This window comes from Bufo bufo, chromosome 6 (assembly GCF_905171765.1).
Source record: "Bufo bufo chromosome 6, aBufBuf1.1, whole genome shotgun sequence".
Taxonomy (NCBI): Eukaryota; Metazoa; Chordata; class Amphibia; order Anura; family Bufonidae; genus Bufo; species Bufo bufo.
Window position 1 is genome coordinate 177,926,854 of NC_053394.1, and position 72,089 is coordinate 177,998,942.

The window sequence follows — 72,089 nt, forward strand, 5'->3', positions numbered from 1 at the left end:
CACCACATCAGAGGAGCGAGACAGAGCATCTGCTCTAATGTTCTTACAAGCCGGACGGAAATGGATCTCAAAGTTAAAGCGGGCGAAGAACAGAGACCAACGAGCCTGACGGGGATTTAATCTCTGAGCAGACTGGAGATAAGCCAGGTTCTTGTGGTCCGTGAAGATGTACACAGGATGTGTGGTGCCCTCGAGTAAATGTCTCCATTCCTCCAGTGCCAATTTAATAGCCAGCAGTTCCCTGTCCCCAATGGAGTAATTTCTCTCTGCGGAAGAGAATGTTTTAGAAAAGAAGCCACAAGTTGAAGTCTTGCCCCGGGAAGACTTCTGGGTGAGGACAGCTCCGGCTCCCACCGAGGAGGCATCCACTTCAAGAGAGAAAGGCTTGGTGGAATCTGGTCTAGAGAGAACGGGTGCAGAGGCAAAGGTGGATTTCAGGGACTGGAAGGCTTCCTCGGCTTGGGAAGGCCAGGATTTGGGGTTAGCTCCTTTTTTTAGTGAGGGCCACGATAGGAGCTACCAGAGTGGAATAGTGAGGGATGAATTGCCTGTAGTAATTCGCAAAGCCCAGAAATCTTTGTATGGCTCGGAGACCAAAGGGACGTGGCCAATCCAGAACCACCGAGAGTTTGGCTGGGTCCATTTGAAGTCCTTGGCCTGAGATAATGTAACCCAGGAAAGGCAGGGAGGTCCGTTCAAAAAGACATTTTTCAAGTTTAGCGTACAGGCGATTTCTCCTAAGACGAGTAAGAACTTGTTGCACATGGACCTGGTGTTGATCCAAATTGGAGGAAAAGATGAGGATATCATCCAGGTATACGACCACGCAGGTGTAAAGTAAGTCCCTGAAAATATCATTGACGAATTCCTGGAAGACAGCAGGTGTGTTGCAGAGGCCGAAGGGCATCACCAAATACTCGAAATGGCCGTCCCTTGTGTTAAAGGCGGTCTTCCACTCGTCTCCCTCACTGATACGGATCAGATTATAGGCCCCTCGAAGGTCCAATTTAGTGAAGATTTAGCCCCTCGGAGACGATCAAATAGCTCAGAGATTAGAGGCAGAGGGTAATGGTTCTTGATGGTAATTTTATTAAGACCTCTGTAGTCAATGCAGGGGCGGAGGGAGCCAACTTTTTTAGTCACGAAGAAAAAACCGGCCCCAGCAGCAGAAGAAGATTTTCTTATGAATCCTCTCTGTAGGTTCTCACGTATATAGTCGGACATGGCAAGAGTCTCAGGAGGTGAGAGAGGATAAATTCTGCCCCGAGGTGGAGTAGAACCGAGTATCAGGGCGATCGGGCAATCATAGGATCGGTGAGGAGGAATAACCTCAGCTTGTTTCTTGCAGAAGACATCCGTGAAGGAATGGTATGGCTTGGGCAGCCCAGAAGGCAGAGAAACTTGCGGGTTCTGTTTGACCAGAGCAGGCTTGAGACAGCGGTCCGAACAGGAGGAGCCCCAACGCAGGATCTCACCGGTGGACCAATTCAGGACAGGGCTATGACGTTGAAGCCACGGCAGACCCAGGAGGAGTTCAGAGGAACAGAAGGGAAGGACAAAGAACTCTAAAGTCTCGGTATGAAATATTCCGATGTCCATCTGCAGAGGCTGGGTACGGAACTGCACGGTGGCTGAGAGTCTCTCACTGTTAACAGTAGAGATGAAAAACGGCTTGGGTAGATGGATTACTGGAATACGGTACTTGTCAACTAAGGAGGCGTGAATGAAGTTGCCAGCTGAACCGGAATCCAAGAAGACGGCTGCGGAGAAATAGGACTTGGAAGAGATGATCAACTGCACGGGTATGATGAGACGTGGAGAGGAAGAATCCACACCTAGCAACGCCTCTCCCGCGCTTACTAGGTGCGAGCGTTTCCCGAATGCGGTGGACGGAGAGGACAATCTCTAAGGAAGTGCTCGGTACTGGCACAGTACAGACACAGGTTCTCGTTTCTGCGGCGGCTTCGTTCTTGCGGAGTCAAGCGTCACCGATCCACCTGCATGGCTTCCGCGGCGGAAAACCCAGTAGCGGGTTGAGGTGGATGCGGAAAAACGGGAGCCAGACGAGGAAAGCGTCTAGGACGAGCTTTTTCCTTTTCATGGAGGAGTTCTTCTTGTCTTTCGGTGAAACGTTTGTCTATCCTAGTGGCCGGCAAGATGAGGTCACTAAGAGTGGAAGGAAGCTCACGTGCAGCCAGAACGTCCTTTACTTCACTGTTAAGTCCTTTCTTGAAGGTGGCGCAAAGGGCTTCATTGTTCCAGTTCAGCTCAGAGGCCAGGGTGCGGAACTGAATGGCATAGCCACCCACGGAAGAACCTCCTTGGGTCAAATTTAGTAAGGCAGTCTCTGCGGAGGTAACCCGGGCAGGCTCCTCAAAAACATTCCGGAACTCTAGGCAGAAGCTCTGGACGGAAGTGGTGGCAGGATCTGCGCGGTCCCATAGTGGTGTAGCCCAGGCCAGGGCCTTCCCGGACAGTAAACTGAGTATAAAGGCTACCTTGGCTCACTCAGAAGGAAACTGGTCGGACAGAAGCTCGAGGTGGAGAGAGCACTGCGACAAGAACCCACGGCACTGCTTAGGATCTCCGTCATATTTGTCTGGTAAGGACAAACGGATTCTGGAACCGGTGGTAACTGCAGGCGGAGGTGATGCAGCAGGAGCAGACGGAGGAGCTGGCTGTTGCAGAGAAGGCAGGAGCTGCTGCAACATAGCGGTCAACTGGGCCAGCTGTTGACCCTGCTGGGCCACAATGGTGGTGAGGTCCTCCAGGCTTGGCAGGGGAACATCAGCGGGATTCATGGCCGGATCTTACTGTCACGAACCGGCAGGACAGGTAGTGAATCCTCTGGACCAGAGAGGCGATGGCGCGGGTTGTACTAGAGGACCGGTTCTAAGCAGTTACTGGTCTTCACCAGAGCCTGCCGCAAGGCGGGGTGGATTTGCCGCGGCGGGAAACTACCAGGTCGTGTCCCCTAGTAACAACTCAACCTCTCTGGCAGCTGATAAGGCGTGGTACACAGGGAGAAGGTAAGAGCGTAGTCGGACGTAGCAGCGGTCAGGGCAGGCGGCAAAGGTTCAAAGGCGAGTGGACGGTAGCAACGGGTACGGCAACAGGTAAGGCAAACTAACATCGTAGGGAACGCTTTCTCTGAGGCACAAGGCACAAAGATCCGGCAGAAAGCTGTGGGAGGAGAAGGTATAAATGGGCAGTGCACAGGTGCAGCCTAATTAAGTCAGCACTGCCTCTCACAACCTTAACCCTTAATAACCCCTTTGGACCAGGCACCAATCACTGGTGCACTGGTCCTTTGAATCTAAGAGTCCCGGCGCGCCCTAGAGAGCGAGGACGCACACGCTGAGACGCTGGAGTGCTGCCTGGGGGCATACGCTGTGAGCGCTCCGAGGCCAGCAGGGGACCCGGAGCGCTCAGCGTAACAAACGTTGACTGAAATAACCACTCGTTACAACCGAGGTATGCAGTAAAGCATTTGTGAAGCCACAACATGCACAACCTTGAGGCGGATGGGCTACAACAGCAAAAGACCCCACCGGGTACCACTCATCTCCACTACAAATAGGAAAAAGAGGCTACAATTTGCATGAGCTCACCAAAATTGGACTGTTGAAGACTGGAAAAATGTTGCCTGGTCTGATGAGTCTCGATTTCTGTTGAAACATTCAAATGGTAGAGTCCGAATTTAGCGTAAACAGAATGAGAACATGTATCCATCATGCCTTGTTACCACTGTGCAGGCTGGTGGTGGTGGTGTAATGGTGTGGGGGATGTTTTCTGGGCACACTTTAGGCCCCTTAGTGCCAATTGGGCATCGTTTAAATGCCACGGGCTACCTGAGCATTGTTTCTGACCATGTCCATCCCTTCATAACCACCATGTACCCATCCTCTGATGGCTACTTCCAGCAGGATAATGCACCATGTCACAAAGCTCGAATCATTTCAAATTGGTTTCTTGAACATGACAATGAGTTCACTCTACTAAAATGGCCCCCACAGTTACCAGATCTCAACCCAATAGAGCAGTGGTGGCGAACCTATGGCACGGGTGCCAGAGGTGGCACTCAGAGCCCTCTCTGTGGGCACTCACGCCCTGGAAAAAGTCTATGGTGTACCAATATGGCTTAGACTTTTCCTGCCATTCATCAGCACAGGACGCACTATAAATGGCACAAGCAGCGCACTGAATATAGGCAGGCTATTATAGCTAAATGATACAGTACATAGAAGATATAATACATTGGACTGTAGTGTTCAGGGTAAATTATCGTGTTGGCACTTTGCGATAATTATGTGGGTTCTGGGTTACAGTTTGGGCACTCGGTCTGTAAAAGGTCCGCCATCACTGCAATAGAGCATCTTTGGGATGTGGTGGAACGGGAGCTTCGTGCCCTGGATGTGCATCCCTTTAAATCTCCATTAACTGCAAGATGCTATCCTATCAATATGGGCCAACATTTCTAAAGAATGCTATCAGCACCTTGTTGAATCAATGCCACGTAGAATTAAGGCAGTTCTGAAGGCAAAAGGGGGTCCAACACCGTATTAGTATGGTGTTCCTAATAATTCTTTAGGTGAGTGTAGATTATCCGCAGAGGCTTGGCCAGTTTCATGGATTACTAATGGATTGATTCATAATATTGTTCTTTTAAAAAAATTTCCTATTGTTGTTTCAATAGTTTTATGGGGAAGGTATTTTAAGAAAAGAAGGACTCTGATCAACACAGATAATAAAGGTGTCGTATACGCAATTAATACGCTATCGTCTAAGTGTGAAATAGTGGTTAAGTTATTGAGACATTTTGTTTTATGTTGTATGAAACTTAATATTTGGGTTAAGGCTAAATATGTACAAGGTAAATATAATTTCTTAGCGGATTCTTTATCTCGTTTCCAGTTTGGCAATTTTTGGGAACTAGCACCAGGAGCGGAGTTGGAGGGAGTTCCTTGTCCTTGTCACCTTTGGGATCTGGTATGGGATTGATAGCTAAGGCTATCTGTAGCGCCTAAAAGGTGGGCTGCTTATATAGCCGCATGGTGGGATTGGTTAATGTTCTGTAATTCATTGAGCAGTGAGCATGACAATCTTGGTTGCGGTTTGCTATTTGTTGCTCATCTAGTTGAAAAGTCTTTTTCTTCAGTTGCTAGAACTCATAAGGATGGCTCTCCTCTTACCAAGTTTCAATTTTGCTTGGTACTTAAGAAATGTTTTGCTGCTCTTAGGCTCAGCTCTTTTAAAATTTTCTTCGCATTCTTTCAGAATTGGCGCAGCAACGGAGGCAGCTAGGTGTTGGTTACATGAAGCAATTATTAGACGAATAGGGTCTTGGGACTCACATATAGCTAAATTATATGTCAGACCGGATCTGTTATTATCAGACTAAATTATGTTTTATTTTTTTAGGAGGTCATTTAATTGTTTGGCTTATTGGCCATTCATATGTATTCTGGGCTTAGAAGAGAGCAGAGAAGAGAACATAGACTGAGGATTTATCGTTTGATTGCTCATCTTTACATGTCTACTGACGGGGTGTTAGAGGAATGGACTGGAGCAGTGTATTGCGGGAAGTTATGTTCAGAATTGCCCCGTCCTAATGTTTTGGTTTTACATGTAGGGGGAAATGATGTTGGGAAAATTAAAACGTGTTTGTTATTATGGGAAAAGAAAAGAGATTTGTCGCTGTTAAGATGCATGTTGCCAGACACTGTTTTGCTGTTTTCTGAAATAGTGCCTCGCTTAGTTTGGTCTATTAAAAATATTTTTTTTTTAGAAGATTCATAAGAGGGTTAATAGAGCCAGGAAGAGGTTTCTTCCATTGTTGGGCAGAGTTTCTTACAGGCACATTGATCTCAAAGGCTGGGTTTTGGGTCTGTTCAGATCGGTTAATGTTAAACTTGTCAGAAATTGGTGTTGACATTTTTAATGTGGGTTTGCAATGTGCCATTGAGAAAGGGCTGCAATGCTTGTGGGGGGCCTCGCCTTCTTAAGGCGTGGCTTTTGGGATTTATCACTCAGCTATAGCTGAGTGGATTGTGTTTTTTAATGGTTAATTAATTGGTTTTTAATGGTTACGTATTTATTTATTAAAAATGTATTTATTAATAATTTATGTATTAATTTATTGGGCATTGCGGCCATTTCTTCTATCATAAAGGTGTCTTGGTCTTCATTTATTATTTAGGCTACTTTCACATTAGCGTTTTTACGGATCCGTCATGGATCTGCAAAAACGCTTCCTTTACAATAATACAACCGCATGCATCTGTCATGAATGGATCCGGTTGTATTATGTCTTCTATAGCCATGACGGATCCGTCATGAACACCATTGAAAGCCAATAGGGGACAGATCCATTTTCTATTGTGTCAAAGAAAACGGATCCGTCCCCATTGACTTATATTGTGTGTCCGTTTGGCCTTGCTTCGTCAGGCGGACAAAAAAACGCTGCAGGCAGCGTTTTGGTGTCCGCCTCCAGAGTGGAATGGTGACTGAACGGAGGCAAACTGATGCATTCTGAGCGGATCCTTTTCCATTCAGAATGCATTAGGACAAAACTGATCCGTTTTGGACCGCTTCTGAGAGCCCATGACGGGTCTCAGAAACGGAAAGCCAAAACGCTAATGTGAAAGTAGCCTTAGGTATTTTAAGTTAATCTTTGTGGGTATAATGTGCTTCCATGTATAGGCCCCCCAGAGCGCTTTGCTTGGGGGACACATGGGGGCACATACACCTTTAGTGTAGGGTAAAGGTTTTTGTAGGATTTGTGTGTTCTCCCCCCCCCCCCCTCTTTGTTTTGTATTTGACAGGTAAAGTTACCTCAGGAAATTTTTTCCTGAGAGAAGATGACCAGGTTAATCTGGTTAGAAGCGGTATTAGCTAGTGAGTTGAGGTCTCTACTGATTGGTTGCCATCCGTTGCTGGGGGAGAAATCCAAGCTGTTGATTTGTTGTGGCTGTGAATGGCGGGAATCTGACCCCTTTATATTGCACCACTTGGCTGAGCAGGGGTGCCAGTTTGATCTGCGCCCACCCTCCCCCCCATGCTTTATTAGTGGGATTTATCACTCAGCTATAGCTGAGTGGATTGTGGTTTTTAATGGTTAATGAATTGGTTTTTAATGGTTAAGTATTTATTTATTTATTTATTTATTATAAATTATGAATTAATAATGTATATATTAAGTTATTGGGTAGCTCATAATAAAGAATTGCAGCCATTTCTTCCATCATAAAGGTGACTTGGTTTATTATTTAGGTATTTTAAGTTAAGCTTTGTGGATGTAATATGCCTCCATGTGTCCACGATTCGCATCATATGGAAAAAGATAGGACATGTTCTATCTTGTGCGGTGCAGAGGGACAAACCTGGAAGTCCATGGAAGGGCTTCTGAGTGTTTCCATGGGCTTCCGATCTGTGCCCATGCACCACAAAAGATAGAACATGTCCTATCTTTTGCCATATGTTGCGGCTCGTGCTAAAAATTGGCGCCCAGGCCTTACTGGGTCCCCACTGGTCTCAGTTTCCTGGTCGCATTGCAACACACAGGAAATGTCAGAAGATACCTGCTCCGCCAATCACAGCATTGACCCACCTTTCCTAAAAATTATTCTGTGCAGAACAACCCCTTTAAGGCCTCATTCATATTTCTGTGTTTCACTAAGGCCTCATGCACACGACCGTTGTGTGCATCCGCGGCCGTTGTTCTGTTTGACGTGATTTTCTGCGGTCCCATTGACTTTCAATGGGTCAGTTGAAAACTCGGCTACTGCACCGTTTTGTCACCCGCGCCCGTGACCCGTGTTTCCTGCCTTGAAAAAAATATAACCTGTCCTATTTTTTTCACGGCTAACGGTTCGCGGCCCCATTCAAGTCAATGGGGCCGTGAAAAACGCGTTTACACACCCGTTTGACATCCGCACCCGCGTCCGCGCCCGTTTTATTTCTTTCTTTTGCCATGTGCAATCTGTCTGGCAAAACTTGTACCAATAAAATTTTAAAAAAATATGTACAGGAAGTTTAAGGTCACAGGTTATGCTAATTTCTAGCCACTTGTGCCTGGAAGCTTCTCTGTGTGGTGAGGCAGCCATTACTGTTATTTTCCTGGCACCATGCCTCGCTGGAATGTGGAGAAGCTGATCACCCTGGTACAGGAGAGGCCAGTGATCTGGGATTCCCGATCAAATGATTACTTGGACCGGGTAAAAAAGGATGCTGCGTGGGAGCAAGTGGCCCGGAGCATGCACAAAAATGAATGGGCCAAAGCTGATAGCCGAGACCGGGCCGAATTATGTAAGTGCTAGCAATGTAGTTGTGCTGTCCTGGCCCTCTGTGTGCCAAAAAAATATTGTTTTAAACTCCCTGAGGTCACAATATTGTTTTTTTGGTGGTCCAGCTTCATTTTGCATAAAGGCCTGTACATGGTTTCCAAAAGTGGCGTCTATTAAATAGCATACCACACCATTTTTATCTTTAAATGGCTTTCCCTCCCTTTGCTACAGTATACAGTACTCATGTATAATCACATGTCTGTGCCCTTTTTTTTGCCTGACACGTGACCTTGTAATTGAGCATCTTCCAGTTGTCACCTTCACATATTGATAATTATTTTTGTCCAAATGGTTTGCACGACTAGTCTCCTCCACCTTGTTCTTCTTCATTAGTATCCACACACCTGCTGCACTGTACCATGTGGTGTTTAATCTGTCCATTTTAGAGTATTTATTGCTTTGTCCTCTTTTTTTTTGGCAAATTATACTATTTTTTATTTATTTTTTTTATTATTTTTTGGACTCACAATTGTTTATTATGTCATTTTTTTTACAGTAAAACAAACTAAAACCCGCTGGGCCAGTTGCCGGGACCAATTCCAGCGGGAGGTCTCAAGTAAAGGCCGGAGTGGGGAGGGGACCTCAAGGAATCGGCCCTACATATACACTGCACAGTTGCCGTTTTTAAGACCTGTTATGGATTTGAGGCCGTAAGTTTATTTTATTTTTTATTTGCATCTCAAATTTTGCGAACACTTGCGTTTGGATCTTGGTGAGCTAAAGTGTACACAAAAGTAATGGGTTGAGTTGTACTATTGAAGACATACAGTGGGGGAAATAATTATTTGACCCCTCACTGATTTTGTAAGTTTGTCCAATGACAAAGAAATGAAAAGTCTCAGAACAGTATCATTTCAATGGTAGGTTTATTGTAACAGTGGCAGATAGCACATCAAAAGGAAAATCGAAAAAATAACTTTAAATAAAAGATAGCAACTGATTTGCATTTCATTGAGTGAAATAAGTATTTGAACCCCTACCAACCATTAAGAGTTCTGGCTCCCACAGAGTGGTTAGACACTTCTACTCAATTAGTCACCCTCATTAAGGACACCTGTCTTAACTAGTCACCTGTATAAAAGACACCTGTCCACAGAATCAATCAATCAAGCAGACTCCAAACTCTCCAACATGGGAAAGACCAAAGAGCTGTCCAAGGATGTCAGAGACAAAATTGTAGACCTGCACAAGGCTGGAATGGGCTACAAAACCATTAGCAAGAAGCTGGGAGAGAAGGTGACAACTGTTGGTGCGATTGTTCGAAAATGGAAGGAGCACAAAATGAACATCAATCGACCTCGCTCTGGGGCTCCACGCAAGATCTCACCTCGTGGGGTGTCAATGGTTCTGAGAAAGGTGAAAAAGCATCCTAGAACTACACGGGAGGAGTTAGTTAATGACCTCAAATTAGCAGGGACCACAGTCACCAAGAAAACCATTGGAAACACATTACACCACAATGGATTAAAATCCTGCAGGGCTCGCAAGGTCCCCCTGCTCAGGAAGGCACATGTGCAGGCCCGTCTGAAGTTTGCCAATGAACACCTGAATGATTCAGAGAGTGACTGGGAGAAGGTGCTGTGGTCTGATGAGACCAAAATAGAGCTCTTTGGCATTAACTCAACTCGCTGTGTTTGGAGGAAGAAAAATGCTGCCTATGACCCCCAAAACACCGTCCCCACCGTCAAGCATGGGGGTGGAAACATTTTGCTTTGGGGGTGTTTTTCTGCTAAGGGCACAGGACAACTTATTCGCATAAACGGGAAAATGGACGGAGCCATGTATCGTGAAATCCTGAGCGACAACCTCCTTCCCTCTGCCAGGAAACTGAAAATGGGTCGTGGATGGGTGTTCCAGCACGACAATGACCCAAAACATACAGCAAAGGCAACAAAGGAGTGGCTCAAGAAGAAGCACATTAAGGTCATGGAGTGGCCTAGTCAGTCTCCGGACCTTAATCCAATCGAAAACCTATGGAGGGAGCTCAAGCTCAGAGTTGCACAGAGACAGCCTCGAAACCTTAGGGATTTAGAGATGATCTGCAAAGAGGAGTGGACCAACATTCCTCCTAAAATGTGCGCAAACTTGGTCATCAATTACAAGAAACGTTTGACCTCTGTGCTTGCAAACAAGGGTTTTTCCACCAAGTATTAAGGCTTTTTTTGTTAGAGGGTTCAAATACTTATTTCACTCAATGAAATGCAAATCAGTTGCTATCTTTTATTTAAAGTTATTTTTTCGATTTTCCTTTTGATGTGCTATCTGCCACTGTTACATTAAACCTACCATTGAAATGATACTGTTCTGAGACTTTTCATTTCTTTGTCATTGGACAAACTTACAAAATCAGTGAGGGGTCAAATAATTATTTCCCCCACTGTATACTTTCAGTAGGCCTGCCATGTCATAACTGACTCCACCTAGCTCTTTTCAAAATGAAACTCCAAGCATGCCAGAATAGCTGTAAGCTAACCAGTCCTGCTTGGAGTTGTAGTTGGGCATCAGATGGTGGGCAATAGTTTGTACATATCAGGTAAAGGACGGCTCTAGTGACTAAAGCCACTGAGGAAGAAGGTAGTCTAACCTTTGAAACGCGTCTGGCGTGGAAAGATAAAGTATTGGACCCTGGCAACGAACCGGCAAAACTAGAGAAAGCGCTTTCAGTGAACAAACAAGTTCCAGATTTATTGGCCATAAGTCTGGTAACCTACGGATAACATAACACAGCCGGTGCCATCAAACTAGCTGTTTGGGCGATGAGAGAAACGCCCACTGCAAATGGAAGTGCAGACTGGGAACTAACTACGGCGAAAAGAGAAAGAGACCTGTGACCTGTTACCGGACCTCCACGACAGCTAAAGCGGACCACATAGATCCGGGATATAACAGTAAGGCAGTCTCGTAATCTGTGCCTACAAGGTAAGCGTGCCTGCACTCGCATTACAGACCGGACACTACTAATTGTGAGTACCAGTGCACTGCATGATACCTTAGAGAGTAACGAACATTTCTGGCATTGCAATCCTCTGCCAGTTGATTGCGTTCAGTCCATAGTGGCAAATTGAAACTATCGCTATTGCAACATTTGAATACAAAGTTATACCTACACGCAAGCGGCTACAGACTCATTAGTATTCTGCCGCTAACATCGGCGAACCTCTGCTGTTTGTGGGCAATACAAGAGATTCTGCAGCAAATGAATATCCACTTATTATTTTAAACACAGTAACACAACGTAATTTGATTTATCCTACAGGATTCTTATTTTTGTTGAACAATTATTTACACAGATGGATCTGGATTAACCACAAGTGATTGTCTTTTTTCAGGATTCCGCCTTTTTTCTGGATTCTGCTTTTTACTTACCTTTTTTCTTTCTTTATAATACCGGCACTTGGATATTAGGATTGTTCCTTAATATTAGCACATTGGGAATTTATGTTTCTTCACACTTCGTATAGGTAGTAGTTATATTTGCTCAGATAACACTCCCGCACAGCGAGAGCCTCCATGCGTATCTAGATTGGACGGATCTGACCATTAGCAGCTCCATTCAATCTGCAACAGCCTATTGTGTATTCTTAGTGACCATCACTAGTTTCATATTTATTGTTTAGGATAATATTTATTGTTTAGTATAATTTTACGGTGTATTTTATTGTGTAGTGACAGGCCTGTATTTTTATATTGATTGAAGATATTAATTGATTGTTCCTAAATATATTCTTGAGTGGGAACCATCCTACCTATCTATATATCTATTTTATATATGTATTATTAATATTGTGATTAATAAATTTATCTGTTGGTTCCGGATATTAGAGTGCCCATCTCTTTCATTTGATAAAATAGTTTGTACATGCCTGGTGTTGGTTGTCTACATGAGTGTTTCCCAACCAGTATGCCTTCAGCAGTTGCAAAACTACAACTCCCAGCATGCCCGCACAGCCAAAGGCTGTCTGGGCATGCTGGGAGTTGTAGTTTTGCTGTCTGATGAGACGACACGTGCAGTGCGCAGACAGCGCCTCCCCTCTCTGTTTTGTTCCTGATGAATCAATTCATTGACGGTCCTAGAACATAGATGTTTGCAATCTGAACAAGAATAGAGATGCGAGATGACACGTGTGCACTGCATGCATTTTCTCCACATACCGATGTTCAGCGTGTTTGACGGCTGTTGGTCACACACCAATTTATTCTTTCGTACATATTTTCTGGGTTTTTTTTATTTTTAAAAAAATGTGCTCAAACCTCCCGTTTTTATGGGAGTTCTGAAAAGTGTGTTTCATTTATGGTTTCATAGGGTGACAATTTTTTTTTATCTAAGATACCTATTATCTACCTTTTGTAAGCTTTGAAAATTGGTACCCATTAGGTATTGGCACTGTCATCTTTAATGGTTTAATGTAATAGCACCAACCACAACATGGATTCCTTACATTGCTCATATAAAATGACAATACCCTAATCATATGATAATGGGTTATCATGATGTCCCAACAACGCTTGCCCAGCCGGCTTAAAACTACTACTCTCACCATGCTCAAGTGTGGCCTAGTTCATTCTTTTTTTTGGCCGTAACTGAGGTGCTACAAGGTTTTAACCTTACAACATGTATGTTTGGATGGTTGAAGCAGGCCACATACTGTCGAGATGGCCTGAATATCCGCACTGGTTTTGTCCCTTGAATGATTGATCCTCTACTGCCGCTGGACAGCTTCAAACAATGGTTTACCATTACATTAACCCTTGACAAAACTTGTCCCATCGTTGCACCTTAAATGGAATTAATTTCGGAATTGCACTATTCACATAGAAGCTGTTGTTCATTGTGTTCACTCAAATATCTGATGTATGCTGCTACTCCGTATATATATATATATGATATACACACGGCTGGTTACACCTAATATAAATGATGTACTTTTGTAATGTGGAACTCAAATGATCTAATTTTTACTTTTGGTTCTTTCAAATACAGTACTGTGGACAGTCTGGATCCTTCAGAAGATTCGGACACAGCTGGGAGTGAAACCCCTGCGGTTTTTTCCCCAGCAATCAGTCCAGCACCTACGCCGGCAGAGGACCTGGACGACTCAACACTGGCCCAGGCCCCCCTACCACTGGCCAGTCCATCCCGGAATATTCAGCCCCAGCCCAGACGTCGACGCCAAATCCCTCCCTCTACCTCTGGGCAAGAGAGTCGTGAGGTTATTGACGCACGCGTCATATATTTTTTTTTTGCCCAGAGGCGGAGTGATGGTGTGGAGGAGAAGATGCTAAGAGGACTTGGGCCCCTAATGAAGTAGGTAACTCCAAACGAGCATCACGAGTGCCTGGCTTCATTAGCAGTGGTCCTCAAAATGTTCACCATAGCAAATCATGGCGACATTCTCGGTAAATTGAATGGGATGAAGAGGGATTTAGAGAATGCTGGCCAGCACCAAACACCTGGACCCTTTCAATTTCCACCCCAACCCACCCAGCCACCTTCTTTCCCCCCACACCACCAGTACGGCCTACCCCAGGGCCAAAGGCAACGTGTGGCTCAGCCCCTTTACCCGGGCAGTTTGCCACCTGGACCACCACAGCAGGCCCATGGAAGGCCACGGTCCTCTTTTCCTGTGGGTTCCTTCACTCAGGACCTTCTGGATCTGTGATTTTTTTATTTAAAAAATTGTTTTATGTTCTAAAATAGTTTTGGGCATAATTTTCAAAACATTGCCTTACATTACCAAACGTTAAGGCCATTCGTTTTCATAAATGTGTTTTGGCCAAAAACTTGTTGTCTGTTTTTTTTTATTGCACAATCCACAAAATATTTTCCTTTAAAAATTGTATTGTTTTAAAAAAAAAACACGCACAGGAGCTCCCAAAACAACACTTTATTTGGATTTACAACACCTTTATTTAGGGCGACTTTGATGTTGAGGTATTAGAAAAAATTTTGGACAATATACTACAAAAATATTGATGTTTTAGTCTATTAACAATTAGACCAAAGCATCATTTAAAATTAGTTATATGCAGATTTCAATATGAGATGTCCAAAAAATCTCAGCCCGCAAGCCCACGTCAAGGGTCCTCATTATCTTGCGAGTCCCTACACTCAACTATCACAATAATTATTAGTAATCTATCTAGCAAAAAAAACAAAACTAAAGAGCCCAGAAGATTTCAAATACTGCCACGAATAGCGTCCCTCTGCCATGGCACGGACCCCTCTGGGCTGAAATCTGAAGACGTAGGAAGATCTTCCAGGTCAACAGAAGAGGAAGCCTCGTGAATCCTGGTGAAGTTGTGTAGAACAGCACAAGCTTTAATCACCAGGGTAGCATTCTCCGGATCCATCTGTATGGATGACAAAAACACCCTCCACTTGCTAGAGAGTATCCCGAAAGCGCACTCAACATACCGACGGGCACGAGTCAACCGGTAGTTGAATATACGCCTCCTGACATCCAAACCACGCTTTGGAAAGGGCCGCATAACATGTGGAGTCAATGCAAACCCTTCATCCGCCACGAAGACAAATGGAGCCGGCGGACCTGTATATCCAGGCAGTCTTCTGGACTCGGGCAGGGCAAGCAGGTTGGCACGAAGCCGCTCACCCATTCTAGAAGCACTAAAGATGCGAGCATCCGCAGTGCTTCCATAGGCCCTGATATCAACCATTATAAACCGGTAATGACAGCAACAGACATCAGCACTACCGAAAAATATTGTTTATAATTGAAGTAACGGCTCCCTGAGTGAGGCGGCTTCTTCACACGGATGTGCTTGCCATCCATTGCCCCAATGCAGTTTGGAAACTGTGCTGAAATTTGGAAGCCCTCAGCAATCCAAACCCAATCGTCCGCCTTGGGCTGCGGCATCACCATCTCTCGGAGTTGCTGCCAGATCACATGGCAAGTGTGGCGTACAATTGGCGAGATCGTCAAGGTTCCTAAAAGAAACTCAAAATGCAGTGATGCAAAAGAGTTCCCAGTGGCAAGGAATCTGTTGAGAAAAAAAAAAAAAAAATCAAAACAAATCAGTCAACAGCAAATGGAAGGGAACAACAGATTCATGATTCTAGTCTAATGTTGTATACACTACATGATTGTAAACACCCTATGTCTAGTGGAGCGGGAACCTATGGGACAGGTGCCAGAGGCCCTCTGTGTGGGCACCCACACCCATTGAAAAGTCTAGGGTTTTTAAATATCCACCCTAGACTTTCCAAAGCATTCATCAGCACAGGGCACACTATGAAAACGACAGGCAGAATTTAAACAGGCATTTAGGGCACAATGCAAAAATGCTAAAACACTAAACTATATTGGACTACAGTATTCATGCAAATTGGACGTGTGGACATTTTGCATTAAACTGTACGGATCTGGGTTGATCATTCGCAACTCTGTCTGAAAACGGCTCGCCATCACTGCCCCATGTCCATGGTTGATTAAACTTCCTTTCCGAAAAAAAGTGTATATGAGCAAAACAAAAACAGCAATTGGGGTGTGGCCAGTACTACCACAACTAAGTTCCGAAAACTGTGTTTAGCCCCTTTGAAATGCAGATAGTCATGTGCAATTTCGAAAATATGAGAACATTAGGCATAATGAGTACGTTAGCAGAAAATCTCAGGTGTTGGCAGCAGCACAATCCTACAAAATAGGGAACAGACTGGTATATAGACTTCAAATAAGGTGGGGCACGCAGCTACAGATCCTGACAGAGGAACCCAATTCTTACAGACACTACAAAAATCAAAGGCACCCAACAGCATTTGACTAAGGCCTCTTTCACACTTGCGCTGTCCGAATCCGTCATGTACTCCATTTGCCGGAGGTGCCCGCCGGATCCGTAACACCACAAGTGAACTGTAAGCATTTGAAGACGGATCCGTCTTCAAAATGCGTTCAGTGTTACTATGGCAGCCAGGACGCTATTAAAGTCCTGGTTGCCATAGTAGTAGTGGGGAGCAGTATACTTACCGTCCGTGCGGCTACCGGGGCGCTCCAGAATGACGTCAGAGCGCCCCATGCGCATGGATGACGTGATCCATGCGATCACGTCATCCATGCGCGTGGGGCGCCCTGACGTCACTCTGAAGCGCCACGGGAGCCGCACGGACGGTAAGTATACTGCTCCCCCGCTCCCCACTACACTTTACCATGGCAAACAGGACTTTAGCGTCCTTGCAGCCGTGGTAACCATTCAGAAAAAGCTAAACGTCGGATCCGGTAATGCGCCGAAACAACGTTTAGCTTAAGGCCGGATCCGGATTAATGCCTTTCAATGGGCATTAATTCCGGATCCGGCCTTGTGGCATGTGATCAGGATTTTTGGCCGGAGCAAAAAGCTCAGCATGCTGCGGTATTTTCTCCGGCCAAAAAACGTTCCGGTCCGGAACCGAAGACATCCTGATGCATCCTGAACGGATTTCTCTCCATTCAGAATGCATGGGGATAATCCGGATCAGGATTCTTCCGGCATAGAGCCCCGACGCCGGAACAAAACAACGCAAGTGTGAAAGAGCCCTAAAAATATTAAATTAGTCACTCAGACAGGCAGGTTACAGCCTGCTGGAACATGGCTGACTGACTGACTAAAGCAACATTTTACAAAAACTACTGGCGAGTGCTGAGGATTCATGGAGTGTCTGGAGGCCATTAGCTGAACACGTTTAAAACTTGCACAAACGAAAATAAAAACATCAATAATGGATTCTTATGTGGCAGGGATTAAAGGGGTAAAACAAAAAACTGCCAAAAAAAAAAAAAGGCCAAAGAAACGTTAATAAAGCAAACAGTAGCACATGTTTCACAGCAGCCATTTTCAAGCACATGTTACTCCTGACACAAGCACTGCACATTACTGGGGAAAGTTTAAATGTTCAATATTGCTTACCTCAACGTGACAATGAGCCTTTTTTCCGGAGAAATGCTGCGCCTCATATTGGTGTCCATGAAGGTAAGGACAGTACGTAGAGACGACAGCAAGCGATCAAATGTACCCACTGACATCCGACAGAAGGAATAGAACTTCTCAGGATGCAGCCGCAGATCATTGTAGAGTGTATGGAAGTGTCCTTTCCGGTAGCGTTGTGAAACAATCGGATGGACCCAAAATCGTTGCCTTCTACTCGGTTGCTCATTCAACAAAGGAGTGCGCGGTCCCTATTGCCGAGAAACAACCCAATGCAGTAAGATCTCTTCCTCTGAATCAGACATGGTGATACAGCAAAGAGAAGCAGCCCAAATAACCTCTGTACTCTGGAAAGACTACAGAAAATGGCCACAAAACCAAACTCAGGTGACCTTCATTTATACCAGTATCCTGGGTGGAGCTATTAAAATAACATTTTTTTTAACCATACCATGTTTTCAGATGGGCCGCAAAAAAAATGGGAACACGGACACAACGGAAGAAAAAACGGCCACGGATCATGGAACAACGGAACCACGTTTTGCGGGACGTTAAAAAAACTGTAGTGTGCATGAGGCCTGACATGCACTCTTTGTATATTTCTGCAGACAGCACACGGACCCAGTGATTTTAATGTGCCTGTTCACATATCAGTATTATTTTACTGACCGTGGATCAATGACCAAACACGCCCATTATAGTCTATGGGTCCATGAAAAAAACGGACACAACACCGATGACATTTATGTTGCATCCACGTTAAGTCAGTTTTTCATTGACCAGTGATAGGAGTTGCTTCAGAAATGAACTTTCAGCTGAGAATTGTCCGTAGAATACGGATGACATACAGAGGGCAAATAATGGACACATGGACCAAACATGGTTTATTCACGGACATCAAATGGACATGAAATATGAACGAGATCTTAGATTCACTAGTGATGACTTGATAAACTGCCATTTGTTTCAAAGACTTAAAAGACTGAGAGATGTTGCAAATATGTAACATTGCCTTGCAGATGCCTACAGACAACCAACTGCAACATTTATTACCAACAAGCTACATTACCAGCTACGTTTTTATATACTAAGTACAATATATACCAAAAAAATAATACACAATCCTGGTGGTCAAGCAGGCTTGAAGGACATATATTATACTTTCTCACAGGACTCTGATGAAAGCACCACAGACAATAGCTTCCATAGGGTAACCAACTGCAAGCACATTACATACACATCTCTGCTGCACAGAAGACATGTGATACATAACACATAGCTACTATACTGTCCGTTACTCCTCCCCCACATCACTGATCACATGACTGTGTCTTCATCAAAGGTCCAATAGTGACTAAACTCGTTTAACAACATGTGACTGATCACATGACTGTGATGTCATCAAAGGTCCTGTAGCCACTAGGAAGTAACATCTACAAACAAGTTAGTAATCAAATCATGTGTGATTTGTATTTATATATACAATATTTGTGTGTGTCTGTGTATATATATATATATATATATATATACTGTCTGGGTATATAGTATGCACATGCCTATACTGTTCAATAGTGGATGTATATATAGCATGCATGTGGAAATACTGTATCGATTGTACTATATTTTTTTACTCTATGAATATTTCATTTTTGTGTACTACTATGGTTTGTGTACTGTGGTTCTGTGTTGTACTATGGATATTGTAGCTTATTGTTTTATGTCTACTGGTAGAAAATGTCTGTGTAAGAAATGTGTATAAGCAGTAAAAAGTCTAAAAATCTTAATAAAAATAGTTCCATGCCTGTTTAAAACTCTCCTGTTTATCATCTGCCAGGTACTGACAAAGTGCTGACAATGATGCACATGGTGACTTCAGATGCCGGATGATGAGAACCCTTGTGGACTCGCCCAAGGAGGACCTAAGGCTCTGTTCACATCACAGCTGTAAATATGTGTTGAGTGTGTACACTTGGAAGCCTATTCTGTTGTATACTCTAACGCGCCCATAAACCCCAAAACTTTTATCTAATTGTGATGGAAAGCATCAACTTCACTTTTCAACACAAGGTGATTATGAGCGAAACCAAAAACTGTATAGAGCACAGTATATGTTTTACAAATGATAGAGTCAGTGTCTAATATATGCTAGTTTATATGCTTATGGTTGCATACTTTTGGTATATGACCCAAAAGTGATCTGAACAGAGCCTAAGTGCATTTCCAGATATGACTCCCACAACTAATAGACTAGTGGTTTGAGGTTCCGGTTCTCTATAGAGGGTTCATTCTGAGTTATTTTATAAGAACTGAGAACTCATTCACCACTGAGGGCTAGAATATTGTGTTTGCATGTTCTACAACTATATTGGTCATCTTCCTCCTGTGGTCCTCAGATCCTTGCATGTGCATACAAATTATTTGTTTGGGCTCCATACAGAGGTTTGCACTGTTCCTCTGGCCTTCATACACCATATACATAGGCTCATATACTGGTGCCTACATTACACCTCTGGACCTAAATCATACAGGCTTGCACTTGAACTTCCTACTAGATGAGTAGTGTAGGGGTACCAAGTTTAATAGTATATACAAACATGATTGTCCTTAGTGGTTCATTAAAGGGGTTCTCTGGGAATTAAGAAAGTGAAAATACTTAAATATTACTTTATTATAAATATACTCCCAAATATCTTTCATTAGTTATAATGGCTCCTTTTGTCTATGGAGCAACCATTAGGAGAAGTAAAATGGCCGCCGTCCTATTAATACACAGAAAACCTGTCCTAATCACACAGCAGGACAAGTTACTTCACAACACTGAGTTAAAGAGCTGCATCATTCTCCTCTCTGCTCTGCTTGTCAGGGATTATGATCCTGAATATCGATAGGATGGCGGCCATTTTATTTCCCCTGATGATTGCTCCCCAGAAAAAAATGAGCCACTATAGCTAATAAAAGGTACTTAGGAACATATTTATAATAAAGTTATATTTAAGTATTTTCAGTAATTGTAATTTCTTAATTTCCAGAGAGCCCCTTTAAAGGGTTTGTCAGAGATCATGCAAAATCTAGCCAAGGGGGAAAAATGGCATAAAAAAAACACATTACTCCATTACTTAGTCGGTAAATACCCTGCCTCAGTGACATCACATCATTACTGGGGAGGACTGGAACAATGACAGATTTACCAGGTAAGAAATGGGTCATTTGTTTTTTTATGGCATTTTCTACCCTTGACTATATTTTGCCTGCTCTTGTACAACCCACTTTAAGTAACTTTATGTAACTCATACAGTACTTACATAGCCATAATAATTACTTTTAAACGTTTTTTTTTTGTACTTGTTGCAATAAGAATGTTTAGTACAGGTAGTGTAATAGTAAAGGGTATAACAATAGACTCAGGTTTCAACAAAACTCAATCCCAATAAAGCTGTAATAGTAAATGATCTGTTATTCCACAATAGAACTGTTAGCGGAGGAAGACTCGTTATCATCTGTAGTTCTGTTCAAGTGTGTGTTGAATCTATCAGAAAGATATCTCCAGCCTTATTAAAGGTGTATTCTAGTTGTGAGAGGTTATCCCCTATCCACAGGATAGAGGATAAGTATCAGTGGGTGTCCTAATGCTAGGACTCCCACTTACTGGGACACCTCATATCAGTGGGTGTCCTACCACTGGGACCCCCACCAATCACACCCCTCAGGCCCCTCCCATGACGCTCCATTCATGTGTATGGGAATTCAGGAGACAGTCTAATACAGCGCACAACTATTTCTTAAATTCCCATAGAGATGAATGGACCAGCTGTCCGGATGCCGGACCCCCCACTCCATTTATTTCGGGGAGCCAGATGGGTGCAGGGTTTCTATTCCCTTGATTGGTGAGGGTTCCAGCGGTAGGATAGGGGGATAGCTTCTCACGACGGAATACCCCTTTAATGCAGAGAAGGCTCTGACAGCTATCTCTGATGGTCTCTTTCATAGCATTTACAGAATCACTAAACTTTTATCCAGTCAGGTTTCAGCACTACATCATCCTACCAGTTAATGTCTTTTTGCCAAGATCATTTTCCTGTCTAATCCAGTAATGATGAATAAGAACAGAAATACGATGGCCAAGAGGATATTAAATATCACCCTGGAGATCATCTACCTGCTGACTGGAAAGGTGAGGCATTGGCATTGACATCACTTTGAGGGGTGTCAATCTCTGGTTACAGGTACTGACAGCACAGAGCGGGGATGCCAAGTCTAGGACAAAGGGTAGGCAAAGGTAGGTGACCACCTAGAGGTGCTACCTTGCCATTGGGGTGGGGCTTACAATTTTTATGGTTAAAAGGACAGGTGGAGAAAAAATGTGGTGGAAAAGGACCTGTATGAAGTAACCACCATGTGACCAGTGCATGAGGGACAGAGCTCAGCAGTGCAGGCCAGGGTATAAGTGGTGGTGAAGGACCTGTGAAGATTATGTGATATGAAGGAGTGGAACTTAAAGGCTGTGTGCTCTGCATGGAGGAGAAGAAAGAGGATAAATTATGGATTTAGTTTTCTTCTGTAGGTTGTCATCAGCTCTGTGAGATCTGGTTACCAGGGAAATACTTGGTGTGACAAACATGACTTTTTTAAAGGACTCTTTGGGGGGAATTTATCATGAGGGGAATATTTGATGTCAATTTTGCTTGACTCTTTGTTGGTGTACTTTATGTGATGTTTATCAAATGTCGCATGTTTGATACATTTGTCTAATGCTTAAACCTTGAAACATTTGTCTAATGCTTAAACCTTGAAAAGCTCCTCCAGTTTTCCTACTCCACCCTCATACTGGAGTGAGATTTCAACTTTTTTTTTTTTAAAGTACCAGTGATAAATCTGGAGTGAAGCTCATTAACATAGCTAACCATATCCACTTTCATTCTCATATTTCAAAATTAAGTGAATGGTATGGAAATGCAAAAAGTCGCAACATTTTTATGCAAGTGAGCTCAAAAGTCACAAAAAACGAATTTCACTTTTTGAAGCCAGAACTCTGGAGTAAAGGCATAATAAATAGGGGTCTTGTGTTTATTATATTCATGATCAGTGTTTCAAAGAGTTAAAAGCTGAATTGTAGTTTGTTGGCCAGTTGATGATCCCCTGCTGGTTTATGGTCTCAGGTTTTTTCTATGAGGCTGGGCAAGGTGAGTGGAGGATTATGGGATTGTAAGTCTTTATCTTGCCTTTGAAGATGAGCCTTAGAGCCCTTGCACACGACTGTATGCCCTCCAAGACATACGGTCTGTGAGCACGCCATATGTCCCGGAGCTGCATTGATTGTGCGCACGGGAGCACACAGCATCATAGATTACAATGATGCTGTGCACGTCAGGCTGCCTGTGGGACTATTGTCCCACACTCATATGATCTTGTGTGCAATGGCCCTTAGATCCATTTAGTTCCAGTCACCAAATGTATTGGCTGGACTGCAGGACACCTCCGATAACATTATCTGTTAATGATCCGATTGGGTAAAGGAAACATAGGGTGTGTTTGCCCAGGGAAAGTTTTGGAAACCCACCTGGATATGTGAGAGTGGGGCCATGCTACAACATCAGAAGTTGAATCGCTGCTCCCTGGAAAAAAGACAAGAACTGAATGCAAAACTCCACTGGCAGGAATTCCTGAACCACATCTTTTAGGCCCCTTTCACACGGGCGAGTTTTCCGCGCGGGGCAATGCGTGAGGTGAACGCATTGCACCCGCACTGAATCCGGACCCATTTATTTCTATGGGGCTGTGCACATGAGCGGTGATTTTCACGCATCACTTGTGCGTTGCGTGAAAATCGCAGCAAGCTCTATTTTGTGCGTTTTTCGCGCAACGCAGGCCCCATAGAAGTGAATGGGACTGCGTGAAAATCGCAAGCATCCGCAAGCAAGTGCGGATGCGGTGCGATTTTCACGCACGGTTGCTAGGAGACGATCGGGATGGAGACCCGATCATTATTATTTTCCCTTATAACATGGTTATAAGGGAAAATAATAGCATTCTTAATACAGAATGCATAGTATAATAGGGCTGGAGGGGTTAAAAAATAATAATAATAATTTAACTCACCTTAAACCACTTGTTCGCGCAGCCGGCATCTCTTCTGTCTTCTTTCTTCAGGACCTGGGTAAAGGACCTGTGATGACGTCACTGCACTCATCACATGGCCCCTCACATGATCCATCACCATGGTAAAAGATCATGTGATGGACCTTGTGATGAGCGCAGTGACGTCACCACAGGTCCTTTACCCAGGTCCTGCAGAAAGAAGACAGAAGAGCCGGGCTGCACGAACAAGTGGATTAAGGTGAGTTAAATAATTTTTTATTTTTTTAACCCCTCCAGCCCTATTGTACTATGCATTCTGTATTAAGAATGCTATTATTTTCCCTTATAACCATGTTATAAGGGAAAATATTACAATCTACAGAACACCTAACCCAAACCCGAACTTCTGTGAAGAAGTTCGGGTTTGGGTACCAAACATGCCGATTTTTCTCACGCGCGTGCAAAACGCATTACAACGCATTACAATCGCGCATTTTCCCGCAATGCACCCGCATCTCATCCGGGCAAAAAACATGACGACCGTGTGAAAGAGGCCTTAGGGACCTGAATTTAGTTTTTATGTAATCCCCTTTGTTTTACACCCCCCTTGTATTGTTTCTTTCTGTAACTGTGACTTGTATGCACTAGGAGTTGTAGTTCTCTCTTTATACCCAGTCTCTGTACTGTTATCTGATTGCCCATAATAGCATCCTACACATGCTGGGAGTTGTAGTTTCTTCATATCCACTACCTGTAATATCCTCTAACAGCCCATAATAACATCCTATAATTGGCGTTTGGTGCGCAGTGTCAGGAACACGAACAGTGGGCCCAATTTTCTTCAAAACAACAGTGAATATCGCAATTTACCTGGACATCTTTGAACAGTTTTACAACCAACAAGATGGGGCAACATGCCACACCTCACAGATCTCACTGGCACGGGTTCATGAACTGTTTACAGAGGAACAAACAGTGAATAGGGGGTTATGGCCACTACATTCCCCAGACTTGTCCACATGCGATTTTTATCTGTGGGGAAATTTAAAACAGAAAGTGTCCACTAACAATCCACATCCCACATCACAAACACTAGCCGCAGTATCACTGCTAAAGAGCTGCCAGCAGTATCAGCCAACATAATCCGACGTCCCCAGAGATGCATAGCCATGAACAGGGAACACTGTCAGCATCTTTTGTTACTTGTGGGTAATAAAAAAGAAACAATCCACTTGCTCGTTCATCTTGTCATACTATCGTTGGAGACTGGCTACTTATTCGTGGGCCACCTTGTACTTCCCTTTTTACTCTATTCACTGATATCCCATAATAGCAGCCTGGACATGCTGGGGCTTGTAGTTCTCTCCTCATATACTTTTATCCTGTTATTACTATTATGATGTTCTGCAGCATCTGAGGTCTGTATTAGGCTCTCTTCACATCTGTCCTGGTAATTTCCCCTGTTCTGCTCTGTGATAGGGGCTGGATCTGGCACATCATGGACAACAGCACCCAATAGATCCCACTAATTATAATGAGATGCTGCACTATTTCTACCTGATCGATGGCAGAGGTTCCTAACAGAGATGTGATCAAAGCCTTATGAGTTTTTATAGCATTGGAGTTGTGAATTATCATGTTCTGCACAGGGCTGTGGAGATGGAGTTGTTGAGTCAGTCAAAGCTAGTTTTGGGTGGAGTTGGATTCGGAGTCGGTAGAAAAGTGCTGACTCCAGCTTAAAAAAATATTGGGGGAGATTTATCAAACTGGTGTAATGGAAAGCTGCCCAAGCAACCAATCAGGTTCCACCTTTTTTTATACAAAGGCGCAATTCGATTAGTTGCTATGGGCAACTAAGCCAGTTTTCCTTTACACCAGTTTTGATAAATCTCCCCCATTGTCTTTTATTAATATTGTGTGATTATTTTAATATTGTGATGATATTGTGATTATTTTATTAACTTTCATAGGAATTTCGAAAAGTTTACAGATGTTACTCATAAATATATTAATGTTCTATGAATCTAATGGAGCACTTACATGCGCAGACCGAGCAGGCAATTATTGGGAAGGTACTGCTCCTTCCTGATAGTTGCCTGCTTGTCAGTGGATGTGAAAAGCTGTATTTTACATGTAACAATCTCCTCCACTGTATGGGGATGAGCAATGGCTACTCACACAGATTCATGTTTCTGGGGAGCAGATCGCTGTTCACACAATACAATCTGCTGCCCACAAATGATTAAATATGCTGCATGAACAAAGAACTCACCCAATGAACAAGCTTTTGCTCGTTCATCAGTTAATCGGCAGCACATTTACACAGGCCTATTATTGAGAACGAGTGTTCGTAGAAGTCTTTGTTCCCGATAATTGGCCACACAATTGTGCACTGTATATCTGCCATAAGGCTCCTATTTATGAAAAACAGTGATCAGCAGAGTGTTCTGGTGATCGATAATCAGTTCTCACCTCTACTCAGTTCCTTATACTAGGTATCTTCATGCTGCTCCAAGGTCTTTAGTTACAGTGCCTGAAACTGTGCTACACATGCTCAGCAGTAAAAATCAGAGGAGATAGTTCACCACTGACCATCTCAGAACTGCTAGAGAGAACAGGAAGACAGCGTTAAGAGGTTGTCTAGGAATAAGTAACTTTTCACAGGAGACAGTAGCCTGCTTCTGCTATGGAAAGATTCATACGGTACTTACCTGCTAACTGCAGCTCCAGTTTTGCGCACTGGCTTCTGTGTGTCCGTCTTCCGGTAAACGTGGTTAACTTCCTCCCCTAGCATGGGCATGGTCACTTGCTCTGTTGCAGCCAGTGACTGGCTTCAGCGGTGATGTGTTTCTTGTGGACATGTCACCACTGAATCCAGTCATTGGCTGCAGAGGAGCAGATGATTATGCTCATGCCTGACAAGAAGTAAACAAGCTTCAAACTGGATGATGGATGCATGAGAGCCAGTGCACATGACCAGAGCTGCAGTTAGCAGGTAAGTATGAATTTTTCCATAACTGAGGCAGGCTGCGGGCACCTGTGAAAAGTTATTTATTCCCAGACAACCCCTTTAAGGCAAGCACTAAAAAAAGCACCTGCACTTTTTAAATGTTTCTTTTATTCCCATTCAGACCCCCACCGATCAGCTGTCCCCAGCACTCCTGTGTTGTCATGTGTGCAGCAGCTGATGTGTGTATTATCATGTTCTGTGTAATGCCGATGGTTTATGGCCCCTGCTGTCTCTGTTTCTGTGACACCGGAGTGCTTACCCACTTCCCTGCTCCTGTGCTTTGGTTGTTTGTGCCCATCAGTGCCTCGCTGCTCTGTTCACTCCACTCTGGTCTGCAACCTGCTCTTCACTTGCAGTGCCTCTGTCTGCTTATAGGCATCCTGCTGTTTTTAAAGGGCCAGGATGTGCTTGGCCTACTCTGTCCAGCCCATGACTATCCTCCCTACTGTAGTCAAACCACCCTCCCCTGTGGGAAGGTGCCTGAGGTGTAGGTTCCATTTCTAGTTTCCTGCCAAGGTGTGCCATTCTTGTTTTCATTTGTGTCCTGTTCTCTGCCTGTTAACTAGAACTGACCATTTGTTGCCTAATCTGACTTCTGCCTTTTCCTTGTATTGACTCTTTTCTGCCCTGCCTGACCTGTTTACTGGATTACTCAAAAAACGGTCTGTCCTGACCTCAGCTTGTTTCATCACTACCGTTTTGTCTGATCCCTCGAGTTTTCTTGACCCATTTGAGTTAGCAGCCACTGAACAGAGGCTACTCCAAGAGGTATTGGCCTAGTGGTTCCCCTGCAGTGGGCTTAAAGGGTGAAGACCAGAGGGGCCTCTTAGATAATGCCCTAAGGCACAGCAGATCCACTTCTGTTTTCATAAGTTTGCTCAAGCCATTGCTCCGACTGCCCCAAAAAATTGGGATTACAGGGCTTGTTTAAGGAATTAACCAATCAACAAAATGGCCAGAGGCAGCTACTCTAGTATCTGACCATGATTTCTGCTTGTTTGGACTTCTTGGCGTTTTCTGTTCCTGCTCCGCCTTCTCAAACCATAGCATCTGTCCCTCTTCTACAGTCACCCTCCTCAGCTTGGTGTTTTGCCCTCCATCTCACACTGCCACCTCACTATGATGGAGATACTAAAACCTGTTGTGAACCACTACACCAGTCACTTTGAATTTGAGGCCCAGTAGTTCTCTGACTGGGCCAAGGTGGCTTTCTTTGTATCCCTCCTGTCCAGAGAATCTTTGGGAACGGGCTGACCGTCTGACCTATAATTGATACAATTTATTGTCAAACTTCCATAAGGTTTTTGAAGAGCCTGATGTCTGGCTAACCTGTCCAGAAGCCTCAAGTTCCCCAACGTTATAAGGTCTGTCTCCATTCTTTTCCAGCTGTGCAGAAGTATTTTACAAGAAGGCTGGCAAGACACTGCCACCTCATAGGCCATATGACTGCCACATCTGTTGCATCCTGAAACCACTTCCCCATGTTGCCTTGTGTACCCTCTGTCGCTGCCAGATATCTAAACCATGTCAGATTACATTGAAGGGAACCTGTCACCATTAAAAAGCAGTGTAATCTACTTAGAAGTCAAATGGGGGGGGGGGGGGGGGGGGTCTTATCAGTGATTCCCTCTATGACTAGATATACACAGCCTCCTTGACTTTGAAACCCAGAATAAGCAGGAATTTAAGTTAATGAAATGCACGTTATAATCCTTTTGCCATATAGCATGCTGCTGGCAGATTACACTGCATTTTCATGGTGACAGGTTCCCTTTATTAAGAATCTTGAGAGTTGACTCATCTGTTAGTCCTCCTCCGTGGCTGGAGCCAGCTTCTTCTTTGTCATAAAGTTGGATGATTCTCTTCGGCCATTTATTGCTTACCGTGGATTGAATATGATCACCATAAAGAAAAAATATCCCTTGCCGTTAATTTCCCGTCTATTTGACATGATTTGTTAAATTGGATCTCCAGGGTGCCTATAAATTAATCCATATCTGAGAGGTTTATGGGTGGAAGACTGCCTTTAACACCCTTGGTGGTCATTATGAGTACTCATCATGCTGTTAGGTCTCAGCAACACCTCCGATATATTTCAGTAGTTTTTCAACGACATCTTTCGTGACCTCTACATCAATATGGTGGTTTATCTCAACAACATCTTGATTTCCTCGCCTGACCTGACGTCACACCGGAAACATGCTTGTGCCATCCTCTAACATCTGTGGAAGAACAGGCTCTACGCCAAGTTTAAGAAGTGCCTGGGCCTCCTGGGCTAAGTGATCTCAGACCAGGATATACAGATGGACCCAGAGAAGTTGTCTGCAGCCTAGACTGGTCTCATCCACAGGATCTAAGAATCATACGATTCCTGGGCATTGGAAACTATTAGTGCCAATTCAGTCCCTAATTTTCTACTTTGACCGCTTCTATCTCGGCCCTCACCTCGAAGGGGTGAACCCCAGGAAATGGACACTAAAGGCTAATTCTATATTCTAGCCCTTTAAGCTTCTTTTTGGAGAGTGGACGCATCCTTTGTGGGAGCCAGATCATTGCTTACCTAGAAAAATGACTCTGGTAAAATTGTAACCTGTGGCTTTTTCTCCAAGGCCTTCACAACCACCAGCTGTAGTTATTCTATTGGAGACCTGAGTTACTTGTCATCAGTTTGGCTCTAGAGAAATTGAGACCTCTTCTGGATGGTGTTTGTCACAGATGAGAGTAGGGGAACCCTCAACCGTGTGATGTTAATAGGATAAGGGAAGCTGCTAGGCCAGGACCACAGGATCAGGGAGCAGGTCACCTCCTAGCGCGTCCCTAATTCTGACCCTGACTCCTAACCGTATGAGCCAACCCAGATGGTAGGAGGGCTCATACTCAGGAACCTCGGGTCCCTACTAGCCCTCAGGATTTCCCTGGACTAGGAGCAGGGTAAGACGACCTGTTCCTCCTAGACACGGACGAACAGGAGTCTAAACTGGCCAAGCTGCAAGGAAAGGGAAACATATACAACATATGGATATGGCAGGTGAGTGAAACCACTTCCACACCTACCTGCCACAGACACACTGACTGGAACCCGTGCTCAAATGCTGATGTCCACACCAAACATAAAGGAACACAGCACACACACATTAAACACGCAGGAAACCAGATCCATAGCTGCAATAAGGTAAGACACCACACCAACATAAGCTTAACATCAATACACTGGACAGATGGTATAAGACCAGGAGGATGACTCCAGCATAATGCATGGCTGGAGTACCCCTCAGCTACAGGCATCCAGCAGAGGCTAAATAGCCCAAGTAGCCACACCCACTCACACACACTAGGAAGGGAGTTAACCCTTCCAACACCAGACAGGGTAGTGAAGCCACTTAAAAGGGAAGTGCACACATATAAACACAAGTTGCCATAGGCAACCGCATGCATAGACAGTGAGCAGCCCAGCAACAAGCTCAGGCTGCTACACTGCCAACAACCTTATGTTACCAGCGGCAACCACACGTGAGGCATCATACAAACAGCCCTCACCTGTGGTTGACAACAATACCAGACCGCAGGCAACTGCATGCGGCTCAAGGAGTCACGACCAAGACCATGGTCGTGACAGTGTTAGACACCCAGCAGTTATCTACACCGACCACAATAATCTGACTTATTTTCAGACTGCTCACCAAATGACTCTGATCTGTCCACTCTGACCTCTGTACGAACAATGGCTTTCCTTTTTCATAGCGGTCTGTCGTAAATAGAGAAGAAAATAAAAGTGAGTCCAATCATAGAAACTTCAACTGTGAGTGATTAGATTAAATAGCTATGTATTATGACTGTTTCTGCGTCTTTTTAAAGTGTATTAAAATTTATTTTATTTGTAAGGTCGCCAGATGTTTTATCCCAGGCCCCGAATGTACTGGCCGTCGGAGATATACAACAGTATTGCCTTCTTCAGGACAGCGATACAATTGAATCACTGTGGTGTAACATTGGAGCCAATTGCTCCCTGTGCCACCCTTCTCTCTCATAGGCTACAGGCAACTAGGCTTGAGGCCTATGAGAATTAGTATGGTGCAGGCGGGACTTAGACAGCACAATGATGTCATTGCGCACCTGCGCATAGACGCAGGTGGCATGTTGACTTCAATGCGAGCGCCTGAGAAACTGGGAACTCGTCGCTGCTTCACTGGCAGTGGTCGGAAATCAGGTGAGTATCTTTTTTTTCCCCTTGTTGGGCAGCATAGGGGGATTATAAGGTCTATGGGCACTACAGGGCGCCACTCCAAAGTCTGAGGGCACTACAGGGGGGCAGATTAAAAGGGTTTATCCAATCCCTATAATGACCCCAAAATGCCCAGGCTCCTCCTCTAGAGCATACTTGCCTGCTACCCGGCACCTGCGTCCCTCTGGATCCATCCATGGCCGCAGCTGCATCTCACCTTCGCTCGTATACAAACATCCAGGGATGGCTGGAGCAGCCAATAACAGGCTGTGACAAGCCTCCCTAGTATCGTGGGTGACACTATGAAGGCTTGTCACCTTCATGGCCTGCTATTGGTTTCTCCCTCCATTGCCAGATGTTTTGATCCACGTGACGGGGCGGCCATGCAAGGATTTGGAGGCATGCGGGTGCCGGGGAGCAGGTAAGTATGCTCTAGAGGAGGGGCCCAGGCAATCTGGGGGTCATTAAAGGGATTGGATAACCCCTTTAAGGACTGAGAGCACTATAAGAACTGTGGACACTAACGGAGGCACTATAAGGACTGTGGGCACATACGGGGGGCACTTTAAGGACTGTTAGCACTAGGGGCACTACAGAGGAGCACTATAAAGACTGGGGATGCTACAGGGGGGCACTATAAGGACTGGGGGAATTATAGGCAGCATTATAAGGACTATGGGCACTACAGGGGTTAGTTTAAGGACTGTGGATCTTACAGGGAGGAAGATTAAGGACTATGGATACTACCAGGGGCAGTATAAGGTCTGGGCGCACTATGGGGTTCAGTTTAAGAACTAGGAGCACTACAGTGGGGCACCATAAGGATTGTGGCCACCAGAGAGGGGTACCATAAGGTTTAGGGGCACTATCAGGTCAGGGTTCACTATAGGGGCAGTTTAAGGACTAGATAATTTGAGTTTAAGAACTTAGATAATTGGGCCATGTGCATTGGGCTATGGGCCCCAGATCTTTTGAGACCCTTGCAACACCACTGTGTTGTTGGTGTCTGGGACTTTGTGGGGTTTTGGGGCTTTGCAGCACAAAAGTGGTCGATCAGACTAATCTGGGCTGTTTTTAATACTATAGGGGAGAGTGAGGAAATAAGTAAAAGTTCTATAGCAGATTGGGAACTAGGGAGAATTAGAACCAGGACTCGGACCAGTGAGGGAGTCGGATCAGTGATCTTTTTTTAAGTTTCTCTTCCACATTAAACAACATGCAGCACCAGAGTTTTCCATTTTAATCCATTTTTCCTGTAAGATGGCAAAGGTCAACAGCAAAACAAAACTCAATATTTATTACCCTGATTTTGGAGGGCAGATTACACTGGGATAATTCTAAGTTGCCATGTTGCATTTGAAGACCCTCTGATGCACCCCAACAGTAGAAACTCCCAAAATATGACCCCATTTTGGAAACTACAGGATAAGGTGACAGTTTTATTGGTACTTTTTTGGGGTACATATTATTTTTTTATTGCTCGATATTACGCTTTTTATGAGCCAAGGTAACTAAAAATGGCTGTTCTGGCTCCATTTTTATTTTATTTATCAGTGATGACTAACCTCCGGCACTCCCAGCATGCTCCATTCTGTGGAGTTCTGAGAACAGCCAAGCAAGTGTGCATCTCGGGAGTTGTAGTTTTACCACAGCTGGAGTGCTGGAGGTTAGCCATCACAGGAATAGATCATGTGTTATTTTTGTAGAGCAGGTTGTTACAGACATGACAATACCAAATTAGTCTCTTTTAATTTTTTTGTTTCACTTTTACATAGTAAAGCATTTTAAAAAAAATTATATTTTTGTGTTTCCATTTTCTGAAAACCATATTGTTTTTATTTTTCTGACAATCGTCTTGTATAGGGGCTAATTTTTTCCTGGAAGAGTTGACTTTCTTATTGGTACCATTTTTGGGTACGTATGATTTTTTTAAAATCAATATTATACTTTTTTGGGACAAGGTGACAAAAAATTTCTGTTTTGGCACAGTGTTTATAATTTTTTTTATGGGGTTCACCTGCAGGGGTAGATAATGTGATATTTTTATAGATTAGGTCCTTATGGATGCAGCAAGACCTGATATATCGATGTTTCTTTAAATTTATTTCAGTTTTAAAAATAAAAAGCAATCATGTTTTTGTGTCTCCATTTTCTGAAAGCCATTTTTCCATTTTTTATTTCTGCCAATAGTCTTGTGTATAGGCTAACTTTTTTGCGGGAAGAGTTGACGTTTTTATTGGTACCATTTTTGGGTACGTATTTTTTTTTATTGGTGCAAGGTGACAAGATCATCATGACGTACTAGTATGTCAAATGTCAGCAAGGGATTAAAGAGAAAAAGGTCCACTTTTCTGTGGCTAAGCATTTTTGTAGCCTAGAGTACAATGAAGAACACATAAAAGTAATCATACTAGGCTACTTTCACACCAGCGTTTTTGCTGGATCCGTCATGAATCGGCAAAAACGATTCTGTCATGATAATACAATCGTCTGCATCCGTTATGAACAGATCTGGTATTATCTTTAAAATAGCCATTGTAAGTCAATGGGGGACGGATCTGTTTTCTATTGTGTCCGAGAAAACGGATCTATCCCCATTGACTTACATTGTGAGTCATGATGGATTCGTCTTGCTCCGCATTCCAGGACGCACTCAAAAATGCTGCTTGCTGCGATTTTGTGTGCGTCATAGGAACGCAATCAAACGGAATGGAATGCATTCTGGTGCATTCCGTTTCGTTCAGTTCAGTTTTGTCCCCATTGATAATGAATGGGGACAAAACTGAAGCGTTTTCCTCCGCTATTGAGATCCTATGACGGATCTCAATAGCGGAAAGGTAAAGTGCTGGTGTGAAAGTAGCCTTAAAAGGACTTAAGAACTAAATAATCTACATCATAGATCGTGGGGGCACCAGGTCTCAGAGCTAACATCAGTTTAGAGACCATAAAAACTCCACACTGCTTATCTGTAAGCAAATTAAGGACTCAATCTCAAGCTTTTTGTGATAGCCTGTAGTTTTATTAAATGTCCATTTATTACACCATGTCTCTGTTCTTTTTGTAGATAAATATTGCTGTTTCTTCAGAATGTGATATTAAGAGTGAGGAAGGCTGGTAGGATCTGGGAGATGATTGTCGGGAAGGAAGCTGTCCTTCCCGACAATTGCCTGCTTGTCAGTGCAGGAGACCGCTGCTATTAAATGCAGCAATCTCCTCCACAGTACGGGGAGGAGCGATCACTAATGCCATCACTTGTCCCCATGCTGAATCACTGTTTGCCGGTGATTACACAGCACAATCTACTGCTGACAAATGATTTTTATGCTTAAAAATCTGGATTGCCCGATGAACAAGCTTGGCAGCAGTATTACACAGCCAGGTCATCGATATTGAGCGTTACTATGATCTTAATGAGAACAATAAGCCTGTTTTCTACTGGCTAATACGGTGCCAAACTTTATTTTTGCTTTAGATGTAATGTGTGAAGGAACTGTGGGACTCTCACATTGTGAATTATGTTTTTCCTTTTCCTTAAATACTTACCTAACTGCCATTCATTTTTCACTTATGTCTGACAACTGCTTTAATGTGTCTCTCCATAAATAGGATTACGCACTAGTGAAGAAGACATCTAGTGAACAAAGTCAAGCCATGGTGTCTGAAGGATCGGTTAGACTTCTGAGCCCCATCACAGAGCCTCCACCTCAGAACCTGATACAGGAAGAAATCAATGAGCAGAAGATCCTAGAACTCACCAACAAAATCAGTGAGCTGCTGACTGGAGAGGTGAGCGCTGCCAGGAATGCTAGAAGATTATATAGTAACACCAATGGTATCTGGATGATGATAATGATGTATCTTTCTGTATGACAGGTTTCTTTTAGGTGTCAGGATGTCACTGTCTGTTTCTCTATGGAGGAGTGGGAGTACTTAGAAGAGCACAAAGAAATGTACAAAGACATCATGATGGAGAATAACCAGCTTCTCACATCAGCAGGTAAGAGTAGACTTTCATTGACTGTAAAGGTGAAAGTTCAGCTGAGGGCTCCCTAGAAACGCAGGTCATCTTATAACTCATATCAATCTATGCAGTCTGTGTGTTTCCTACAGATGACTTTAGCAAGAAAAGTACACCAGAGAGTTGTCCAAGCACTATTTATTCCCAGGATTGTCCAGGAGAAAGACACAATGTTCAACAGGATTATAAGGTAAATGCTACATATGTTTTATTTGCCACCTGCCTACAGCTGTATGACTATATACAGTCAGGTCCATAAATATTGGGAGATAACACGACCCCAGTTATGGATCTTCAACACAGTGAAAGCCAGATATCCCTCAAAGGAAGGAAAACCGAGCAAAGGGGTATCCCCATTAGAGAGATTAAAGCTTGTAAAAGAGCGGGATTTTGACATAGGGGCCACTTAATATGGTGGATTGGGTGATCTCTGTAATGGGGACACCCCTTTGCTCGGTTTTCCTTCCTTTGAGGGATATCTGGCTTTCACTGTGTTGAAGACCCATAACTGGGGCTCCACAATTATTATGCATATTACTATTTCCCAGGGAGCTTTGCACTTTGGATTGCTGTGTCGAGACTCTTAAATGAGGTTCCACAGTGTTTTCTGTAGCTGGTTTCCCTAAGATCAGCCATTGTTTTGTTTGAGTAATCTCCAAGGCACTGCTCCCGGTTAGCCAGAATCCTACTCCACACTGATGAGGGGCAACACCCCGAAACAGCTGTCTGTGGATGGATAACTGCCTTAGGTCTTTCCCGTCACATCCTTAAAGCTTGTAAAAGAGCGGGATCTTGACATAAGGGCCGCTTAATATGGTGGATTTGGTAATCTCTGTAATGGGGACACCCCTTTGCTCGCTTTTCCTTCATTTGAGGGATATCTGGCTTTCACTGTGTTGAAGACCCATAACTGGGGCTCCACAATTATTTAGCATATTACTATTTCCCAGGGAGCTTTGGACTTTGGATTGCTGTGTCGAGACTCTTAAATAAGGCTCCACAGTGTTTTCTGTAGCTGGTCTCCCTAAGATCAGCCATTGTTTTGTTTGAGTCTGCAGTTAAAGCAGTTGTTTCATTTCAAATCCATTGTGGTGGTGTATAGAGCCAAAAATGTTAGAATTGTGTCGATGTCATAATATTTATGGACCTGACTGTACATCATAGTGGTAGGTTTAGAAATGTAACCTGACATATAAAAGCATCATGTTACATTACGATCTGCTGGTGCTGCAGATTGCTGTGATCGCACTGTTACTATATAGCTGCAGTCACAGTGAAGACCCTGGGGACCAATCAGCATGGTTACTGAGAATTTGATCACTGTGACAGACTGTCACAATAATCAATGGTGAAAAAAGTATGAATAAAAGAACATTATAAAAAGCCAACACATCCTCTCTCTCGGCTAAGGGCTCTTTCACACTTGCGTTGTCCGGATCCGTCGTGTACTCCATTTGCCGGAAGTGCCCGCCGGATCCGTAACACCGCAAGTGAACTGAAAGCATTTGAAGACTGATCCGTCTTCAAAATGCGTTCAGTGTTACTATGGCAGCCAGGATGCTATTAAAGTCCTGGTTGCCATAGTAGTAGTGGGGAGCGGGGGAGCAGTATACTTACCGTCCGTGCGGCTTCCGGGGCGCTCCAGAATGACGTCATAGCGCCCCATGCGCATGGATGACGTGATCCATGCGATCACGTCATCCATGCGCGTGGGGCGCCCTGACGTCACTCTGAAGCGCCCCGGGAGCCGCACGGACGGTAAGTATACTGCTCCCCCGCTCCCCACTACACTTTACCATGGCAAACAGGACTTTAGCGTCCTGGAAGCCATGGTAACCATTCAGAAAAAGCTAAACGTCGGATCCGGTAATGCAACGAAACGATGTTTAGCTTAAGGCCGGATCCGGATTAATGCCTTTCAATGGGCATTAATTCCGGATCCGGCCTTGCGGCAAGTGTTCAGGATTTTTGGCCGGAGCAAAAAGCTCAGCATGCTGCAGTATTTTCTCCGGCCAAAAAACGTTCCGGTCCTGAACTGAAGACATCCTGATGCATCCTGAACGGATTTCTCTCCATTCAGAATGCATTGGGATAATCCTGATCAGGATTTTTCCGGCATAGAGCCCCGACGACGGAACTCTATGCCGGAAAAGAACAACGCAAGTGTGAAAGAGCCCTAAGATCTTTATATTCTTGGTGTGAGAGACACCGTTGGCTACAAAGTTACTTCACGACCCAGCAGAATGTGTTCCTGCTGTTATGGTCATTTAATCTATGCCTGCCCAGACTGTGTGTATAAAATAAACACTCATACATTTCCATAGTTTACATTTACATAGTTATTAGTTTTAGCTACAGTTAGTATAGGTCTTTTGTGTGTAGGATATATACACATATACACCTTTTCTTTCATTGAAAAAAAATGAAATATTCTTTGGTATTATTAGTGTACAGTGGTCTTTTGCTTACATCATATAACCACATAAACATCTTTTTGTATGCGCACACACATCTTTACTTTTTTCATTACAAAAGTGTTACTTTTAGTAATAGTATAGCAGTTCCATTAAATACACTGTATTTAACGGTCACTGAATCAAAGAATTTTAGAGAAAAAAGCTTTTCTCATTTTCTCCATCTATTTCCATTCAGTTTTCAAAAATAGCCAACAGTTTAAAATGTCCAAAGGTGAATACCTTAGGGGGTTCAACATTTTAAAAAGACAGTTTATGGGTGTTTCTAATGTTTTGGTACTGTACAACATCTGTTCTGACTTTTTGGTGCCATAAAATCAACAGTAGAAAAATAGGCCTCCAAAATGTGCTCCAGTCCTTTGAAATCTTGAGCAAATATCATTCCAAACAGCAGAAGTTTATGAACGTGTGGCAATGTGTGTGTGTGTGTGTGTGTGTGTGTGTGTGTGTGTGTTTTAGGCTACATTGTGAATGTGAAAAATAAGCCACTGAATCAAAAGGTTTTAATTTTTTTTCGCCTAATGTCATTCATTTTTCCTAAAAAAAAAAAAAAAGCATAAAAAAATTGATACTTTGAAGGTGTGTCTAGTGTTTTTGCACTGTACTACATCTGTTCTAGCAGTATGGTGCAATAAAACCAACAATAGAAAAATAGGCTTCTAAAATCTATAATGACCTCCAGTTATTTCAGGTCTTTCAGTGAGCCCAGCAAGTAGGTAAATTGCACAAACAGTACAAATATACAATAATGGTTTTAGAAATGTTTTGTCTTAAAAATCTTTTGTAACAGAAAAAAAATTATAAATTATATTATATATAAATTATTTTCATAATTTTTACAGTTTTTCTTCTAATGTTTTAGTTAATAGCAGTTAAGAAGGGGGAGTGAAGTAGGACTTAATGAGATGTTGGACAGTATTTGAAATTCAATATCTGCTTGTAGTTAGCCTAAGTATGGCTTTCCATCTGTTTCCTGAATTGTACATTGTTCACATTTTGAATCAGGATGATGATCTTAATAACATCAAAATTGAAGTTATAGTAGGAGAAGAAGAGGCATGTATGTTGCGGTATCAACAGTGTAAGGAGGAGACAATATCTACAGCTATCAGTCCAGGTAAGAAATGACCACATAATACAGCCCCGATGCTTGAGAGATTGGTGTGATATCATCAGATGTTTCAACTATTGATCTGATCTAAGACACCGGAAAATGTTGATAGCTCATTCTGGGTAGAGGGATCAGCTAAATTGGCAAGTCTTAAGGTGCTCATAAACATTAACAAAAAGTTGTCTAAACCCACTAATCTTGATGGGTACGGTAAGTACACTGCTCAAAAAAATAAAGGGAACACTTAAACAACACAATGTAACTCCAAGTCAATCACACTTCTGTGAAATCAAACTGTCCACTTAGGAAGCAACACTGAGTGACAATCAATTTCACATGCAGTGTGCAAATGGGATAGACAACAGTGGAAATTATAGGCAATTAGCAAGACACCCCCAATAAAGGAGTGGTTCTGCAGGTGGTTACTACAGACCACTTCTCAGTTCCTATGCTTCGTGGCTGATGTTTTGGTCACTTTTGAATGCTGGCGGTGCTTTCACTCTAATGGTAGCATGAGACGGAGTCTACAACCCACACAAGTGGCTCAGGTAGTGCAGCTTATCCAGGATGGCACATCAATGCAAGCTGTGGCAAGAAGGTTTGCTGTGTCTGTCAGCGTAGTGTCCAGAGCATGGAGGCACTACCAGGAGACAGGACAGTACATCAGGAGACGTGGAGGAGGCCGTAGGAGGGCAACAACCCAGCAGCAGGACCGCTACCTCCGCCTTTGTGCAAGGAAGAACAGGAGGAGCACTGCCAGAGCCCTGCAAAATGACCTCCAGCAGGCCACAAATGTGCATGTGTCTACTCAAACGGTCAGAAAAAGACTCCATAAGGGTGATATGAGGGCCCGACGTCCAAAGGTGGGGGTTGTGCTTAGAGCCCAACACCGTGCAGGACGTTTGGCATTTGCCAGAGAACACCAAGATTGGCAAATTCGCCACTGGCGCCCTGTGCTCTTCACAGATGAAAGCAGGTTCACACTGAGCACATGTGACAGACGTGACAGAGTCTGGAGACGTCGTGGAGAACGTTCTGCTGCCTGAAACATCCTCCAGCATGACCGGTTTGGCATTGGGTCAGTAATGGTGTGGGGTGGCATTTCTTTGGAGGGCCGCACAGCCCTCCATGTGCTCGCCAGAGGTAGCCTGACTGACATTAGGTACTGAGATGAGATCCTCAGAACCCTTGTGAGACCATATGCTGGTGCGGTTGGCCCTGGGTTCCTCCTAATGCAAGACAATGCTAGACCTCATGTGGCTGGAGTGTGTCAGCAGTTCCTGCAAGACGAAGGCATTGATGCTATGGACTGGCCCGCCCGTTCCCCAGACCTGAATCCAATTGAGCACATCTGGTACATCATGTCTCGCTCTATCCACCAACGTCACGTTGCACCACAGACTGTCCAGGAGTTGGCAGATGCTTTAGTCCAGGTCTGGGAGGAGATCCCTCAGGAGACCGTCCGCCACCTCATCAGGAGCATGCACAGGCGTTGTAGGGAGGTCATACAGGCACATGGAGGCCACACACACACTACTGAGCCTCATTTTGACTTGTTTTAAGGACATTACATCAAAGTTGGATCAGCCTGTAGTGTGTTTTTCCACTTTAATTTTGAGTGTGACTCCAAATCCAGACCTCCATGGGTTGAAAAATTTGATTTCCATTTTTTAATTTTTGTGTGATTTTGTTGTCAGCACATTCAACTATGTAAAGAACAAAGTATTTCAGAAGAATATTTAATTAACTCAGATCTAGGATGTGTTATTTTTGTGTTCCCTTTATTTTTTTGAGCAGTGCATTAGGAAAGAGAAAGAGCAGGCATATTGTACTCCTCTGGCAGCAGTATATTACGCTTTCCTCATTGAAAACACATACATTCAAGCCAAGCATGTATGTGTATTGGGGTGTTGGGAGGAAAGACTGTCAGCTGAAAGTGAAATGAGTACCTATAGTATAGTATAATGGGTATAGTTGTGTCTAAAAATGTCTTAACTATTAAAGAATGAAAATATTTTTCCTGTGCCGTGAATGCAGTTAAGGAAAGACAATTCCTGATTCGCTATATTTTGTTCACCTTAAACAAAAATGTAATTTAAAATGATTTTAAAAAGTTATATGTACCCCAAAATGGTACCAATAAAAACTCAACTCGCAAAAAAACAAGCCCTCACAAATCTCTGTAGGTGGAAGCTCATGATGTCATTTTTATAGTGGACCCCATAAAAACAAAGGCTGAAAAAAACATGGAGGAAATACGTTTTTTATTTTTTTTATTTCACTCAACAAAACATTTTTTCAGTTTTTTTCAATACAAGGTATAGTAGTTTAAATGGCACCATTAAAAAAATACAACTTGTCCCAATACCAAGAGGTATTCCAGTTTTTTATATAATTATTTTAATTTGTTTATATAATAGGAACTCATACAATTTTCTTAATATACATGTATTTCTTATATACAGGTATCAGTCCTGTGTAATGTGTTCATGCACTAACTAAACATGGCCTCAGTCACGTAACACTCTTCAGATCAGTCATGTAACACTCTTCACTGACATTTAGTAAGCAGCAATGTTACAAGACATACACATGTAGCAGAGTTAACACTCAAACTATTAACTAAAATTTCTTAACTCATCGTGTTATCTTGAAACAAAAGCTATTGAAAAGAAATTGAAGGTGTTTGCTTAACGCATTTAGTTTAAATGACACATCTCCTAAAGCATGTGTGTTAACTCTACTACATCTGTACATGTGCTGGGTCAGCACACAGGACACGTTTATGTAATACGTAAATAGGACTATTGGATGAATAATTATTTTATTGTGGTTATTACAACAACTAAATTACTGTGTGTATTTACATGGCTGAGTGTCTGTAGGTGATATTGTAAAATGGCTGCTTGTCTCTAGGTGATGTTATATTGTTAACAAAGTTTTGGGTTAAAAAAGGAAACACGCATATGCTTCTACACAGACAGTGACGGACATGATGAGATTCTGCTTCAGGTAGTAATACTGTATATGCCCTGCTCCTCAATACACTACTATTTACCTGTTAGGTACTTGGGTAATTAATTGAAAGCCAGATGACATCATGTTTAGTCCTATGCAGCTCTCCTATGGATACATTTTGCATGACTAAAATGGGTCGCAACGAGGGGCGTGGCCAGCAGCCGTGATGGCTGGACATGTGTGATAGGAGCTCCGCAGCAAGACCCACAGTACAGGACAAATCCTGAATCACTACGACCACCTGAGGGCGGTGGACCACTGACTAAACCCCATTGACCACAAGAAGAGTGCCCTTGCCAAACTTTCGCCGCGGGGAGTGCGGAGAGAGTTGCACTGGGAGTTGAGGAGAAGGAGGAACACGTGTGCCACAAGAGAAGCGCAAGCGGCGGCCAGATAACAGAGTTCACAAGCACTGTGAGGTACAGGGGAGAGACGGGAATCGGAGGGAAAACCGGTGGGTAGAAAAGAGTCCGAACTTTCCCACGAGCCCCGGCAAATTCCCGGCAGTCGGCCATTTTAGCGGCTTCCCTGCAGTGAAAGGAGGAGGAAGAAGAGGAGGGGGAGGGAGCTCCGCTGGCTGCAAGAGCCTATAACGGCGATACCATCAAAGCCTCCCTGCACCGCAAAAATCGGTCATAATCCCTAGACCTCAGCAACTGGAGGTACTAATCTATACTATATATTTACAGCTTGCCTACATGTGCAGTCAACTGGGGCATATAAGAAAGATAAAGTAGCATCTTGGACTGTACACTAGAATATCAGCAGCAGTTGCACTACAAGAGGATCCTAATAGTGTGACTCAGAGTACTGAAATTAACCCCATATACTGTATTTTCATCAATACCCTGATACAACAATGGGGCCACAAAAAGCACAAAGCACTGCAGAAAAATTGCGAGAATATGCTAGACAACCCGAAGAAGCTACGCAGTCACCTTTGCCTCAGCATACTATTAATACCAGAGCAAGTACTGTATCCGATGTACTACTTCATATAACTTCTTCAGAGGAGAATACTGAAGAACTCACTCTCAAGCAAGTATCCACCCAAGTCCTAGAAGCCATCACCTAATGTAGGACATCACTCACAGGGAAATTAAATGAGGTCACGATTGATTTGGGACTAATGCGCCAAGACGTGCATAATCTGCGAGAGAGTTTCAACACGCGGAAGAACGTATCTCTCGCATAGAAGACACCACTGCCACTGTCCCGAGAGCTATATCTGATCTCAACGCCAAAGCGGAGACCTGGAAACAGAAAGCAGATGACCTAAAAAAAAGGCTCAGCAGAAATAACATCAGAATCATTGGCTTGCCTGAAAGAGCAGAGGGTCGCTCACCGGATGAATTCATAAAAAAATGGATTAAAGAACTTTTCCCGGATGCAAATTTCTCCCAGGCATATGCGTTGGAACGTGCCCACAGAGTCCCTGCAAAACCACCTCCGGCGGGGGCCCCCACCTCACCCCATGTTGGTAAGATTCCTCAACTGGAAAGACAGGGACAAGATCTTGGCTCTAGCTAGAAGGCGGCAAGAAATCAAATTCGACAATACTAGAGTCACCATCTTTCCGGATTTCTCCATGGAACTGCAGAAACAATGCGCCACTTTTATGGATGTCAAGAGACGACTGAGAGAGGCCAATATCCCTTACTCCATGGGTTATCCTGCAAGACTCAGAGTAGTGGACGGAGACAGAGCAGGCTTCTTCACCTCGCTAGGAGAGGCTTTTGAGTGGCTGAACCTACGACACAGATCTCCAAGACTCTGAAGAGACCAGCAAATTTCAGGGACTGATCATCTGAGGATTCTACTAGACTGGTTTGGCTTAGTTGAAATGTGATAGAATTATACAGTTGCAGCTTTTTGTTGACGCATAGATTCAATTTAGATATTGATATAAGGGGTTTTAATATTGACATGAATACACTAAAATTGCTACATCATAACTGTGATCAAGGCCTGCATGCTTCTGCCAACCTTCACCGCAGGCAGAGGCATCCCGGTACAACTGGCCTTTACTCTGGATTAAGACACTGGTCCAGAAATATTTTTACAGTTGCCAACATGCAAAGTTAATATACTGTAGTTTTATAGGTTTACTAGGTTGGATAATTATTATATTAGCTCTGTTAGCTACAGTTTTTATGTTGCACTACTGTTCTATTATATACCCACTACATCATATTTCACTCCTGAGGCTATATTTACACCCAGGATTCCATGGCTGAACTAAAAATCTTATCATGGAATGTTAGGGAATTGGGTACACCTCAAAAAAGATCCATGGTTCTAGCTTTTATTAGGAATTACAGCCCACAAATCCTGTGCCTCCAAGAGACCAGCAATTCCAGGGTCTTAAAGAAGCCTTGGGTTCAATGGGCCGCACATTCCCACCACACCTTTTCATCGAGAGGAGTGTCCCTCTTGGTACACAAACAACTTCACTGGGAGGTAAAAGACCTAGTCACAGATTCAGAAGGCAGATATGTCTTTGTTCAATCTCTTATTAACAACTTACAGTACACACTATTAGGCATTTATAATCCTCCCCCTGGCTCTATGCAAGTGCTACACCTAGCAGCAACCTTTGCTGCTACGCACCCACACGCTAGGGTAATCTGCATGGGATATAAATCACAGAAAAAAAAGCACCAAACGGATAAAACAAAATCACAGAAATATTGTGGCAAATATGGCACTGCTCCCCGGTGGGACTGCTCCCCCAATGAAAAACACGCTACAGTGTTTGGGGTTTGAGCAGTTCCCCCAGATTTGCCACTATATTTCTGTGTTTGTGTCTTGTTTTATATGTAGTGTATGTGCCTTTACCTGGTATTTAAACACTCCTTTGCACCTGGTAACCTCCATCACATGGTCTGATATGGGTGTGGCTTACAGTCTTGCTTTGTTCACATTGCACTAGTTGTCCTGCTAGGCGGTTGTGTGGAAGCTTGGCTGTGAGCTGGATTTCATCACCTTCAGACCTTGTTCACACCTAGTTAGCATAGTGGTAGGACCCCTTGCCATGCTGAGGTGGACCGTGTCGTGGTGCATGATGGGCTCGATATTTTCCTGACAGGAATATATTGGCAAAAGTCTCAGCTTTTAATATCTGCATTTAGACTAGCCAGTATAGTCAGTGGATTTCCGTTTGGTGCATTTTTTTCTGTGATTTATATGATTATATTTTCATCCGCACAATGCTTCGGTTTGTGTAGGATGCCTTTGTGGTGCATGTGGACCGTGCCGACATTCTCCATTGTATGCATTTTTTTGCTGGGGATAGTCGTTTGCTGCGGTCCACATGCGGTGGGACTGCTCCCTCAATGAAAAACACGCTACAGTGTTAGGGGTTTGAGCAGTTCCCCCATATTTGCCACGATATTTCTGTGATTTAATCTGCATGGGATACCTAAATATGATGCTAGACCCCTCATGGGACTAATTTTCAGGGGTAGCAGACCCCAGGAGTGTGGGGAGTCCCTCGCAACTTAGTAGATTCCTGACTGAATTTAGATGGGCGGAGCTCTGGAGAGTTCAGCACCCATGAGACAGGGAGTACTCCTGCCATAGCAGGAGCCACAACTCTCTAACTCGGATTGACTACTTATTGGGCAATGGGCTAGTAACACTAAACCTGCAATCCATAATATATCTTCCTAGAGGAATATCGGATCACTCGCTGATTCTGGGTACTCTGATTCGTAACGCCCCTTCTGTAATGTATAGAATGAACATACATACATTCTGGCTGAATCTTCTAGGCTCGACAGACGGGACTGTCTCTTAACTGTCTCAGTTTCTTGAAATACATGGAGATGAACCTAACTTAATTCTAGTGTGGGATACCTTGAAAGCGTTCCTCCTAGGTTCCTTATACTCAAGCATCTCATATATTAAAAAAGATACTAAACGCTCGGAGTCTGAGCTCGAATCGCAGTGCACCACTCTGGAGCAGCAATATATTAGAATTTTTTTTTTCAATATTGGATTTTGGTGATTAATATCACCTTGTTTGCCATGTTTTAACTTTTGGCTCTTTAGTAAATAACTCCTAAAAAACACATTTATATCCCCAGTATATGCTATTCTTACCTAAGATTAAAATCAGGTTGCTATGGCTCATCCGTCTTCCAATTGTGCTCAGATGGAAGACAAAGGACGCACAAGGAGGCCGTCCTCCTGCGTGCGTGCGCGTTCATGTTGCTGGCCGGCCCGGGCTGCCGACTGAGGATTTAAAAAATAAATAAAGTGGCGGTGCGCCCGGTGGCCATAGCGCATGTAAGTATGCTTCAGAGAAACTGGCCATGGCAGACAGGACTTCAGTAGCGTCCTGGCTGCCATGGTAACCGATCGGAGCCCCAGCATTACACTGCTGGGACTCCGATCGGAACTGCCGCTGCCACCAATGATGGTTGGGTCCGCACTGCCCACCAATGATTTTAAAACGGGGGGAGGGCACACTGCCCACCAATGATTTTAATACGGGGGGAGGGCACACTGCCCACCAATGATTTTAATACGGGGGGAGGGCACACTGCCCACCAATGATTTTAATACGGGGGGGGCACACTGCCCACCAATTATTTTAATATGGGGGGAGGGCACACTGCCCACCAATGATTTTAATACAGGGGAGGGGGGCACACTGCCCACCAATGATTTTAATACAGGGGAGGGGAGGAGGGCACACTGCCCACCAATGATTTTAATACGGGGGAGGGCACACTGCCCACCAATGATTTTAATACGGGGGGGAGGGCATACTGCCCACCAATGATTTTAATACGGGGGGAGGGCACACTGCCCACCAATGATTTTAATACAGGGGAGGGTAGGAGGGAACACTGCCCACCAATGATTTTAATACAGGGGAGGGTAGGAGGGCACACTGCCCACCAATGATTTTAATACGGGGGGGGGGATTGGGCACACTGCCCACCAATGATTTTAATACAGGGGATGGCGTACTGGGGGCTGATGGAAATGGTACTGGGGGCTAATGAGAGGTACTGTGGGCTGATGGAGAGGGTACTGAGGGCTGGTGAGAGGCACTGGGGGCTGATGGAGAGGGTACTGGGGGCTGGTGAGAGGCACTGGGGCTGGTGAGAGGCACTGGGAGGTGATGGAGAGGCACTGGGGGCTGATGGAGAGGTACTGGGGGCTGATGGAAATGGTACTGGGGGCTGGTGAGAGGCACTGGGGGCTGATGGAGAGGGTACTGGGGGCTGGTGGAGGCACTGGGGGATGATGAGAGGGCACTAGGGCTGGTGAGAGGCACTGGGAGCTGATGGAGAGGCACTGGGGGCTGATGGCGAGGCCGGGGTACTTGGGGCTGATGGAGAGGCTACTGGAGCTGCTATGAGGCTACTGAGGGCTGCTATGAGGCATGGAGCTCTTATCTGAGGTCTGATTGGTGGTCATTCATATTGGGGTCTGAGCTGAGGTGTGATATGAGGTCTTATTGGGGTCTTATTAACATTGGGGATCTTATTGGGGCTGTCAGCTGAGGTCTGATGAACATTGGGGGTCTGATTGGTGGTCTGACCTGAGGTGTAATGAAATTTTTTTTTTTCCGGAGCAGCTTGGAGAAAAAAGGCCCCACACTCTTCTGCCCGGCCAAGCCCTGTCAGCACCCCCTTAGGCCAATCCAGCCAGCACCGCTGAGGCCAAGCCTGCCAGCACCCTGAGGCCAAGCCTGTCAGCACCCCTGAGTCTTCAGAACTGTAAGTAAATTATATATAAGGGGAGCTTATAATATGAAAGGGACGAATTATGTCAGAGTGGCTCTTCATCTACACGTGTATCAGCACTAGATATTTACCCCTTACTCTCCCTAATACCCAAACTACACAAGATACATATCCCTAAATCCTAAAGTGTATGTGATAGAAGGAGGACGAGGGCGTGTTTAAGTGTAGAGAGCAACCATTGGTTGAGGTGCAGAAGCTAGTGCACGAGGAGCTCAATGCATTGTGGGTAGTGAGGGCAGGCAGGATTAGCCTCAGGGCTGTGGGCAGTGTCAGCCATCTTAACAGAATAATGAAATTGCAGTTTTATGCAGACTGATTGCTAAGAGCTGAATCTTCCGAAATATGGGGTAAGTAAGTCTAATACTTAGTGATTCTGGAATATCATGGTAATAGTAACTACATATATGAAAATTGAAATTAGGGTCCAAATGTGACAGTTATCCTTTAAACCCGATAAAGAACCCCTAGAATGCAGTTCTTATAGCCCTTTAGTAGAGTTGAGCGAACACCTGGATGTTCGGGTTCGAGAAGTTCGGCCGAACTTCCCGAAAATGTTCGGGTTCGGGATCCGAACTCGACCCGAACTTCGCCCCGAACCCGAACCCCATTGAAGTCAATGGGGACCCAAACTTTTCTGCACTAAAAAGGCCGTAAAATAGCCCAGGAAAGGGCTAGAGGGCTGCAAAAGTCAGCAAAATGTATGTAAATCCCCTGCAATCAAATGTGGATAGGGAAATGAATAAAAAATAAATAAATAAATTTACCAATATCAGTTGGAGAGAGGTCTCATAGCAGGAGAATCAGGCTTCATGTCACCCACCACTGGAACAGGCCACTGTCAGATATTTTTAGGCCCCGCCACCCAGACAGAGGAGAGTGTCCCTATAGCAGAGATCAGGCTTCCTGTCATAGCAGAGAATCAGGCTTCATGTCACCCACCACTGGACAGGCCATCTCCAGATATTTTTAGGCCCCCGGCACCCAGACAGAGGAGAGAGGTCCCATAGCAGAGAATCAGGCTTCATGTCATAGCAGAGAATCAGGCTTCATGTCACCCACCACTGGAACAGGCCATTCTCAGATAATTTTTAGGCCCCGGCACCCAGACAGAGGAGAGAGGTCCCATAGCAGAGATTCAGGCTTCATGTCATAGCAGAGGGAATCAGGCTTCATGTCACCCACCACTGGAACAGGCCATTCTCAGATATTTTTAGGCTCCGACACCCAGACAGAGGAGAGAGGTCCCATAGCAGAGAATCAGGCTTCATGTCATAGCAGAGAATCAGGCTTCATGTCACCCACCACTGGAACAGGCCAATGTCAGATATTTTTAGGCCCCGGCACCCAGACAGAGGAGAGAGGCCCCATAGAAGCAATTCAGGCTTCATGACATAGCAGAGAATCAGGCTTCATGTCACCCACCGCTGGAACAGGCCATTGTCAGATATTTTTAGGCCCCGGCACCCAGACAGAGGAGAGAGGTCCCATTGCAGAGATTCAGGCTTAATGTCATAGCAGAGAATCAGGCTTCATGTCACCCACCACTGGAACAGGCCATTGTCAGTTATTTTAGGCCCCCGGCACCCAGACAGAGGAGAGAGGTCCCATAGAAGAGAATCTGGCTTCATGTCACCCACCCACTGGAACAGGCCATTGTCAGATATTTTTGGCCCCGGCACCCAAACAGAGGAGAGAGGTCCCATAGCAGAGAATCAGGCTTACTGTCATAGCAGAGAATCAGGCTTCATGTCACCCACCACTGGAACAGGCATTGTCAGATATTTTTAGGCCCCGGCACCCAGACAGAGGAGAGAAGTCCCATAGCAGCGATTCAGGCTTAATGTCATAGCAGAGAATCAGGCTTCATGTCACCCACCACTGAAAAGGCCATTGTCAGATATTTCTAGGCCTGGCACCCAGACAGAGGAGAGAGGTCCATAGCAGAGAATCAGGCTTCATGTCACCCACCACTGGAACAGGCCATTGTCAGATATTTTTAGGCCCGGCACCCAGACAGAGGAGAGCGGCCCCATAGCAGAGATACAGGCTTCATGTCATAGCGAGAATCAGGCTTCACGTCACCCACACTGGAACAGGCCATTGTCAGATATTTTAGGCCCGGCACCCAGACAGAGGAGAGGTTCATTCAACTTTGGGTTGCCCGCAATATAATGGTAAAATTTAAAACAAGAGGATTGAATGAGGAAGTGCCCTGGAGTACAAGAATATATGGTTAAGGGGAGGTAGTTATAAATGTCTAATCTGCACAAGGGATGGACAGGTCCTGTGGGATCCATGCCTGGTTCATTTTTATGAACGTCAGCTTGTCCACATTGGCTGTAGACAGGCGGCTGTGTTTGTCTGTAATGACGCCCCCTGCCGTGCTGAATACACGTTCAGACAAAACGCTGGCTGCCGGGCAGGCCAGCACCTCCAAGGCATAAAAGGCTAGCTCTGGCCACGTGGACAATTTGGAGACCCAGAAGTTGAATGGGGCCGAACTATCAGTCAGTACGTGGAGGGGTGTGCACACGTACGGTTCCACCATGTTAGTGAAATGTTGCCTCCTGCTAACACGTTCCGTATCAGGTGGTGGTGCAGTTAGCTGTGGCGTGGTGACAAAACCTTTCCACATCTCTGCCATGCTAACCCTGCCCTCTGAGGAGCTGGCCGTGACACAGCTGCGTTGGCGACCTCTTGCTCCTCCTCTGCCTTCGCCTTGGGCTTCCACTTGTTCCCCTGTGACATTTGGGAATGCTCTCAGTAGCGCATCTACCAACGTGCGCTTGTACTCGCGCATCTTCCTATCGCACTCCAGTGCAGGAAGTAAGGTGGGCACATTGTCTTTGTACCGGGGATCCAGCAGGGTGGCAACCCAGTAGTCCGCACACGTTAAAATGTGGGCAACCCTGCTGTCGTTGCGCAGGCACTGCAGCATGTAGTCGCTCATGTGTGCCAGGCTGCCCAGAGGTAAGGACAAGCTGTCCTCTGTGGTAGACGTATCGTCATCGTCCTGCGTTTCCCCCCAGCCACGCACCAGTGATGGGCCCCAGCTGCGTTGGGTGACACCCCTCTGTGAAAATGCTTCATCCTCGTCCTCCAGTAGTGGGCCCTGTCTGGCCACATTTGTACCTGGCCTCTGCTGTTGCAAAAAACCTCCCTCTGAGTCTCTTCTAAGAAACTAGCCTGAAAGTGCTAAAAATGATCCCTCTTCCTCCTCCTCCTGGGCCACCTCCTCTTCCATCATCGCCCTAAGTGTTTTCTCAAGGAGACATAGAAGTGGTATTGTAACGCTGATAACGGCGTCTTCGCCACTGGCCATGTTGGTGGAGTACTCGAAACAGCGCAACAGGGCACACAGGTCTCGCATGGAGGCCCAGTCATTGGTGGTGAAGTGGTGCTGTTCCGCAGTGCGACTGACCCGTGCGTGCTGCAGCTGAAACTCCACTATGGCCTGCTGCTGCTCGCACAGTCTGTCCAGCATGTGCAAGGTGGAGTTCCACCTGGTGGGCACGTCGCATATGAGGCAGTGAGCAGGAAGGTCGAAGTTACGCTGTAGCGCAGACAGGCGAGGGCCCGCACTTTATGCAGCAGCTCTGACATGTCCGGGTAGTAATGAATGAACTTCTGCACCACCAAATTCAGCACATGCGCCAGGCAAGGGATGTGCGTCAAACCGGCTAGTCCAAGAGCTGCGACGAGATTTCGCCCATTATCGCACACCACCAGGCCGGGCTTGAGGCTCACCGCAGCAACCACTCGTCGGTCTGTTGTTCAATACCCCGCCACAACCTCCTGCGCGGATGTGGGGCCTGTCCCCCAAAACATATGAGTTTTCAGAATGGCCTGCTGACGTTAACCCGGGCTGTGCTGAAGTTGGTGGTGAAGGTGTGTGGCTGACTGGATGTGCAGGTGGAAGAAGAGGAGGAGGAAGCCGAGTAGGAGGAGGAGGCTACAGGAGGCAAAGAATGTTGCCCTGCGATCCTTGACGGCAGAAGGACGTGCGCCAAAGAGCTCTCCGCCTGGGGCCAGCCGCCACTACATTTACCCAGTGTGCAGTTAGGGGAGATATAGCGTCCCTGCCGTGCTTACTGGTCCACGTATCTGTGGTTAGGTGGACCTTGCCACAGATGGCGTTGCGCAGTGCACACTTGATTTTTATCGGATACTTGGTTGTGCAGGAAGGCACGGCTCTCTTGGAGAAGTAGTGCCGGCTGGGAACAACATACTGTGGGACAGCAAGCGACATGAGCTATTTTGAAGCTGTCTGTGTCCACCAGCCTGAAATGACAGCATTCATAGGCCAGTAGTTTTAGAAAATGGCTGGCATTTAGGGCCAGGTATCGAGGGTGGCTAGGTGGGAATTTACGCTTTCTCTCAAATGTTTGTGATATGGAGAGCTGAACGCTGCCATTTGACATGGTTGAGATGCTTGGTGACGGAGGTGGTGGTGTTGGTGGTACATCCTCTGTTTGCTGGGCGGGCAGGTGCCAACGTTCCTCCCGAGGCGGAGGAAGAGGCCGAGGCGGCAGCAGCAGAAGAGGGTAGCAGGTGGAGCCTGAGTGAGTTCCTTGTTTTTTAAGGTGTTTACTCCACTGCAGTTCATGCTTTGCATGCAGATGCCTGGTCATGCAGGTTGTGCTAAGGTTCAGAACGTTAATGAGGCATCAGGCTCTGATGGCACAGTGTGCAAACCACTCGGGTCTTGCCATCAGCACATTGTTTGAAGAACTGCCACGCCAAGGAACTCCTTGAAGCTGTCTTTGGGGTGCTCGGTCCCAGGTGGCGGTGGCCATAGCAGGCGAACTCTCTTGGTGGCGGGTGTTCTGCTTTTGCCCCCTGCTCCCTCTTTTGCTACGCTGTTGGCTCAGCCTGTTGTTTCCCCATACTTTACATTATATAATAAATGACATTTTGATACATTACTTCCACTTGTTTGTTTTTGTCCCTTTAAATGTGGACTACAAAATCTTAACCAGAATCTTGGCCACTCGCCTTAAGGCCTCATGCACACGACCGTATGTATTTTGCGGTCCGCAAATTGCAGATCCGCGGAAAAAAAAACAGATGACGTTCCGTATGGGATCCGATTTTTTGGGCGGATCCATTGTAATAATGCCTATCCTTGTCCGCAAACTAGAAAAAAATAGGACATGCACTATTTTTTTTGCGGAGCAACGGAACGGACATACTGATGCGGACAGCACATGGTGTGCTGTCCAAGTTTTTTGCGGACCCATCAAAATGAATGGGTCCGCATCCTATCCCCAAAAACACGGATCGGACGCGGAAACAAAATACGGTCGTATGCATGAAGCCTAATCGGGTGATTCTTTCTCTGATTAACCAGGATCAGACGGGCTTTATGCCCGGAAAGTACACTACGGAGAACATCAGACGGGTGCAGGTGGTTACACAGGTGGGCTATTCCTCGAATGCGGATTGGGCCCTAGCCTCGTTAGATGCCGCCAAGGCATTCGATTCCGTCGAATGGGCTTATTTTATTGGCTGTTTGCGGGGGTTTGGGTTTGGCCCACAATTCCTCAGATGGATTAGTATGCTATATAGTAGCCTGGTAAGTAGACTACTGATAAATGGGGAGCTATCATGAAAATTTACCCTCCATAGAGGAACAAGACAGGGCTGCCCTTTGTCACCGCTTCTGTTCACTCTGGCGGTCGAGACACTGGCAATCAGGGTGAGGACTAGCACGAACATAACAGGGGTGAGTCTGGGAGAAAGAGAGGCCCGTATAGGATTATACGCAGACGATATGGTTTTATATCTGTCCTCACCTGACAGATCCCTCTGCAACGCGATGGCTTTGGATGCATTTGGAGAGTTCTCAGGCCCAAGAATAAACTGGGAGAAATCAGTATACATGCCACTGGGTAGGGCAGATTGGACGGGTCCCTCCCACGTAGAAAGGTTAAAAGTGGTAGACACATTTAAATATCTGGGAATAAATATTACTAAAAGACACACCCAGGCCATGTCACTTAATATCTTCCCTCTTACAAACCTTATAAGGAACAAGTTTCAAAGTTGGAAGACTCTGCCTATTTTGGTGGCAGGACGCATTAACCTCATCAAAATGATTATACTTCCGAAGGCCCTTTATCCCTTTCAACACTCCAAGGTGCATGTACCAAAATCAGTATTTAAAGAAATAGACTCCTTATCTAGGGTTTTTATTTGGGGCAGATCACGAGCCAAACTTAGCCTAGACATCCTAAAGCGGCCTAAAACAGAGAGAGACATGGTGCTACCCGGACAATTATATATACTATTTAGCAGGTCAACTAAGACTCAATAAATCCTGGTATACGAATGAGGAGCTTCCACTTCAGAATACTTTTTAAAGAGGTATCTGGGATGTTACACATTATGGTCCGTTCTGGAGATGTCCCCCAAGTTCCATAAACGATTACTTCCATTGCACAAATTGGCTCAAACGGCATGGAAGGAGGCGAAATCAATATAACAATTTACAGAGATTGTTTCGGACATTCCTCTATGGGCCAAGCAATCATTACCGCAGGTGCAGGTGGTCATGGGGCGGACGGGTGGCAGCTGGCAGGTGTCAGAACTCTGGGAGACATATATAATCAAGGGATGCTGATGTCCTTCGAAGTACTCTCTCAGAAATACAATATACCCCGCACGCATTTCTTCTCATACTTACAACTTAGATCGGCCATACAGAGTACATTCCCAACCGGCAACTTTACGATCTCTAAGTTTCCTCTCATAGAAGTTGTAAAAACTCAAGGACCCAGAGGACAAGTGTCAGTAATTGTCATGGTGGGGAATGAGGGAAACCCCCACAGTACAATGTAAAAGGATAAGGGATAGCTGCTAGGCCAAGAAGCCAGGAAAAAGGAATCGGGTCACCTATAGCGTCCCTAATCCTCTCCCTAACTCCTCACCATATGAGCGGACCCCGATGGTTGGACGGCTCGTACCCTGGAAACCTGGGATCCTGAGTCACCCTGATAATCCCTCACATAAGAGCAAGGGGAGAGACGTCCTGTTCATCCAAGACACGGAAGAACAGGAGTCTCTAAAGGCCTAGTAGCAGGGAAAAGGAAGATACCATACACAGCAAGAGGATCGGCAGGTAAGAACAGAAGACAACACACTTACCTGCCAAAGTCTCCACGACTGGAACCCGTGCATACGTACAGGAGCCCTAACACCAAACAGGACGCCGTACCAGCAACTAACACAGGTATCCAGCACACCAAACTCCGCCAGAACCCCCATGCTGCAAGGTGCATGGCAGCCCCAGGCAGCACTGTATACAGGCTTGTGGTTCACCTCTCCGGGAAACCAACCCCCTTCCGGAGGACACAACACACAGGGAAAAGGTCTTACATACATGCAGGGACAAACATCAACAACAGCCCAGACATGTAACAACAATCAAGACGTACAACACACCCTGAACATAAACCCACACCTAACATACAACAAGTGAGGTAGGGTATAAGGTGCATACAAAAGGAAGACAATTTATGTCCAACAAGGTGGCCCTCAGGGACTGGTCAGAATCACCCAGGAAAGGAGCAGAGCTCCATCACCAAACAAGGCTGGAGTACCACTGCCCCTAGCCAGGAAGCCACAGATAAAGTCAAGCTAGGGGCCACACCCAGGACACACCTAAATCTCACCTAGCTAGATGATTAACCCCTCGTTCACCAAACCGCAGGGAGACACACCTTAAAGGGGAAATGCACGTGCAAACCGTCAACAACACATTGCCACCGGCAACCAGTCTGCACAGCAACCACGTCACGGTCAAACAACAATATGACCGTGACAGTAATTTACTCACATTTAGTACAATCAAAGGTCAGTGCTAATCTCCTTAATGTAACAGACAAATGGAAAAGATTGATACACTTACACTTACAGAAGAATCAGTTACAGATTTATTATACTCACATTTACAAGTATCACCAGCAATCAACAATAAAATAATTCAATTATACATTATACATCAGACATATCTTACACCGACCAGATTATATGGAATGGGAAGGGCATCATCCACAGCATGTCCACGGTGTGGGGACCTGGAGGCGGACTTTTGGCACATAATGTGGAGATGCAGCCTAGTTGATACATTCTGGAAGGAGGTGACGACTTTCTTATCTGATCTGCTGCCGGTTCGAGTGGCCTGTACTCCTGAGGTTTGCCTGTTGAGAATTCTGGGTGAAGATAGCTGGGATCATTATAGTACAACAATCTTAAGGGAATCACTCTTTATAGCATGTAAATGTATCGTACTGCGATGGTACAACCCCAATACACGAGCTTATCCATGTGGAAAACACAAATAAATCAGATGTTACCGTATATGGTACTGGTATACAAACATCGCAATAAACCTAAAAAATTTGAAAAGGTCTGGGGAGTGTGGTGTGATTCATCCCATACTCTATACTCAGTCCCGAGATTAAGGCAGGCTTTATTAACTGCCCGAGGAACCATGGCTCAACCGGTGTAGTGGGGATACCTAAGAAAAATACAACACAAACTCAGCTGGGACAAAGGGAATTAGTCAGCAATGAAGTGGGTAAATATTATTTGTAAATTTGAAAAAATTTAGGCTGTCTCACAGTATTTTTGCGTACATGAATTTATTACTCATTTAAAATACACTTAAATTGGTGTCAACATATCAGCATAATTACATGTATAGACATAAACAGTGCGGAGCTCTCGCACACGCCCATACCAAGACCTTTGGCTAATGTTATTGGCGTTTTTCTGCAGACTTCAAATATATGATTAAAAAGTTTAGTACTGATGTACTATTTTACAGGTTGTTGTAACCAAGATGGTTTCCTATAGGGGAGACGGGTTGGTATACATATGGAGTCGTTGCCCGGCTGTTTAGCAGCGCACCGACTCCATCTGCATCCTTCCCCTCTCCTCCTCACTCCGTCAAAAGCCAGAAGTTCCAGCAGTCCATGTATTTGTATTTTATATATTTTTTTATATTTTTTATATCATCTGTATTTTTTATATAATCTGTATTCTTTTATATAATCCCAATTCATTTATGTCATTTATATTGTTGGTTTTAATTTATGATATACTATGACCAAAATTCTTTATATATTTTAAGTATTATAATATGTTGATAATGGATCGGGATCCCACAGGTGGTAAATCAATCTGGGACAATGTGATCCGGAATACAGACCACTTATTATACTAAACCCAAAACGATATATAAGGACACAACTAACATGTCTTCAGTCAGCATTTCACATCTACTGAGGAAGGAACATAGTTCCGAAACGTGTCTAGTGTGAACGAGACCTAGCTATTGATGCGTTTTTTTAATTCTGCCTGAAAGAGGATTTCTTCAAAATACCGGGGTATATACCTTTAAAAGGAACAAGTCCATTATCAATTCCGAGCGGTTTGAGCTATAAACTATCGGCAAAGTGGATTGATTTATGCTGATATGCCTAATATAGGTAACTAACTTTGTGATCAAAATTGGACCGCATACCAAAAGAACTCTGCTACATCAGCTTCCATTGCGCCATCGACCAACAAACCACCTTCCGGGAGGTCACGTGAGACGCTGTGTAGAGTGAGTTCGAAGCCCATTCCGCAACGGGGGCACTAACACCAGCAGGCGATATTAGAATACAGCATCTCCCACACCAATAACCGCAAAAAGGACGTTCCTTGAACCATCTTGGTTCCAAAAACCGGTAAAATAGTACATCAGTACTAAACTTTTTAATCATATATTTAAAGTCTGCAGAAAAACGCCAATAACATTAGCCAAAGGTCTTATTCATTTTTGGAGTACTCCAGTCGTATGGGCGTGTGCGAGAGCTCCGCACTGTTTATGTCTATACATGTAATTATGCTGATATGTTGACACCAATTTAAGTGTATTTTAAATGAGTAATAAATTCATGTACGCAAAAAAAAATTCAAATTTGCTCCCGTTTTTTCAGTCGGTAACTGATAGGCTGGGCTCCAGTAGTTTGCTGGTAGAGCTTTTCTTAATATATATTAGTAGTAAATATTATTTGTAATCTTCAGTAATTACCTGTTATATAGATTGTTTGAAAATCTTGATGACAATAGTAAATAATTCATTATTGATATTATTGGTATTTTGAATTGTATCAGGAATGTATGTAATGGATGTTCATTTACATATGTCAATAAAAGAGTTTAAAAAAATGGGTCGCACCATTTTTTCTCTTTAGGGAGAGGCTACTGTATGAATATAATAAAAGTTGTCAAGCATAATTTTAAATAGATGTATGTTAGAAAACGGTTCAACATCCTATTCTCTACATAAATAAATACTTCTTTCACCCTGGAGGGTGTCTTGTTTTTTGCATTTTCATTTTTCAGCCCGTCCCTTTCCGGGGCTATAACTTTGTATTTTTCTGTAAACATAGCCATATGAGGGCTTGTTGCACTTTCTAATTTGACCATTTAATATTGCATACCATGTAGTGGGGAGCTGTAAAAAAAAATTCCATATGGGGTGAAATTGGAATTCTTTTTTGTGGCAAATAAGCCATAAACATCAACACTGGCATTGTTTTTTTTCTTTTAATGGTATTCACCATGCAGAATAAATTACAGGATAATTATTGAGCATGTGTCATTAGACACGGCAATACCAGATATTAAATGTATATTTTATTTTGGCAGTTTTTTTTCACTGAAATTTCTTTTTATTTTCTATAGAAAATAAGGTGTTTATGGAGTTTTTTTATTTAATAAAACTTTATTTAACTCTTATTTTTTACTATTTATTAGTCGCACAAGACTTTGACAGGTGATCTTCTGATTGCTTCTATAATACATTGTACTACTTTATGTAGTACAGGGTACTATACTGTCAGTAGTAGCATACTGACAGGCACTATCAGGCTCCAATACTAAGTCACTGGCGCTCCATGATCTCATTTGCAACATTGACAATACTTGAGAGAGGGACCCCTCTCCCTTTATACCACTTTGATGCCATGGTTACTATTGACCACAGCATCTAAGGGGTTAAAAGCCTGGAGTGGTGCTTAAAGCAGGAGCCCAGCTGTAATAAAAGAGACCTGTCCAAGGCTTAGACTAGGCCATCTTAAAAAGGTGACGTCCTAGGCTAAGGCCTGTTAGTGACCTCCGTAAAAAGGCGTATTGATGGTCACTATAAGGGAAGCAGAGAGACGTAGGGGGCCAATTTTTATTTTACACCATGGGAAGCTTTTTTTTTAAATAACACAATTACAACTCCTTTTAAAGGTCAAAATGGAGAATAAAGAGGAGGACATAGAATACTTTTACCAGAGCCATAGAAGACTGCTATTTTTTTCACATTAAAGCCTATGTAAAACAGATGCAAACTGTTGCCTTTAAAATAGATCTGTTGAATGGATGATCTAGACATGGTAAATCCTTAGTGACAAATTGCTTTATTGGATGTTTTTTATTTGATCAGAAAAACTATTTTGATAATTTGCCCTGGCATTTCTCATGTATGGGAAACTTTGTATAGTAGCACTATACATATCCAATGGGGGAGATTTATCAAAACTGGTGTAAAGGAAAACTGGCTTAGTTGCCCATGAAACCAATCAGATTGCACCTTTCATTTTTCAGAGCCCCTTTGGAAAATTGACAGTGGAATCTGATTGGTTGCTATGGGCAACTTAACCAGTTTTCCTTTACACCAGTTTTGACAAATCTCCCCCAATCTGTCTTTTTAATACTAAAATATTCATCTTTATTACCCACAGATGATTGGACCAGTGGTTCAAAGGAAGATTTTGTTTTAGGTGGCAGTGTTATTCAAGATAAGTATGGAGAACAGTACATCACACCAAATGTTCCCTTGGTCCTTCACAGCAGAGATCTTTCTACAGATCCCACTAATCACAAAGATGCTTCATCTAGTCAATCACAGACTGTAAAACAAAATAGAGGGCATGGAGAAGAAAGACTATTTCCTTGTTCTGAATATGAGACGTGCTTCAAAACGATATCTAATCTTTCTAAGCACAAAAGAATTCACAGAAATGAAAATTCATTTTCATGTCCAGAATGTGGGAAATGTTTCAAAAAGAAATCTAATCTGTCTATTCACAAAAGAATTCATAGAGATGAAAGAAAATTTGCATGTCCGGAATGTGGGAAATGTTTTACCACAAAATCAGATCTTGTTAAACATAAGAGAATTCACACAGGGGAAAAACCATTTTCATGTTCAGAATGTGGCAGATGTTTTACCTGGAAATCAGATCTTGTTAAACATCAGAGAATTCACACAGGGGAAAAACCATTTTCATGTTCAGATTGTGGGAAATGCTTTACCCGGAAATCAGATCTTGTAAAACATGAACGAATTCACACGGGTAAAAAGCCATATTCATGTTCAGAATGTGCAAAATGTTTCACCCAGAGATCAAATCTTGTTGAGCATCAAAAAATTCACACTGGGCAAAGACCATTTTCATGTTCAGAATGCAGAAGATGTTTTACCCGGAAATCAAATCTTGTGGAACATCTAAGAATCCATACAGGTGAGAAGCTGTCCTTAGGTTTGGAATCTGGAAAACTTTGTACAATGAAAGGTCCTTTTAAAAAAACATTTGGGGTTTGGCCCTAGGGAGAAGCAATTTTTTTCTATTTTGTATGGGGAATGTTTTAATCATAAGTCAGGTCTTATTGAACATCATAAACTTCATGTTCACACTTTTCCATGATTTAGAAATTTTATTAAATGTTGTACACATCGGAAAGGAGAGATCCATTGTAGAATTTTACCGCAGAACAGTACCTGTGTAAGTTTTTTTTTTTTTTTTTCTAGTATACATTATTGGGCTTGGTACTAGTGGTTGATAGAGTGGTGTAATAGTTCTGTGCATGCTGAGCCTAGGATAGGCACTCACTGTATACCCCATTGAGCATAGTATAGTGCTTGGGCCTCATAACTTCTATAGACTATGTGGAAATTAGCTAAATAGCTTATCCCATGATTAATGTAAACAATGAAAACCAGATATCATATAGTACACAACATTTTTCTCCAGCAAACCTAGAACCAGCCCTGTACCTCACATGGATCCAGAGATCTTCACATTCTTTGCTCCAATTGCTCTGCTAGATATATTTCAAGCTGGCAGCTCAGGGGGTATGTCCTTTCTGCTGCAGCTGGTGGCAGTTGAAGACTAGAAGTTGGAACAGAGCATGTGCTTCCATCTCAATGAGCTGGACACAGAATTTTTCATGGAACAATCCCTTAAAGCGTTCCTTCACATACAGCAGATTTTGTTGCAAAAATGTTTTGCAAATGAAAATGATTACATTCATCTGAATGGTGTTTTGGTGTCAGGCACGTGGATAGAAATTTCTACAACAAAATTATCAAGAAGATAAGCATTCTATAAATGCCCTGCTCATTGGCCTATGTATGTTTAGTTTATGTTCCCTTTACACGGGACAATGATATAGCAGGTTTTTGGGAAGGAAGCGTTCCTTCCCGAAAATCTGTTGATCGCTAGTGAAGGAGACCGGTGCATTTACATGCTGCGATCACCTCCAGCTTCTTCAGAGTATGCTGAGGAGTGATCGCTAATGCCATCACTCTTCCCCATACTGTCTCTTGTCTCCTGGCAGCAGATCGTGGTTACACAGCACGATCTGCCACTGGGAAACGATGATCTTTTGTGCTGCACAAAAGATCCAATTACCACATGAGAGAGTGTTTTGCTCATTCATCAGGTAATTGGAGGTGCATTTACACTGCAAGATCATAGCTAATTAACATTACTAGTAACGCTAGTTGGCGATAATCTGTTCAATTGTCGGCCTGTGTAAAGGGCCCTTTAGTGCCAGTGCGTTTGTTTCACAGTGAGGAAAATATGAGATCAGTTAATTAAGAGATAGAGTCAATGTGTTACTTAGTCAAGGAGGCTGGCAGCCATTTTTGTCAGTGCTGCAACATTTAAAGTTATACAATACAATGTCTTATTACTCACTCCAACCTTTATCACATAATTCACAATTGCAAACACAACATTTTTATAATATTAATTTTGGTGCTGATAGTGTGACATATTGATCTGCGTCATAGCTATACTGTACTGGACTATGTCCAAGTGACCTTTTAAAAAAAAAAAAATTCAAAGTTAATTACACTAAGTTGATCACAGACTAGTGTATCTGACAAATTGTTCTGCATCACAGTTACAGTATATTCTCCTGAACTCTATTATTATTTTAATTTTTTATTATACTCTTATATATCGCTGCTATATTCTGCAGCGCTTTATAGACATTAGTATCACACTGTCCCCAATGGGGCTCGCAATTTAAGCTCCCTATCAGTATGTCTTTGGAGTGTGGGATGAAACCGGATTACACAGAGGAAACTCACGAAAACACGGAGAGAACATACAAACTCCATGCTTATGTTGTCCTTGGTTGGATTTGACCGTACCACCCATAACGCTATCCTATTCTACTTTAAAATAAATAAAAGTTAAAGGGGTTTTGCAGTTACACAAAAAAAAAAAAATCACTAGCATTCAACCAAATTGTATTATAATGTCATATGATGGAGTTCTGAGTGCATTTTGATTCCTCCAGTGTAATTCCGATCTGTGACCTGGACCCTGGGGTTCATTTATAAAGCCATATAAATAGTTATAATAGTGTATGATGTAGTGAACCTTTTACAAAATATATATAATTTAATTAAATAAATTTAGTTGATGTCAGCCTAGTGTGTCTGGTGTATATTTCTGGCTAACAGTTATATTGTACCAGACTGTATCCAATTGATCTTTTTTTTTATTTTTCAAAGTTACTTAAATACATTCAGTTGATCACACACACACTAGCGTGTATGATGTATTGTTCTTTGTCACTGTCATATTGTGCTGGACTCTGTCCAAGTGACCCATTAAAAAAGAAAAATTAAACTTAAATAAATTCAGTTGATACAGACAAGTGTGCCTGACATTATGCATCAAAGTTATATTGTACTGGACTTTGCCCGACTAACCATTTTTAAAAAACGTAAGTTTCAAACGTAATAAATTCAGTTGGTCACAGCCTAGTGTGTCTGACATATTGTTCTGAATCACAATTATATTCTACTGGACTCTGTCCAAATAAACATTTTTTTCAGACAATTTTTCTAATTATTTTAATTAATTCAGAGACTAGTGTGCCTGATGTATTTTTCCATGTGACAGTAATATTGTATTGGACCATTTCTTTTTAAATATTTCAAAATTAAAGCCACATTGCTGTGCATGTCTGGTACTTGTTTGGTGTGCTCCCGCTATTTCCTGGCTATTTCTCCTGTTGTAGCAGTACAAGCTTGCTGAAAAGTTCTCACTCTACTCCTGCTTTATATGGGGACGCCTGCTGTACTCCTCTGAGGTGTTACTCTGCAGCCATGACCATTAAAAAAAGATCTAAAAAGCGCCGATAAAGATATTCAAGATGGCGCTGGTGCGGCCACCCCAGGGAACTCTGGCTGCACTTCTAAAATGCAGAGAGATGCAGCAGCAAGACTCGAGAACTATGCCTGCTATATTTCCACTGAACGGGGAGACAACGTGGCAGCTAAATGTTAGTTGTCTGCCATAGATGAACTCTGTCAGGAAGTCAAAACTATTAGTGAGTATACTGACCTTGCAATTAATGGCAGCTGGAATCACTATGCAGCCTTGTGTGAACCGTGTGCTCTGTCTGATCTGGGATCTCAAAACTCAGATTCTAAGGAACCTACTCTGAAGGACATGATGAAAATGATTGCAAGGTGTGGCAGGTCACTAACTACGCTGAACATGCAGGTGGGGGGCATAAAAGAGAATATTGCTATTGTGCTACATGACCTTAAAAAGTTAGTCCACTGCGGGATAGAATTGAAGATGCCATACTGCCATTGTAGAGATGTGCTAGAGTATACAAGAAGATTGGATGCTTTTGCTGCCAAGCAAGATGATCTAGAGAACTGGCTACGCACCAATAATGTGGGAATGGCGATAGTGCAAGAGAAGGTGGAGGCCACCAACCCCACTGAATATTTCAAATCTTGGCTAAGTAATACCTTTGTCAAAGACTCTGTCACCCCCTTGTTTGCTGTAGAGGGGGCGCATAGGGTTCCTACCTGTCCTTTGCCCCCTTTGTCTAGAATAGACTTCTTTTTGGGAAATATGATGGGTCAGCTAGTGAACACCATATAGTATCTCCTCATACAGTTCCTGATCAGTCCCCTGTTCTTTTGAAAGCTAATCTTCTTCCCCCTAAACTTTAAGGGGTACAGTGTGGCGCTTCAATCTGTATTGGCTCAATGTATTTACTGATAGCAATACCATTGAGGATAATCTAAAGGAGTTTTTTTTTAGCATAATGTGGACTCGGCATCCAAATCTGTAGTGTGGGAAGCCATTAAAGCCTTTTTAAGGGGAATATTGATTGCGGAAGTTAATAAGAGGAAGACTATAATTAGATGCAGTCTAAATACCCTGATAGCAGAAACTCAAGGGCAGAGTCTGCTTATATCTCTCCTCCTTCTGATGAGAAGGTATGTATGTGGCAGGAGGCCCAAAAGCAACTTAACAAGCAGCTGCTTGTTAATGTGGAACTTAAGCATCAAAAATACTATGAGGAAGGTGAGCGGGCAGAATACTTACTGGCGCTTGTCTCTCGGGCTCAGCAGGGCTTCACATATACACTGCCTGTCCCAAAAAAAAGTCGCCACCCAAAAAAAAAAAAAGTCACACACTCTAATATTTCGTTGGACCACCTTTAGCTTTGATTACGGCACGCATTCACTGTGGCACTTTTTCGATAAGCTTCTGCAATGTCACAAGATTTATTTCCATCCAGTGTTGCATTTATTCTTTACCAAGATCTTGCATTAATGATGGTAAAGTCTGACTTCTGCGCAAAGCCTTCTCCAGCACATCCCAAAGATTCTCAATGGGGTTAAGGACTTTGTGGTGGCCAATCCATTCACAATTTGAGCCCGTTGAATCCTGGCATTGTCATCTTGGAATATGCCGGTGCCATCAGGGAAGAACAAATCCATTGATGGAATAACCTGGTCATTCAGTATGTTCAGGTAGTCAGCTGACCTCATTCTTGGAGCACATATTGTTGCTGAACCTAGAACTGACTAACTGCAGCAACCCCAGATCATAGCACTGCCCCCATAGGCTTGTACAGTAGGCACTAGGCATGATGGGTGCATCACTTCATCTGCCTCTCTTCTTACCCCGATGCGCCCATCACTCTGGAACAGGGTAAATCTGGACTCATCAGACCACATGACTTTCTTCCATTGCTCCAGAGTCAAATCTTTATGCTCCCTAGCAAATTGAAGCCTTTTTTTATGGTTTGCCTCACTGATTAGTGGTTTTCTTACGGCTACACAGCTGTTCAGTCCCAATCCCTTGAGTTCCCTTTGCATTGTGCATGTGGAAATGCTCTTACTTTCACTATTAAACATAGCCCTGAGTTCTACTGTTGTTTTTCTTCAATTTGATTTCACCAAACGTTTAAGTGATCACCGATCATGACCATTCAGGATTTTTCCCCCGCCACATTTCTTCCTCGAATACGATGGGTCCCCACTATCCTACCTGTTTTTAATAATGCGTTGGACAGTTCTTAACCCAATTTTAGTAGTTTCTGCAATCTCCTTAGATGTTTTCTAACTAACATCTTTTCCACGACCACGAGATGTGTCTTTCGACATGGTTGTTTAAGAAATGAGAAGCAACTCATTGAACCAGTTGGGGTTAAATAACTTGTTGCCAGCTGAAATATAATCGCCCATGCAGTAATTATCCAATAGGAGGCTCATACCTATTTTCTTAGTTAAATCCAGGTGGAGACTTTTTTTTTGGACAGGCAGTGTATATCCGCCCTTCGAGTGAGAGAGGGTACAATATGTACCACTTCTGCTGAGATTCTAGATGTAAAAGAAGAATTCCTGTGCTTACTCTTTGACTGCACCTAAGTACCAATGACTAGAAGCGGGGCTCTACCACGTCTGCTGTCCTCTAATTTATAAGTATTATCCTACCTGTACGTCTAGAGGAGAGTCCGCAATGTTGATGTGTAGTGGTGAATACTTGATAGTTATCCCGATCTTCCAGCCCAGTGGAAGCAGTCAGGCTGTGTAGTTGGAAAACATGCCCTGGCCAGCAGCACGTTTCCTTTTCAAAAAAGCTTGAACTCCCGATTGGAGCGCCATGACGTCACACTAGCTGACAGCTACAAGAGCTGGTGTGGACCAAAAATCCGAAGCATTTCGAAAGGATCGCCTTTCTTCCTTATATATATATGTGTATATATACTTTCATTTACGTACTTGTGTGGTATTTCTCTGCATGTGGGGATTATTGCATCCTCTTCCCAGGTAGGACTATAGCCTGTATTTTACACAAGTCGATTGAGCAAGCAATGTGGGAGGGAAGTGTTCCCTCTTAGTAATCACTTGCTATATAGCGGGGGAGACTGCTGCCATTACATGCAGTGATCTCCTCTACAGCATGGGATCGGCTACTGTCTTGTGGTTTGCCAGTAGCCGATCGCTTTTAGAGAGCACTATCTACCGCTAGCAGCTCTGATTTTTAAGCATACTTAAAAATTTGTATTGCCCGATGAACAAGCGTTTGCTCGTTCATCAGGCAATTAGTGGTGGTATTACACTGCAAGATGATTGCTAACAAGTGTTCATGCGAACTCTCGTTAGCGATTATCGGCCAAGAAATCAGCCAGTGTAATACAGCCTTATGAATGAAGAAAAGGCCTTATTATGCACTAGAGCAGTAGTGGCGAACCTATGGCACAGGTGCCAGAGGCGGCACTGAGAGCCCTCTCTGTGGTGTGGGGTTTCGCTGGGGTAGACAGGATTAGCGGACACAGTATATAGAGGCAACAACAAGTTCTTAGGATCAAACAGTTCAGTGTTTTATTCACACTTTAGGCCTCATGCACACGACCTTAGTTCTGGTCTGCATCCGAGCTGCAGTTTTTGCGGCTCAAGTGCAGACCCATTCACTTCAATGGGTCTGCATCCGTTTCTCCGTTCCGTTGCCTCGCAAAATATAACATGTTCTATTCTTGTCCGTTTTGCGAACAAGAATAGGCATTTCTACAATGGGCCACCCATTCCGTTCCGCAAATTGCAGAAGGCACACAGGCGGCTTCCGTTTTTTGCGGATCCGAGGTTTGCGGACCGCAAAAAACTGAACGGTCATGTGCATAAGGCCTTAGGCAAGTGAGAAAACAAGCAGTCAGTCACCTTGCAGTGTTGGTGGTAATTCACACCATGCGGCAATTCTGCCTCAAGCACCAATCTGTTTTCACGCCAAACAGGTAGAAAGCCTTCATCCAGACACAAGGCTCCCAGATCCCAACACAGAGACCTCGCTTCTGAGCCCAGCTGCCTATTTAAGGACAGCAAGGTGCTGCCAAAACCCGGACTGGCACTTAAAATCCGGTCTGGTATTTGACCTCACGTGGCTAAAAATCAGCCCAGCAGCACATGCTGGGAGGAAAATACCTGTTTTCCCAGACCAAACCTCTCACTATGTCACATACTCCCCGCCAGACAGCGTACCCGGGACAGGGCATCCGCGTTTCTCTGTAATCTGCCTGCCCTTTGTTCCACCGAAAACTTTAAGTTTTGTAGGGAGAGAAACCATCGGGTGACCTGGGCATTTCTGTCCTTGGCCTGGCTCATCCACTTGAGAGGGTCAGTCACCAGGCAGAATTTTCTCCCCAATAAATAATAACGGAGAGATTCTAGTGCCCACTTGATAGCCAGACACTCTCTCTCCACTATACTATATCGGGTCTTGGCTGGGGTGAGCTTACGGCTGAGTAAGACAACGGGATGCTCCTCCCCGTTGACTTCCTGAGACAGTACAGCACCGAGGCCTACTTCAGAGTCATCAGTCTGTACTATAAACTCCCTTTTGAAGTCGGGCATCACCAAAGCCGGGGACCCGCACAGGGCTGACTTTAAAGCAGAGAAAGCCTCTTCCACCCGATCATCCCAGCGAACCATCGTTGACTTGTGTCCCTTCAAGAGTCCTGTCAAGGGCGCGGCTAGAGTAGCAAAGTGGGGAACAAACCTCATGTAATAGCCCACCATTCCCAGGAATGACTTTATTTGCCTAGTGGTGACCAGTCAGGGCCAATTCCGTATCGCCTCTATTTTGTTCACTTGGGATTTGATGACTCTGCGCCCAATGACATACCCCAGGTACTTAGTCTCTTCTAACCCTATTGCACATTTTTTGGGGTTAGCGGTTAGGCCAGCTTTGCGAAGGGAGTCCACTACAGCCTGCACTTTGGGTAGGTAACTTTCCCAGTCGGTACTGTGGATGACAATATTGTCCAGGTAAGCCGAAGTGTACCGACGATGTGGACGAAGCACAATGTCCATTAGTCGCTGAAAATTGGCGGGGGCGCCATGCAGACCAAAGATAGACCTAATACTGATACAGCCTAAGGGCACCTGGCCAGTACTCTTTCGTGAGGTCCAAAACAGAAAAATACCGGGCTTGTCCTATCCTCTGATGGGCTCATCCACCAGGGGCATGGGATACGCATCGAACTTGGAAACCTCGTTAAGTTTTCGAAAGTCGTTACAAAACCGCAAACGTCCCGCCCGCTTGGGTATCAATACTATAGGACTGGCCCACTCACTTTTTGACTCCTCATGACGTCTAGCTGCAACATTAGCTGCACCTCCTCCGATATGGCTTGTCGCCGGAGCCTCAGGTACCCAGTATGGTTAATCTATACTTTTGCCTGAGGCTCAGTGACAATGTCATGCTGGATTATGAAGTGGCGTCCAGGGAGGTCCAGAACACATCCGTGTTCCAACTAACGAACTCCCTGGCCTCCTGAGTTTGTTTAGAGGAGAGGCTTGTCAGACATTTTTACTGTGGCAGCGCCTCTCTTGCATTAGACAGAGGGGACGGCACCTCTTCTCCTAGAAAACCCGTCCGCGGGCTGTCTTCTGTACAGGTTTCTCTATCTTTCCACGGTTTGAGTAAATTCACATGGTAAACCTGCTCCAGCTTTCGCTGCCCTGGCTGGTGTACCTTGTAGTTTACATCTCGTAGGGCCCCTGCCACCTAGCCAGGAACTTACTGTCCACGGTCGGCACCAGAACCAAAACCCAATCACCCTGGTTAAAGATCCGGACCCGAGCCTGCCGATTATAGACCTGACTCTGGGCTCGCTGAGCTGCCTCCTTATGGTCCCTAACAAGAGGCAACACTGTCTCTATTCGATCTTGCATCTTGGTAACGTACTCAATGACCCTTTTATGAGTGGGTTGTTGTTCCCACGCCTCTTTGGCCACGTCCAAGAAACCGCGAGGGTGTCTGCCATATAGCAGTTCGAAGGGCGAGAACCCAGTAGAGGCCTGGGGTACCTCTCGCACTGCGAAGATGAGATAGGGCAGAAGGAGGTCCCAGTCCTTCCCATCTTTAGACACTACCTTTTTCAACATATATTTTAATGTTTGGTTAAACCGTTCTACCAGACCATCCGTTTGCGGATGGTAAACAAACGTCCGTAGTTGTTTTATGTGCAGCAACTTACAGAGTTCCCTCATCACCTTGGACATAAAAGGGGTCCCTTGGTCAATCAGAACCTCATTAAGGAGTCCTACTCTGAAAACATCGCCATTAACTCCTTAGCTATGAGTTTGGCCGAGATATGTTGCAGTGGCACCGCCTCTGGGTACCAACTGGCGTAGTCTAGAATGACTAAGATGTGTTGATGCCCTCTGGCGGACTTTGGTACTGGGCCTATGAGGTCCATAGCTATTCGGTCAAACAGTACTTCGATAATCGGGAGAGGTACTAGGGGACTACAGAAATGTGGCTGGGGGCTAGTTATCTGGCAGGTCGGGCAAGACTTAGGCCAGTAAAACCGCTGTAGAATACAATCCTGAGTTTTCTGCAGCCCCAGGTGACCCCTGAGAATGTGTTGGTGGGCTAGATCTAACACAAGCTTGCGATAAGCCTTGGGGACCACCAACTGTTCAGTAGTCTCACCCCGTAGTTGATTTATTCAATACAACATATCCTGATGAACCACAAAACGGTCTCTGCCCCAGGTTATTCTGGTTCACCATCTACTATTAACACATTTACCCACGCGTGGGATACGGTTGGGTCCCGACGTTGGGCGGTACCAAAATTAACCCCGGAGACATTGAGGTCTGCTAATTCAGGACCCCAGGGCAAGTCCTCCATGTCTCCCACCATCACACTTAGCAGGGTTGTCTCCCCCTCTTCCACCGAAGTGGCGGTCACCCCTACTGCTGGTTCTTCGGTCTCAGGTTCCCAGGGTTCTGGTCTGCCCCCTGAGCCGGGCCACTCTGCTAGGGTTACCCCTGTCTCATGGGTATCAGTCACTCTCATAGCAAGCCACAGTGCCGGAACGCCCGGGAAGTCTCTCCCTATGATGAGTTCATAATGTAGATTTCTGACGACAGCCACCTCGTGGGTCCATCTACCGGCCACTGTGGTTAGAGACACCAGTGCAGTGGGGTAGTCTTTTAAGTCTCCATGGATGCACATCACCCCAACTTTACGGCCAGTATACTCAGTGGACCGCACCAGGGTAGCCCTTACTAGGGTCACCAGACTCCCTGAGTCCAGCGGAGCCTGCGCCGGAGTGTCTCCCACTTCCACCTGGCACAAGTGATCTAGAGACTCTTGGGTACCTGTTGCACACAGCCTCCTCGCATATAGCGACTGACGGTAGCCATAGTTAGTTTCCATGGGCTCAACCCGATGGGGCCAGTCAGCCCTTACATGACCAGACTCCTGAGACTAGTGATGGACGAACATCGGCCGGGACGGATCAAATGTTCGCGAACCGCAAGTTCACGGCGGGCCCCATTCACTTTAATGGCAGGCGAACCTGAAAAACCTTCAGCTCATATTTGCAAGCCATCATATACTAGAAGTGTAACATATAGTCCCACAACATGGACAGTGACATGCTAGAGGGGGATCAATGACAAAAATTCCAACAAAAAATATGTATCTTAATCATGCGGACATTTTTAATGCGTCCTTAAAAGGGAAATTCTCTTGAAATGAGCCCTGTTGGAGCCTAGAAAATTTTATTTTAGGCCACGGGAGTACGGGCCATAAAAATTAGGCATTCACCCGACATAAAAGAAATTCTGATTATGTAGCTCAAGGCACATTATGCGGTCAATGGATAAAATTATTACTGTAGGCCACTGGACTACAGCCCCAAACATTAGGCCATTCACCGACAGAAAAGATCAAGTGATTATGTGGCCAGAGGTATATTACACGGTCAATGGATATCAATTTTACTGCAGGCCAGTACAAATACAGGTCAAATACATATGTTTAAAAGAACTAAAAACATGGCTAACATAAAAACCCCCTCTTGAAAAAAAAACTAATAATAATAGTTGAAATTCTATAACACGTGGAAATTCCTCAGAGGCCGCAACAATTATTCATTCAACGTACATAAAAGAACAAGTACCGTAAGTATGTGGCTGGCGGTAGATTCCACGGTCATTGAATATCAATTTTGCAGCAGGCCAGTGTACTACAGGCCCCAAAAATTATGCATTCAGCGTACATAAAAGAACAAGTATGTGGCTGGAGGTCTATTAGACGGTCAATGGATATCAATTTTACTGAAGGCCAGTACAAATACAGGTCAAATACATATGTTTAAAAGAACTAAAAATATAAAATTGGATTAAAAACATGGCTAACGAATTCCCCCCTCTTGAAAAAACCTCTAATGATAATAGTTGAAACACTTGGTCGTCACAGGTGTTGAATTCCTCCGAGGCCCAAAACATTAGGCATTCAATGGACAGAAAAGGCCTTTTATGCCACTGTATTTACCTAAGACACGGACCAATATTTGGGTGGTGGCGGATATTTGAGAGCTGGCATGAGGAAATTCAATTAAACGTGGTCGTCACAGGTGTTGAATTCCTCCGAGATCCATGCCTTATTCATTTTTAGAAATGTGAGGTAGTCCACACTGTCGTGAGCTAGGCGAGTACGCTTATCGGTCACGATCCCCCCTGCTGCGCTGAACGTCCTTTCAGAAAGGACACTGGAGGAGGGGCAAGCCAACAGTTCCATGGCAAATTGTGCCAGCTCTGGCTACAGGTCAAGTCTGCACACCCAGTAGTCCAGGGGTTCCTCGCTTCTCATAGCGTCCACATCGACCATTAACCCGATGTAGTCGGACACTTGTCGTTCTAGGCGTTCCCTGAGGCTGGAACCGGAGGGCAGCTGTCGATGGGTTGGCTGCAAGAATGATCTCATATCCGAAGGGACCAACACATCTTCAAACCGCCCTCTTTTTGCATGCGCTGTTGGATTGGTACTCGCAAGTGTTTCTCTGTGAGTGGAAATTCCTCTGCCTGCGCCCGCAAAAGCAGAATGCAGCATTTTTCAAAGCAAGGCCTGGAAGTGCTGCATTCTGACAGCCATCTGTGATGCTGGAAACATGTTCGCCATTTTGTGTTTGTGCCGGGGGTCTAAGTACGTTGCCACCCAGTACTGGTCCTTGCCCTTTATGCTTTTTATATGGGGGTCCCTCTTCAAATACTGGAGCATGAAGGCCCCCATTTGCACTAAACTGGAAGCGGTGGAGTGGCCTGGCTCCTGCTCATCGTCCAGGATAATGTCGTCCTTAGTCTCATCCCCCCAGCCACGGACAACACCAGGGATTCCAGGAAAGTTTAAAGCAGGCTCTTCTTACTCCTCCTCCGCCCCGGCACCATCCTCCTCTGACTCCTCTTCAGATTCCTGTTGACTTGTCTCAGATGGAGTAGTCCCCCCTGGGAATTCATTCAGCATTGCGACTTCCTTATCTTCCTGCTCCTCGACGGCTTGATCAATGACACAACGCAAGAAACGCTCCAGAAAGAAGGCGTAAGGTACAATGTCACTGATGGCACCCTGGCTGCAACTGACCAGTTTGGTGATCTCATCAAATAGCCGCAGAAGTCTGAATGCGTCGCACATGAGCAGCCACTGGCGTGGTGAAAGAAAACCAAGCTTCCCAGAACCTATCCTGC

The 72,089-nt window shown here is 44.3% G+C and overlaps 1 protein-coding gene across 3 annotated transcripts; it reads left to right on the forward strand.

Annotated features, from left to right (window-relative positions):
* Positions 1-18,673: 18,673 nt before the first annotated feature.
* Positions 18,674-60,083, forward strand: LOC121003400 (oocyte zinc finger protein XlCOF8.4-like). Of its 3 annotated transcripts, none has more exons than XM_040435237.1 (8): positions 18,674-18,704; positions 19,096-19,328; positions 21,279-21,432; positions 34,175-34,354; positions 34,442-34,565; positions 34,679-34,776; positions 38,066-38,177; positions 58,738-60,083. In XM_040435237.1, exons 3-8 carry the CDS (start codon positions 21,352-21,354, stop codon positions 59,604-59,606), a joined length of 1,464 nt encoding a protein of 487 aa, XP_040291171.1. In that variant the 5' UTR covers positions 18,674-18,704; positions 19,096-19,328; positions 21,279-21,351; the 3' UTR covers positions 59,607-60,083. The 3 variants fall into 3 exon arrangements, with proteins under 3 accessions (XP_040291171.1, XP_040291174.1, XP_040291172.1); XM_040435240.1 differs by having other exon boundaries at positions 34,442-34,559; positions 34,676-34,776; XM_040435238.1 differs by having other exon boundaries at positions 21,283-21,432.
* The last annotated feature ends 12,006 nt before the right edge of the window (positions 60,084-72,089 follow it).

Excerpts from the sequence above, each read along its gene's own strand:
- LOC121003400 (XM_040435237.1), top strand. The coding sequence starts at position 21,352 with ATGATGAATAAGAACAGAAATACGATGGCCAAGAGGATATTAAATATC. Across the intron at positions 34,355-34,441 it reads GTGAGCTGCTGACTGGAGAG|GTTTCTTTTAGGTGTCAGGA; the intron begins GTGAGCGCTGCC and ends TCTGTATGACAG. Across the intron at positions 34,777-38,065 it reads ATGTTCAACAGGATTATAAG|GATGATGATCTTAATAACAT; the intron begins GTAAATGCTACA and ends ATTTTGAATCAG.